Raw genomic sequence first — 72,089 nt, 5'->3', positions numbered from 1 at the left:
ATCAGTAAAAAAGCTTAACTTAAAATCAATTAAAATCAATAAGACAATCTAATAAAAAATTACAAGAAATTTAAAAAGGTACTTCACCAAATGGGCAGTAACTATATGAAGTTATGTTAGTATCAGTAAAGTGGAAAATAAATCAATAATGAGATATCACTTCATGTTCACCAAAATGTCTAAAAATAAAAGTTTTGATAATTTAAGTTTGATGAGAACATGGACTAATGGCATCCTTTTCAATACTGAGAATTTGCTTCAAACATTTTGGAAAACATAGTGGCATTATCAACTAAATTTGAACATGACATATAATCTGGCAATGTCTAGCAGAAATACATTAGTGCATGTAAGAATACTTATAGTATTATTAATTATAACAGCCACAAACTAGTAACCAGACAAATATCCACTCATTCTAAATGATAAATCAATGGAACACTATACAACAATAAAAATGTTAAAACCACAAGTACATGTTAAAAGATAAATAAATCCAACGTTATGAGCCACATAACACAAACTTAAAAGATTACTTACAGGATCATTCTACTTACGAGAATTTAAAAATAGAAAAACTAATATGCAGTATTAGAAACCATGGTACTTGTAAACTTTGGAGAAGAGAGAGAGGAATGTTTGGGAGGGAATGTGAGGACAGCTTTCCGATTCCCCATATTCTATTCCTTGGACTATTTATCTAGTTAATAATAATATACTGAACTTCATATACATTTTTATGCATTTTTTCTCTGTATATTTCTATATTGATACAGTGTAATTTTTAAAAGGATGTTTGATAAAGTTTAGAGACTGGAACAAATGTAAATCCCCTTCAGTATGTTAGTGATGAATCAATTTATGGTGTAGAGCTAATATGGAATAATCTCCAGTCATTTAAAATACTGTGATACTGGAAATTCCCTGGCAGTCCAGTGGTTAGGACTCAGCTCTTTCATTGCTGAGGGCCCAGGTTCAACCCCTGGTAGGGGAACTAAGATGGCATCGCCAAAGAAACTCCAGAAAAACAAAAAACAGAAACAAAAAAAAAACACTGTGATATTAAGATAAGATATTGAGGTGGAACATAAGATATAAAATATTTAGAATGTAATTCCTCACTCTCCCCGCAAAACATTTAAAATCATGACCCATTTTCAAATTACTCTTGGATAAATAAAGGTAACTTCCTTGACCACCTCAAGTAGCCTCACTGGTTCGAAAACTCAGGAATTCCCAGGGTGGAATCTGAAACCAGCCCCATACACAGAGGGTAGGGAGGGACCTAGGAAAGAGGCCACTCCAGCTGAGTAGGCAGCATTTTTAACAAGCAAAGGAACTCAGTTAGGAGCCTGGGCTTGGGCAGCCCCAAGAGGAGTATGGGGTTCAGTCAAGAACAAGTAACTCTCTCAAGTCTGTGTCCTCCAAAAGCCACAAGAACTGGGGTGGTCAGAATATACCTTCCAAGGATGGAGGGAGGGGTGAGGACCCTCTGATGACCCAAGTTCCCTCTTGGGTCGACCAGTGGTCTTCTCCTCTCCATGATCTCCTCCAACAGCCTCTTCAGAAATTACTTAGTTATGTAAGTCAGCTCAGAAATACATATTTTTCCTTGTTTTCAGTAAAGTGCTTATGAAATTAACTAATGACCTTTTTAGCCAGAAAAGTTCCCCTTTCTTTATTTCACCTAGGAAAATGGTGTTTGTTGCAGAATAACTATATTTTGCAACATTCTTGTGATTTAAGATATTTTAAAACCTTCATTTATGTATCTGATTTTATAACACTGGACAAAGCATAGACCTAACAGAGGGAATGATCTAATGGTTGACTCTTGTAATATTATAGAAATAAACCTTTGCTCACAAACTGATTATCAGTATTTACTGCTCCAGTCCCATTTCGTTTCAGTGGAGATCTTGGATATTTTGCTTATATATACTATTAAGAGGAGAAAGCAAGTTGAAGAAAAATATATAATATAATCATATTTACAAAAATAAAATTATATAGATAGTTCTACACTTTCATGTCTGTGAGTACAAATATGCAGTGCAATCCATCCAGATCCTGGTTTAGGCCAGTGGGCAGTGCTACTTAGAGATGAGATGGAGGACAAAGGAGCGGTGAAGTAATGTTTATTCCCTGGGCTCCCTTCCTGTTGCTCTGTGATTTGGTAGGAGCAGTGTTCCTCCACCACCAAAGGCTACATATAACAGCTCTCTTTTCCTTCTGGTAATAACACCCTCCCCTTCAAGGCTACCCAATGACAGAGAACCTGTTATGATTAAAAAGCCAATCTTTTTTTTTTTTTACATCTTTATTGGAGTATAATTGCTTTACAATGGTGTGTTAGTTTCTGCTTTATAACAAAGTGAATCAGTTATACATACATAGAGAAAGACAAATACTGTATGCTAACACATATATATGGAATTTAAGAAAAAAACCAATGTCATGAAGAACCTAGGGGTAAGACAGGAATAAAGACCCAGACCTACTAGAGAATGGACTTGAGGATATGGGGAGGGGGAAGGGTAAACTGTGAAAAAAGCCGATCTTGAGCCCCAAAGAGATTTAGAAAGATGTTATATTTGTAGAGCAACAGACAAGAAGCTTCCCTCATCAATTTCCCATTGTTGTGTGATCACAGCCACTTCACAGCTATGATGATAGTGTTGAAGGAAAGATAGGAGTGGGCCACTGTATGCTCTCTATGAAATGTGCAATATAAAGAGACGAGTTTAGGGCTTCCCTGGTGGCACAGTGATTGAGAGTCCACCTGCGGATGCAGGGAACACGGGTTCGTGCCCCAGTCCGGGAGGATCCCACATGCCGCGGAGTGGCTAGGCCCGTGAGCCATGGCCGTTGAGCCTGCACGTCCGGAGCCTGTGCTCCGCAACAGGAGAGGCCACAACAGTGAGAGGCCCGCGTACCGCAAAAAACCCAAAAAACAAGAGTTTAAATAGAGGCTGAAGGTGATTTCTGTGTTGACCTTAGTGAGAATTATTTAATGCAGATGAGTAAAGGTTTAGAAATGTTCTGTGGGTCATTTTTGAGAGATTATGGAAGACAGAGAGGAAAGGAGAGGATTAATATGTGCATATTTGTAGGAACCAATTGACCCGTGGTTCCCAAGAGTCAGGCTAACTTGAGTCTTTCCAAAGAGAAGGAAGGCAGAAAACATGAATCACTAAGGGAAGGCATTCCCTATAACTTTGAACCCCAGTGTTTGCATTTCTGAGATCACAGAGCCACAGAATGAGAACAAACTGATAAGCAAAAGGATGGATGAAAAGAAAAACACAAGATCAGTGGGAAATGGAGCAAAATCTATATTTTCTTTCCTTTTCCCATGAATGTTCTGTCTCATATAAAGAGTGGATCTTAAAGTCAGACCTATTTTACTTCTTAGTAAGGAGCAATGGTATATGTTTTGCTTCTTGTTTAAATTTTCTGTGTTTATGATCGGCTTCCATGAGTGTTGCCCTGGGCCATTTGTTGCCAGGAGTCCTGGGGTGAGGGTCAGGGAGGCTGGTGAGGCAGGCCCACAGCTCCCGAGGGAATCTGCCAGAGAACCGCTCTCTGTCCCGGTCTCCCAGCGGCTGCAGGTGGGTTGAGCAGTGGCTGAGGCTGTTATGCATCACTAACCATTTTTCTTGGTATTTCAGATTGATTTCAATGTTGTGTTACTCTAAATATTGTCTCCTAGCCCCAGGCTTCCCAGTGAGAAGGGATCAAATTGCCTGTGAGCTTGCAGCATTCAGGGGGTTACGGCCTGCCAATCACTGGGCAATGAGAGATCCAGACGTTTCTTTGTGGGACTGCCAAGATCTGTCCTGGGATGCAGAGAGAAGAGAACCAGAAAGCCACACTCTAATCCTTTCTCTAGAGAATTCTAGCATGCTTTTCCTCTTTCATGATTCAAATACAAATTTAAGAAAAAAACATTTAAATAACTTTTTCTCAAGTTTTAAAAGTATAGCATGTTGATCATAGAAAATTGAGAAAATCCAGGTTTATATGAGAAAATAAATATAGCCCATAAACCTAACACCCGGATTCACTGTTCATGTATTAACATATTTCTTTTCAGGTTTTTAATCTATTTACACATATATGTATTCATAGTTATATTTAAAACTGCTACTATTTATCTGAGATATAAGTTAAGACTATTTAAAGAACCCAGGCTTTCTTTCTTCTTTCTTTTTATCTCATATGTACGTACGTGTGTGTGCTTCTGACTTATTCATGACTCTGTTATTCTATCCTTGTGAATTTTTAGCTGCCGCTGACACAGCTGCCTCTTTATCACTTTTTTCTAGCTGCCCCAGACCTTGCTATTATTTATTTACTTAACTTCCAAAATCTTTCTAAAAATCCTTACAGAAAATTATGTACTTTGAAAATAAAATCAACCCCACTTTTAAAACCTTCCTCCCTGATCTTCCTATTTGGTCTCAGTTCTGGCAGAATCATTCTCAGCTTGAGGTCATGATAAGCCTCCAGGTATCATTGCTATCAGTTCCGGTGGATCTCTGGTCCTTGTGCAGGAACTTGGGGCTGCCCATGACACCACCCCTTTGTGGTACTCACACACATCCTGACTAAGCTTCTTATAATTCTCCTACCCTGTTTCACGATCCAAATGACACTATCACTCACCTTATTACCAAATTAGAAATTTTGAGACATCTAAGACTCCCCTCTCACCTTTATTCCTAATATGCAATCCCAGATCGTCTAATTCTAACTCCTGAATCACTCTGAATTAATCTCTTCTTATCCTTCCCCTTGGATATCACTCTGGTTTAGACTCTGCTCATCCCTCTCCTAAATTACAACGGAAGTCTCCTCCTTGGATGGCTTCCCTCTGGCCCAGCCCTCCTCTCTTGTAGCCTCCATATGGCTTCTTTCAAAACACAACTTGGCTCCAGGCTCATTGTCTCCGGAGCCTCTAACTCCACCATTTACAAATCCTCAACAACTCGCTCTCTCTTAGGCATTCTTTCAACCTGCAGCCCACAGGTGTCTGAGAAGCAGACTAAAGTTAGAGTCCTTAAAATGTGGTCTCCAGACCTGAAGTATCAGCATCACCTAGGAACTGGTAAGAGACGAAAATTTCCAGGCCCCAACCAACACCTTTATGGTGGGACCTAGAAATTTACATTTTAACAAAATCATTTATTAGCTTTCTACTCAAAACCTCCAGAGGATATTTATTGTTCATAGAATAAATCATAATTCCTGTACTTTTGTTACTCATAGCCTTCTGGAAACTGACTCCAAACATTTTTTTTCCAAAATGCTTTTTGTAGATCTCTGTCTTGGTGAAACGAGCCAATCTCTGCTCTCTAGAGTATTCCCACTCTCATCTTTTTTTTTCCTCTATTGTGTTTGATTTATTAAGATTTAATTTATGTACAGTAAAATGCACCATCTGAGATGTGAAACTCAATGACATTTATACGTGCATACACCTATGTCGCTATCACCCAGTTCAAGATGTAGAGCGCTTCCATTATCCCAAAATGTTCTTTAATTCCCATTTCCAATTAATCCCCTCCACAACTCAAGAGTGAATCACTTTGCTAACTTTTGTCCCCATAGATTAGCTTGCCTCATTTTGAATTTCATGCGGATGGAATCATACAGTTCATACCCTTTGTGTCTGGCTTCTTTTACTCATCATAATGCATTTGAGATTCATCAATGTTGTTGCGTGTCAGTAGTTTATTCATTTTTATCACTGAATAATATCCCACTGGGCAAATATACTACCATTTGTTTAGCCATTGTCCTGTTGATGGACATTTGGGTTGTTTCCAGTTTGGTTTTTTTCTTCTAAAGCTTCATTAATTTTTTCAAAGGAGCCATCCCATCTGTTTTAATCTCTCCTTCCCACCACTGCTTTGCATATTTATCATTCTCAAGATCTCACCCAAACCCAGATATCTTTCCTGACCACAAGAAACCCCATCGCTACCTTCCTCCTTTTATCCCCTACTGCCAATAGACTTCTGCTGTCTAGAACTATTATATACCGGAGTCACGTGCTGCTTTAAGCTATTTTTTCCTGAGGCAGAACTCCCCAAACTAGACAGAAAGCTAGAGCAAGGCAAAGACAGTGTCCTATGTCTCCTTGCAAGCACCATAGCCTCTAGCTTTACACCATAGGCAATATTTGTTAAACGTATAAAATTTTAACTTCACATAACCTTCATAATAGCTCAATAGCATATGAATATTAACAAATTTCATCAACAGCAACATAATTAAGTAGGTACCCCCTATGAGCCCGGTGCTCATACCTGAATTCCATCACCAGCTTCACTGCTAACTATCTAGGTTTACTTGACAAGTTACACAGCTATTCAAAGTCTCAGCTGCAGTGCCTGTAAAGTGAGACTATTAGTTCTTATCGATAGGTGGTTTATTTAATATGGTGCTTTGCATAGTGCCAGGAACCCAGACATGCTTAATAAATATTAGTTATTATTATCTCATTTATTTTCATTAATATCATTCAGTTTTTAACCAACAAGGACCTACTGTATAGCATAGGGAACACTGTTCAATATTCTGTAATAACCTAAATGGGAAAAGAATTTGAAAAAGAATAGATACATGTATATGCATGACTGAATCACTTTGCTGTACACCTGAAACTAACACAACACTGTTAATCAACTATACTCCAATATAAAATGAAAAAATTTTAAATCATTCAATTTTATCTAATTCTGCGGGTTTGGCAGCATTTCCACCATCATTCTCTCTCCCCTTATACCAATAGTACTACACGACGGCCAGGTGGGCTGGCTTTCTGCCTTTCTTCATTAATACGCATACTCCATGAGGACAAGTGCTTTGCCTCTTTTGTTAATCATTCTATCCCCATCCCTAGAAGAATGCCTGGCATACAGTGGATTTCCAATAAATAAATATTTTTGGAATATGTGAATGAATGAATATAGTATCCACCATTTTATGGGTGTGAGACTGAGGCTGAAAGCTGTAGCTTAGTAAGTCCTGTGGCTCTGAGGTGGACCCTCCTTTCATCTATCCAGCAAGCCACCTCTCTGCTGAATTTGGCCAGTAGTGGATATCCCACTACTCAACCAAACGGTCTGTCTGTCTGAGGCAGTTCTGAGTTTTAGGAAGTTCTCCCGTATGCTGAGCTGACAGCTCTCTCCCTCTGCAAAAATCACAGTGTCTCTTAGTTAAAAAGAACCTCAGGTAAAGGTCCCAGTGCCTGAGCACCAAGCAGTTCCTGTTTGCCTGAAATGTCATGCTGGAGGCAGCATTTAATTCAGATGAGAAGCGACACCCACATCCTGATGCCTCAGCTGCCAGCAAAGGGCCAGTGACAACTTCCATTACACAGAAGCATGAGCCAGGTGTCCTAGAAAAACTCCAGCTCCTCAAATCCCATCTACCTAATTAGATTCTCTCTGCAGAGTTTGCTGGATCCCTTCCTCTGTGCCAGGTCCTAAATTCTGCTTTAAAACTGTGCTGCTTCAGGGCTGCAGTCCTGTAAAGAAAGAGCTTGCAGTGGGGGATCAGGGGAACAGCAGGGACTGTATGACAGGAAGGATGAAGGGAAGGGGATTTGGGAGAGGGAAAGATGAACACTGAAATGCACCCACTTTCATACTTAGCAGAAGATATTTGGTTTTAAGGCATTGATTTGTGGGATGTGTTAACCTCATCAAGTTCACAGTTTTGAGATTTTGGAGGGAAAAAAATGTCTCTCCATCACATCTTGGGTTCTGGAGGATGCTCAGATGTTTGACTTTAGAAAACCTTTAAATGAAGCTGTTATTATTAACTCTAGTCATCTTGGCCTTCTTTCTTGTCCTGGTTCTGAGAGTTGTATGCCAGTGGTTGGCAAGGTATGTCCCAGGTACATGAGGCATGTATTAAAGAAAGAACTGCAGATCTGCTCTTGAGAAGTGATGGCAGGGAAGGACCTTTGAGATAGTCATGGGAAAGGCTGGGCTAATTTCAGCCTCTTGCACAGATACTATAACACTGACATCAAAATTGTGTTTTTGTGTATTTGTGTGTTTACTTGCATGTGAGTTGGAGCAACTACAAATCAAGAACGATTTAGGAAAAAATAAAGTAAATGTTGTTATGAGTTCAAAGTAGAAATGATACTCCCATGTTGAGCATTATGTTTTACATAAAGAGAAATGTTAATACACTGATGTCACTATATTTTGCATCCAGAAGTCAAGACATATAATGTGACAATGAGACATAATTTTTGAAATTGAGAAAAATCTCAGAAAATCTGGGTCCTATATGAATGCCTTCTGTAGGCAGAAGTCCTCAGTATGGTCTTCAGTAAACACAAAGAGCTCCTACATTTCCTCAGTCATTTCCGATGAACAAAGGTTTTCTTTAGCCATGTGCAAGGCCCTCAGGAGCGGGGATTCAGACATAAACAGGAACTTGCAGTAAGTTAGAGGAGAAATGATGTTTATGCAGGCAACCACAGGACATGGTCTAGTGATGAATGAGCTGTAAACCACCGTAGAGAAATTGGACTACAGCACCCCATGGGGAGAGATTATATATTACCATTAAATGGTGGCTGATGACTCATAATGTGAACCTATAAAATCATTTTAATGTAATTAATTTAAGGAATGGAAAAGGAAGGTGCCCTGAGGGATGTGTGAGTTACATGAGTGAAGGAGGCTTTTCCATGCACTCAGGTGTTAGGGGATCCAGCACGGTGTTTGAGGGCCGAGGATGGGAGTGGGTACCAGAGGAACAGGCACTAAAAGGACAGGGGAGGCCTAACTGGAGAGTGTCTGAATTGTTAGGCTGAGGATTCAAGCCCAGGTATAGGAGGTGCTTCAGGAGGCTTCTGAGCAACAGAGTATAGGAAAAGCCTTATGTTAGGAAGGTCACTGAAATGGCATTTACAGAGACTGGTCCCTCATTCCTCTTCTGCTTCTGCCAGGTGAGGCAAGGGCCTCTGGGAAGAGGTGACATTTGAGATGATACTGTGGCAAGAAGATAAATATAAGACTGAGGAGAACAGAGACAAGTAGGGCAAGAAATATCTAGTCTCCATTCTCTTCTGTAGCCTTTCAATCAAGCCCAGCTTAATCCTCCAGCATCCCTGCTGGGGCTACAAGAACATTGAAATGGAAACAACTGCTCACGAGACCAAAGCAGCCTCTGGTGTCTCAAGCCCTCAGCCCACTCAGATGCCTTGGTTCCAGTTCCAAACAAGAATCCCTCACCCTTTTCCTGAAGTTCTTTTGATGGGAGATGAAAGAATGTTTTAAAATACCAATGATGCCTATGACAGAATTCAGATATAAGGTTCAAATTAAAGCATCACTCTAATCCCACAGACAGGAGTTGCGAATCACTACGGCCCTGTCTTGGGCCATTGCCCCTTTAAGAGACTCTGAGGCTATAGAAGTGGAGAGAACTGATGGAAAAAGAGACACATAACCTTAGAAATAAAGAGGTAGGAAAGGGTCTTTCAGAGGGAAGAACAGAATATAAAGTCAGAGGGCTGTCGACTGCTCCATTCTGACTAGGACAAATTCTATACTTCCATTTTTGGAAAATAAAGCTCTTCAAACTTTAAGGAAGGTATAATAGTGTTTCTTAAGAACAATACAAGGTCTTCTCTTTAAGGTTGTATCAGTATCAAATGTCAAGTTCATCTCCTGGTGCTTATGCATAGCAAGTCATTAGTGAGAAGATATCACACCTACACATGCTATGATAATAGATTATCATTTTTTACTGATGCAGTGTCATCTCGGCATATTATCTTCCATTTTTATTCATGGGCAAAAAATTAAGCATTCATTCATACTTGAAATTAAAATAACTTTTAACATTAGAAATGTATTGTGTGAAGGAAATATATTTTTGTTATGGTCAGTAGAAAGTGAAATCGATGTGGAATGTGCACAACATGAGGAGACAACATGTGTGTTGAAATCCTTTCTCCACTTCCTACCTTGTGTGTGACATTAGCCAAGTCCTGGTGACATTTCTGAGTCTCTGAAGCTTCACATATGGAGGGATGGCATCAGTCTCCCGTGATTCAGGTCACTGTGGTATAGAATAGGAAGAGAATTCATAGTCACCTAGTAAGTTCTCAAGAAAGGTTAGATACATCTGATCCACTATACCCACTAACTAGACTCTAAGCTATGTATAAAATAAAAAAAGGCAAAAATGCCTACAATCTCACATTTAAAATAATCTGTGTAGGTAAATTTTCTAATTAAAACGTGTCATGGTCAAGTTTGGAAAATTCAAATAATGTAGAAAAATACAAGGAGTGAAGCAAAGTGTCCTTCTGCACATTACAAGTCCCCTAGTCCAAAGTCACCATGATAACAAGCTCATGTAATTCCTTCAAGACAATTTTTTTTGTGCATGCACCAATGTATACTTGTTTGTGAATATACAGATAATTGTTCATATTTATGCAACAAAAAATAATGTACATCTTTGTTTATTGCACTTAATAATATATGTTAGAGATCTTTCCACAGAGCATATATTATCTATATCCTCTACCTAGACTTCCTATACTTTTTAATGGTTATAAAATAGTCTATTATAATATTTATTTAGGTTTTAAAATATATTTTATTTGACCGTTCCTTCTTTTCTGTTATTTGTTATATCATAAACAAAGCTGTGGTGAACATTCTAGTTCCAGTAACTTGGCCAACTTTTCCATGTATAAATAAAGAGATTGGAATTGCTGAATCTAAGCACTAAGCTTTTTAATTTCCTCTGAAGAGAAGTAATAATTCCTCATCTTTTCAGTATCAATATTATCAAATTCAAAAATTTTCCCAGTTGAATAAATTAGAAAGTTTATCCCATTTTTAATTTTATTTCAATGTCTTTAATTAGGAGTATGTTTTAGCATATTTTCATTTATTTATTTTTAAAATTTATTTAGTTGAAAATCATTTAAGATCCTTTCTCATTTATTAATTGTACTAGATTTTTATAGTACTGTTATAGAGTCAGTGAAATAAATGTTGCAAATATTTATTCTCTAGTTTCTCATTTATGTTTTGATTTTGTGATTTTTTAACATGCAAAGTTCAGAGATTTTATGGGGTTACTTTTATTATTATTTTAATTTAAATCTTATGAAATCTGAATCTTACATAGACTACTTCGTCTACTTTAGGATAACATGTCAATTCAGTCATGCTTAATTTTAGCATTTTTGTGGTTTGTTTTTAGGTTAAAATGGTCAAACTGAAAGTTATTTTGGTATAAGAAGCAAGGTAGAAATCCAACTTTAAAATATACTAGTACAAACAATTAGAAAATTCAGGAGAACTTTTAAGTAATAAAACTAATAAATAATGACAAGTCTTCTGCAAGTACAATGGTTCTCTATTTAACTATTATAGGTACAAGTGTGTATGTGAGTGCATGTGTGTGTGTTTAGCAGAATTTTAAAATTTCTTCATATAAATCATTTTTGTTAAGTGTATACAAAAGCACTGTTTATATACTTGACTAAGTGCATAATTTGGATTTATTTTATTTTCACTACCTGATTAGTGCTCACACAGAGACATTTTTTGAGAAAATGCTTTTTTAGCATTTATGTAGGTAATACCATGTTCTTTTCTTTTATGACACATTCATATGGTGAATTATATTTATTACTGTATTCACCAATCAGAGTACAGTTGTAGATAATAGAAACCAATGTCATGATTTTAAGCAGATAGTATTCAAAACCTGGAGACCAGGTCTGGGTTGACCCTCTTGATCCTCCCAGAGCAATTGTGCAGGGCTGATCTTCCAAAGCAGCTGTTGCCTTAGCCATACCAGGAAGCAGGAGAAACAGGAAACCTCTGAGCCAGCAGCTGGCTCCAGGATCACATTACCTTAGCAGGGGCCCTGGAATCAGAGCCCTGCCTCCACTCCTGATGACTTGAGAAAATCACCATTTAAACTGAGATCTGGATAAAGACCCCCGTGGTCATAATTGTGGATCTTGTTAGCTAATATCGGAATTGTTAGTCACGTCTGTCTCTTTCCCGAAGGGAACGTGTAACATGGCATCTTGAATGAACCAACCTACCACAGTTACTACGTTACTATAACAGTGGGCCACACCTGCGTACTCACTGTTGGACAAAACTAACATTATACTCAACTCACAGCATGGCTGGTAAATGGAAATCAATTCACAGGAAATATCTAGTATGTAAACAGACAAGTGTGGCTCAGAAAAGGCAAAGGTTCTTTCCTTCTCAATAATAAGAACTATATCGCATCATTTTCATTTCCCAGGCTTTTAGAATTGCCATGATACATGGTAGGCACTCACTCACACTTGCTGAAGGTGTGAAGTATTATTACTTATATCCTTAGAACTATCTTGGGACCAATCTGGCATCTTTTATCTCCAACCAGCCATTTCCAACTCACACTATCCCTATGTTCTACCAATCCTTCTTCTACAATGCCGTTGTATCTAAACTTTCAACTTACCAGCCATGCTGTGAGTTGTGTAGTGTTAGTTTTGTCTTAATTTGTGAGCTTTTTTTCAAGGAGTGCAGTTTTACACGTCAGAGTGATTCCCTGCAAGCAGTCAAGATGAGCGGAGTCATCAAAGAGCAGATACCTGGAAATGATTCCAAAGTGGTGGTTTTGTCCACCCTCTACCCTTCCCCTCAAATATCCTATACTCTACTCTCTGTCTTTCAGGTCTCAGCTCAAAGCCACTGCCTCTGCACAGCCTCTTCCTATCTCTGACACCAAAGAAACGGAATCTACATCTTCTTCTTTCTATTTTTTAATTGGGGTATAGTTGCTTTACAATATTGTGTTAGTTTCTGCTGTACAGAGAAGTGAATCAGCTCTATGTATACATATATCCCCTCTTTTTTGGATTTCCTTCCCATTTAGGTCACCACAGAGCACTGAGTAGAGTTCCCTGTGCTATACAGCAGGTTCTCATTAGTTATCTGTTATATACATATTAGTGTATATATGTCAATCCCCATATCCCAGTTCATCCCACTCCCCCTTCCCCCCTTTGGTGTCCATACGTTTGTTCTCTATGTCTGTGTCTCTGTTTCTGCCTTGCAAACTGGTTCATCTGTACCATTTTTATAGATTCTATATATATATGTTAATACAATATTTGTTTTTCTCTTTCTGACTTACTTCACTCTGTATGACAGTCTCTAGGCCCATCCACATCTCTACAAATGACCCAATTCCATTCCTTTATATGGCTGAGTAATATTCCATTGTATATACGTACCACATCTTCTTTTCTTTTTTTAATTAATTAATTTACTTATTTATTTTTTTATTTTTGGCTGCATTGGGTCTTCATTACTGTGCACAGGCTCTCTCTAGTTGCAGTGAGCAGGGGCTACTCTTTGTTGTGGTGCACGGGCTTCTCATAGCAGTAGCTTCTCTTGTTGTGGAGTATGGGCTCTAGGCACACGGGCTTCAGCAGTTGTGGCATGTGGGCTCAGCAGTTGTGGCTCCCAGGCTCCAGAGCGCAGGCTCAGCAGTTGTGGCACATGGGCTTAGTTGCTCTGCGGCATGTGGGATCCTCCCAGACCGGGGCTCAAACTCATGTCCCCTGCATTGGCAGGCAGATTCCCAACCACTGAGCTACCAGGGAAGTCCCTGTACCACATCTTCTTTATGCATTCGTATGTCAATGGGCATCTAGGTGGCTTCCATGACCTGGCTATTGTAAATAGTGCTGTTATGAACACTGGCGTGTATGTGTCTTTTTGAATTATGGTTTTCCTTGCGTATATGCCCAGTAGTGGGATTGGTAGGTCAAATGGTAATTCTATTTTTAGATTTTTAAGGAACCTCTATACTGTTCTCCATAGTGGCTGTATCAATTTACATTCCCACTAACAGTGCAAGAGGGTTCCATTTTCTCCACACCCTCTCCAGCATTTATTGTTTGTACATTTTTTGATGCTGGCCATTCTGACTGGTGTGAGGTGATACCTCATTGTAGTTTTGATTTGTATTTCTCTAATGATTAGTGATGCTGAGCATCTTTTCATATGTCTCTCGGCCATCTGTATGTCTTCTTTGGAGAAATGTCTATTTAGGTCTTCACCCATTTTTTTTTTTTTTTTTTTTTTTTTTTTTTTTTTGCGGTACGCGGGCCTCTCACTGTTGTGGCCTCTCCCGTCGCGGAGCACAGGCTCCGGACGTGCAGGCTCGGCGGCCATGGCTCACGGGCCCAGCCGCTCCGCGGCATGTGGGATCTTCCCGGACCAGGGCACAAACCCGTGTCCCCTGCATCGGCAGGCGGACTCTCAACCACTGCGCCACCAGGGAAGCCCTTCACCCATTTTTTGATTGGATTGTTTGTTTTTTTAATATTGAGCTGCATGAGCCATTTGTATATTCTGGAGATTGATCCCTTGTCCGTTGCTTCATTTGCAAACATTTTCTCCCATTTTGAGGGTTGTCTTTTCATCTCGTTTATAGTTCCCTTTCCTGTGCAAAAGCTTTTAAATTTCATTAGGTCCCATTTGTTTATTTTTGTTTTTATTTTCATTACTCTAGGAGGTGGGTCAAAAAAGATCTTGCTGTGATTTATGTCAAAGAGTGTTCTTCCTATGTTTTCCTCTAAGAGTTTTATAGTGTCCAGTCTTACATTTAGGTCTTTAATCCATTTTTTGGTGTTTACTTTTGTGTATGGTGTTAGGGAGTATTCTAATTTCATTCTTTTACATGTAGCTGTCCAGTTTTCCCAGCACCACTTATTGAAGAGACTGTCTTAATCTACATCTTCTGAAGCTCCACAGTGTCATCTGTGTTTCTCTTGTGTCCTGTTGTTTACCCAACCATGGCTATTTATGATTTTTCTTATCTCTCTGACAGTTAATAAATTCCTCATAAGAGATCTGTACCCCCCCTCAAAACGTGACTACATCTTGCATAAACAAGTGTTCAGACAATAAGTGATGAAATTAATGGAATGGAACTTTTCCGCAGCAGACTCTTGCAGGTATGGCAGCATCTATTCACCAATTTTATTTATTTCACCAAAATTTGATAATCAGGATAAAAGCATCTTCCCAAGAAGTATAATTTTCAGTGAGAGAAGATTGTACTGCATGAATTTTAATGAATTTTTCTAGTTCGCAGTGTTAATTGGATTACTGGTGGTAATTATAACTGAAACATGCATCAAATCCTACACGTTTAGTTATATCACACTTGTTATTTCCAGTGTGAATGCAAAACTAAGTATCAGAAACACATTTTTTAGAGAGTTCAATTATTTCTCTAGCTGGTAACACATCACAGGTTTGGAAATCTGGATGGTATTATGTTCCTCTTTCCCAGAAGTGTGTTTTGAACACGTTTCATAGAATCTGATAGAGTGTCAAAATGGTCAAGGGATTAACACATGTTTAGCAGTTATGACCCAATCTATGTTACTGCTTTCACTTTTTTTTTAGTGTACCAAAAGATTTTTGAGATGGTAAGGAAACATATTGCTCTGTTCAAAGCCTCTTTAGGACCTGCAGTGCAACACTGCGTTTGAATCATTTGGGGATAATTTTTGTAAGCCAGCCACCCAACAGAAAATACCCTCTGGTTGAATTTCATAGCATAGTACAAAACTTCCTTTTTTAAATTTTTTCAGTGTAAATTACTACAAGTAATTTACATGGCAAGTGATAAGAAAAATCAATCTAATAATATTAAAAAGTTTGGTTATCAAGAAAGCATGCCCCAAACCCTGTAGCAGACACAGCCATCATTCCCAAAGTCTGCCTGCTGCCAAGTCTTTGCATAACCTGGTGGGAATATAAAAATGCCCACTTGGGGGCTTCCCTGGTGGCACAGTGGTTGAGAGTCCGCCTGCCGATGCAGGGGACACGGGTTCGTGCCTCGGTCTGGGAAGATCCCATGTGCCGTGGAGCGGCTGGGTCCGTGAGCCATGGCCGCTGAGCCTGCGCGTCCGGAGCCTGTGCTCCGCAACGGGAGAGGCCACAACAGTGAGAGGCCCGCATAGTGAAAAAAAAAAAAATGCCCACCTGCAACAACAGGATAGTCAGAGTCAAAGAACTCACACCTGGGACACAATACAGGGATATTTTTTTTTCTTACTTTCCCTGGTCCTTTTATCTTTCTTCCTTTCGCAAACCCACTTTTTTTGTTTTTCTTCTCCATCTTCCAATTTTCGACCGAATTTTCCCATTTCCTTCCCCCCTCATACTCTGTCCCCAAGTGTAAATTTCATCATTAATCTTTCCATCCATCTATGTTTTCATCAAAGCTTTCTTTTGTAACAGAACCGAACTTGGGTCTGCTCTCCCAATGTGCAGCAAAGCCAATCTACTGACACCTGGTTGTTGTGAAGAAAAGTACAGTTTATGGCAAGACACTAAGCAAGGAAACTGGGAAGCTCATGCTCAAAAGACCCAATTCCCTGATGGCTTTCAGGGAAGAGTTTTTAAAGATAATGTGAGGGAGGGGCTTCCCTGGTGGCGCAGTGGTTGAGAATCTGCCTGCCAATGCAGGGGACACGGGTTCGAGCCCCGGTCTGGGAAGATCCCACATGCCGCGGAGCGACTAGGCCCGTGAGCCACAATTTCTGAGCCTGTGTGTCTGGAGCCTGTGCTCCGCAACAAGAGAGGCTGTGATAGTGAGAGGCCCACGCACCGCGATGAGGAGTGGCCCCCACTTGCCGCAACTAGAGAAAGCCCTCGCACAGAAACGAAGAGCCAACACAGCCATAAATAAATAAATAAATAAAAATTTTTTAAAAAAAAAGATAATGTGAGGGAGAGGGTCACAGGGTGTGTGATCAGCTTGTGCACAATTCTCTGATTGATTGGTGGTGATGTAACAGGGTGATATTTGGGGAATCTCAATCATCAACCTTCTGGTTCCAATCTGTCTGGGGTCTACATGCTGGTGGTCAGCATGTAGTTCACTTCTTCCACCTGGTAGGGGTTTTAGTATCTGCAAACAACTCAACGGCTCAGGATATTATCTGTACCACTTGATAAGTAACTAAAGGTCTTTGACTTTGTTTCATGGCTAAACTATTTTGTCTTGCTTGAGTGTTTTCCTTTGTTTCTGGTTTTTTTTTTTTTCATTTCTCTGATTAAATTTGCTCTTTGGAACTCGAGGAAGGCCTAGGAGGGTAAAGCTCTTTTACAAACAAGGTGTGGGGGACTTGGACCAGGGGGACTTCTGTCCCTGGGAAGGACCTGGAGGGTCCTGCTCAGTTTCACTTTCAGCCAATGAGATGTTCCTGGTCTAATGGATATAACTCGAAGAAGCTCAAACATGGGAAGAGGATCGATCTCTGTGTCCTACAAAAGGTAGCTGCCTATTACTCAGCCATAAAAAGAAACGAAATTGAGCTATTTGTAATGAGGTGGATAGACCTAGAGTCTGTCATACAGAGTGAAGTAAGTCAGAAAGAGAAAGACAAATACCATATGCTAACACATATATATGGAATTTAAGAAAAAAAAATGTCATGAAGAACCTAGGGGTAAAACAGGAATAAAGACACAGACCTACTTGAGAATGGACTTGAGGATATGGGGAGGGGGAAGGGTAAGCTGTGACAAAGCGAGAGAAAGGCATGGACATATATACACTACCAAACGTAAGGTAGATAGTGGGAAGCAGCCACATAGCACAGGAAGATCAGCTCGGTGCTTTGTGACCGCCTGGAGGGGTGGGATAGGGAGGGGGGGAGGGAGGGAGATGCAAGAGGGAAGGGATATGGGAACAGATGTATATGTATAACTGATTCACTGTTATAAAGCAGAAACTAAAAAAAAAAAAAAAAAGTAGCTGCCTGAGGTCATGGGTTGAGTTGTATTTCCAATGCAGACTGGCAAGGACCATATCAGGAACGTCTCATAAGCCAATCCAAGAATAGTTGAATTTCCTCAGTGCTGGAGGGAACATTGTTAAACAAGATGGTGTCATAATCACATTTATATTTAGAAGTTTTATTATGTTATCAATGTTCAGATAAATTAAGGATGTTGTAGTGACAAACAGGAAGATATAGAAACACTGTTTAAAATATATTTTCATTAAAGAGAAAAGAAGTGTCAGATTTCTAAACTGACGCAATAGTGGTCAGAATGAGAAGGTGGGGCACATGACTTGCTATTGGTTGGTTGGGGTGGATAGGAATGAGAGTACTGGAGGCTCCCTGAGGTGACCATGTGAATGAAGTCACTGGAGAAGTAGAGAGAGGGGACTTTTAACTTCCTATGGAATCAGCAGTTCAAAAGAACCCTGGGCCATAATTCCCCAACCAGCCATAAACTGTGGTCATGCCATATAAAGAGTAATAAGACAAGGCCATGCTGGGACCATGTCTAAAACAAGGCAGAGTCAAGGTTACTCTACAATCACAAAAATAGCTAAACATCCCCCTGTTCCAACTAAACTGAAGCACAGAGTGGTAAAGTAACTTGCCCAAGATGGCACAGCTAATAAGGGGCAGGGCTGACATCCACTCTTGAGCAATTCAACTCCAGACGTTGCCTTCCTAGCTACCACTCTGAGGTACATGTCACATCAGTGAGAGCTGTGATACAGAGATCATGGAAGTGTTTTCAGAATTCATGGGAAGGACAACTAATCCAGACTGTCAGTGATGCAAATGAAAGGTGGATAGTCAGGGAAGCTGTAAGATGCTCCCCTATTATTCCTTTACAAATTAGAGAGGCCATTTAGTCTTATAACACTAAAAATCTTCCCTGTAATTAAGAACTTGGCTTGGTTGACTTCTCTTGTTTAAATGACAGGTCAAAACCTTTCCATTCTAGCTAATGGTTGCAGATTCAATCAACCCAAGGATTTCTGGAGGATAATGATGAGGTGCTGGACTCAGTTCGCCGGAGGCACTGCCTGGAGGTTTTAACTGCCAGGACATCGTTTAATAAACTGGGACAGCAGGAGCATTTCCGTTATTTTTAACCTGCCATCTTGACTCATTTTAAACCTTTTTAATCAGAAGAATTTTCCCTAAGTGTTATAGCATTCTAAAAATGCAAGCAGAAAGGCAGGAGTTGGGGTGTGCTGGGGCATCAGTGGACAGGCTGTTTCCAGCAGAGAAGGGAACTCTGATCCACGTGAGGGCAAGAAATAACGAGAACTTGCAGATTTCAAAGAGGAAAAAGTTAAGCGCCAGCCAAGAGCTGTTTAACTTTCCCATAATTTCTGCAGGTTTAATGAGAGGCCCAAAAGAGAAAGACATTGCAAATGTTTGCAAGTGGATGTCAAGATCAAGTGTAGGCTTGGGGCTTCCCTGCTGGCACAGTGGTTAAGAATCTGCCTGCCAATGCAGGGACACGGGTTCGAGCCCTGGTCCGGGAAGATCCTACATGCCGCGGCACACCTAAGCCCGTGTGCCACAGCTACTGAGCCTGCGCTTCTAGAGCCTGTGTTCTGCAACAAGAGAAGACGCCGCAACGAGAAGCCCGCGAGTAGCCCCCGCTCGCCAAAACTAGAGAAAGCCCGTGCACAGCAACGAAGGTCCAATGCAGCCATAAATAAATAAATAAATAAATAAATAAATAAAGTGTAGGCTTGTATCTCTGAGTCTTTCCAAATTGATTTTTTTACATCCCCCACTTCTCTTGGATGGGAAGAGGTAGGGTAGGTACTCCTGGCTTTTAGGGCTTTTGCCTCCACTCAGTCTGAATAACATGCAAAGCACTGCTGCATACACAGAATACAAAGAACAGTCACTGCCACCTAGAGGGATACGCTCTGGAAAGGGGAACATAGAAAAAACAATGACAGGCAAAGACCTCCTTCTGTGACTCACTAATTCATTCAAATATTTATTGAATGTCTGCATTGTACAGGTCATGGGAACTTAGGGACCAATGAACCACTAACCCTGTCTTCAGGAAGCTCACAACCAGATGGGGAAGAATAATGTATAAACAGGTGATTACAAGACAGAGTGGAAGGTAGAAAGCTCAGGGGATAGGACAACACAGAGAAGAGGTAATGAAACCAGCCTCAGCAAGTTAGGGCTGCTTCCCAGGGGAAGGGAGCCTTAATTTATGGTTCAAATTGGAGACAGTTGGCTGAAGAAAGGGAGAAACTATCCCAGAGAGAAACAGTAGCTTACAGAAAGGTACTTTCAGTGAACCTCCAGGAGCTGAATAAAACTCAGGGCTGGAAAACAGGAGACAGATTTTTTTTCCTACCAAGATTCATACGAATGAGAAAGTAATCTAAACGAATTGCTCCATATCATTCACTGCACCTTTGGGGGCTTTCTTGTACCTAGTGTGCTGCTATTTCCTATGGAAATTATTATTCACTTGGTTTCCCTAAAGCAAGCATTTCTCAAGGATGTCTTTTAGGCTTTTCCACAACATCATGTGTGTGTGTATGTGTATGCACACGTGTGTGTGTGTGTGTGTGTGTGTGTAAGTAAAACACTGACATTAAGAAAGAAGAAAAGGGGAAAGCAAAAGAGAGACTAACATTTATTGGGCATCTAACGTGAACTGTGATCCTGAAAGTTTAAATAATTATAAATGCTTGTGACTTCATTAACACATTAATTCATGTCCTAACAACCTAGTACATATAAAACCAATTTGACTTAGTATAATAGGCATAAATAACAATAGAAATATGTTTAAAGTATAAAGATTATTCAAAAGAATGAAGGAGAGGAAGAATATATTTAAACTGAGTTTCAAGGATAAATAGCAAGTCCCCATGAGGAGTAAGGAAATGGCATGTGGAGAGACTTTTTAGGCCTAGGGATATGCATGGACAAAGAAATTAAATAGTTAGCTCAACAAGGTTCATTAAATGGAGAGACAGGGAGGAAAAGTTAGAGTTGTAGGCAATAGCCAGATGGTGAAAAAGTTTACATATCATGAAAAGCCATGTAGACTTTACTATAACTTTGATAGCATATTGAGGGGCTAGGAATTGAATCAAATATGCAACTGGGAAGAAAATAGTCTTAAACAGGTGAAAAATAAGTGGGAAAGGAGTGTGAGATTAGAGGAGGGGAAACCAACTCAAAGGCCATTTCAATAGTCCAAGCAAGATACAGTGAGGGTCTGGTGTAAAGTAATGGCATGAAAAAATGAGCAGATGGTAGACTCAGAAGATTTTGACTGGATATAACTGGAAAAGTCTTACTGACCAATTGGGTGGGGAGGATAGAAAACAGAGACAAAGTGAAACTTCATAGTATAATCACCTCTCACCCCCACTCCCTTTTTTTTTTTTTTCAAGAACAACAAGATGAAGAGAATTGTTTGCCTGGTGCCATGCAATTATTAAATGGCCAATTTGGGATTCAAACTAGATCTCACTGGACTTCCCTGGCATGGTTCAGTGGTTAAGACTCTGTGCTTCCACTGCAGGGGGTGAGGGTTCAATTCCTGGCTGGGGAAGCTCTGCATGCCATGCAATGTGGCAAAAAAACCAAAATAACAAAACAAAAAAACCCAAACTAGATCTCACTGACTAAAATCACACTTTCCCCCAGGGGTTCAGTGAGATTGCTGTTCTAGAGTTAGCGAATAGCAACAGAGTGAAGGAAAAACACCTAAACTACCAACCTCATCAGAGCATCTGAAGCATATAGGGCAGATAAAAGTCACCAGAAGTGGAATGGGAAGGGAAGAGGCCCCCTGAGCTGGCCCATTCATTTTACTACCTATGTTTATAGTTTGGTTTCCTTGGAATTACCCACCAGTGGCCTCACAAATCTTTTCTGTTTTGATTCTCTTCATCCTTTGACTCTCATCACAGCGACATGGAAAATGAAATATAATTAGAAGTAACTCACGCTAATTATAACTTCTTTGGCTACATTGAATAATGAGAGTGCTGTCATCTTTTTCCTGCCATGAGAACCATCTGTCCTCTCCTGTCCCCCTACCCCCATGTCCAGGAATGGTTAACCCATCAAAGAAACCTTACTGCTCAGCAAAATGTCATTTGAGAATTCTTTCTATCAAAATAAGAAAATGAAATAAAGGGTGAGTATAAGTTATAAATGAAGACCCTTTAAAGCTCACATATTTCTAGGCAACAAAATGAAGTCATTAATCCATGAGGACTTCACCCATTTATCTCTCTCCTCTAGTCTCATTTCATAAACACAAATTTTCTGTTACATTCCCAATACATTTGTTGAAAGAGGGGGGTGAGAGATGAATGAAATGAACACCCACTCGATAATTCCTGACCTTTCCTTCAGCATGGCAGTTTTATCAGTCAAGCAGAGAGATAATATGATGAGGATAAAAAGCTAATATTCTCTCCTGATGAAAAAGAATCAATGACACTTTCACCCACAGCTTTATTGAAAAATGGATGATAATGGTTCAAGCACACCTACCAGAGTGAGCTGCTTGAAGCTGCATTTAGCAAACTTCTTAGAAGATGAAATATAACTGAAATTGTAGGGAGGCCCACAAAAGAGGTGCAGGAATATTTCTTGAAATGAATGCAATAAACCCATTTCCCCCCAGCCTATGGAGGAGCAATGAAGTGCCCTTTATGGAAAGGAAGAATGAAAGCTGTAAACTGCCTGAGTTCACTGAATTTCACAGCGGACATTCTTGTTTGGTGATCCTAACAGTTTTAGCCCTTGGGGAAACTTGCTCCAACTTTTGGACTATAGCTATTAGACTGGGGAGAGGCAAGAAATGCGTCACCTATCAAACTTGTATTACTGATGACAACTGAAGCTTTTAAAAATTATGTATACTTGAATAGGATATTTCTGCCTCTGGAGGAAAGATTCAAGAACATGCTTTCTTTCTTCCCTCAAGATGCCTAGTTAAGTTACCTCCCGGAGTGTTCCTCTCTTTGTTCAGACTGCAAAACACTGATTGGGCTACCTTCTTGAATGAGTCATAAATAAAACTATATTGCAAATTTTCTCTTGTTGCTGAGAAACCTGTAGGTCCTGCAAAGTGTCTGAATTTAGCGAGGGGAGTGGTTGAAAAGAGCTTCCACTTGTGCTCTGCCAGATCACTGGAGATCTATACTGGAGTTTGGGTCTAAAGACTTAGTAATATTAAACATTTAGATGAATTTCCTTGTTTTCTTATGAATGCTCAGAGACTATCTTGGCTGGGCCATATGGTCTCACCTTATTATTTCCAATAGGTTCTCATTTTCTGATAATTGTAAGCCTAGGTTGCCCTATCCCTCTTCCTGAGCTTCTCTTCCCTTCCTATCAAATTTCTCTATCATGGGGGAGGGTCCCTGGCCTCTAATGTTAACACCCCAAATCATGAGAATAGGAAGAACCCAAAAGCCTGATCTTCAATGAAAAGTATGCAAAAAAGAGTGATCAAAGAAGTCCTCAGAGCTTCTAACACCCCTAGACACAAAGGGATGTGCATCTGTTATGCTATGGCCAGGACCAGCTACACAATTTTCAGCACCCAGTGCAAAGTGAAAATGCAAAGCCCCTTGTTCAAAAATCATTAAGAATGTCAAGATGGTGACAGCAGAGCATTAAACCAAGTGTTCATGGGTCACACACCCATGAAGCATGGATCAACTTCACCTGTGGCCTTGACCTTTACCAACAAGTCTCCTCTACTGTGTGTAGGCTAAGGGGATGGAGGAATTTTGTGCTCATCGTGGAATTTGGAGCAAGTCCCTAACGCTCCATTGTTATGTGTTCCTTTTCCCGTGATCAGCCAAAACTGAGGCTGTTATGGGGAGGGGAACATATTAGCAGGTTATCATAAAAAGTGAGTATATTTTATTAAATTGATTCTTACATCCTCCCCCTGCTCCTGTGTAACTACCTGGGACCAATGACATACATGATGCAAGTCCTCCTAACTTCATGAATATCACTCTGATGTTGACTCCCAAAACTTGAGAAATCAATCAGTTCATGTCTTCTACTAAATTTGGTGCATGATCATACTCTATACTAGGTAAACAAAAATCACCTCTTATTCCATTTTCTGTTTCAAATGTGATTTATGTCATCAGTCATGTTCTTTATGTTATTATTTGCACACCCAACAACTATATATAACATCCTTAAAATGTAAGGGATTTTCTATCACCTTATATAACACAGTAAGGGCCCTCTGTTATCAATTCAATCTGTTGTTCTGATAGAGAAAATAACATACTCTATGTACAGACTACCTAACTCTACCCACCTTATCCAAGCCAATCCTGAACCCACTTGTGCTCCTGACCAGAATCACATGCCTCTTCTTCAGAACGTACCACTGGAGGTTTCTTTGTCTGAAACTGATGCCACTCCTTTAACCTTACCCAAAATGGGCTACCCTATTCCCATCTTTCCCATATTCCACATGCTTCCAATGATTCAGTGAGTTTTCATAACACTGATTCCTTGTTCACCCATTCGTATCCTAAATCGAGACCCAGAAGAAATGAGATAATTACAGGACCTAACAATCTAAACACGTATAAAAAAACTATCAGAGAGCTAGTAATATAAATGAACATCTTTAACTTAAGAGTGATTAAAAACCCCACCCTACATCAAGCAAAATACTTAGTAGAGAAATTTTGGATACGTTCCCATTTAAGATACAAGACAAAAGCGACCTTACACACTGCTGTTGTTTAACATAATATGAGATGTCTGAGTCAGTGCTACAAATCTGAAAACATGGCAGAAGTGTCAAATTTGGAAAGTAAGGGATAAAACTCTCATTATTAGCTGATGATTTGATCTCCTGCATAAAAATCTCAATAGAATAAACACAGTATCTAAACTAATAGAAGATTCATTACTACTGCCAGATGTAATCAACATAGAATAAATATTCTCTACTCCAACAAAACTCAACCAGAAAACAAGACAGAAAATACAATATTATTTAACATAGAAACTGTAACTATCAAGAAATATTATAATAGTGTGTGAAAAGATACAGAAATTCATTAAAAACAATGAAAATTCACATAAAAACACAAGTAAGAGAATCAAGAAAACTTCTGCAAGGATGGAAATGCTGGATGTCTTGATTGGGTTGGTGGTTACACAGTTTAATCCATTTGTCAAACTCTTTAAATGCACATTTGAAATCTGCACTTCATATTGTCGGCAAATTATACCTCGATAAAAAATAAGAAAAAAAACCCAGATATGATATTAAACCTGTGAGTTTTTGAAAGATGAAAAAGGTAGCTAATATTCAGACATAGCCAAGGTGTAAACAGAACTCTTGTGTACTATTTATTGGCAGTAATGTGAAGTAGCATAGCTATTCTGAAAATAATTCTGGAAGAATCAAATGACTTTAAGTGTGCATATGTACTAACCCAGATATTTCTCACCTGGACATATATTCTAAATAAATACTCTCAGAGATCTATAAGAATGCATTTATTTTTTCATTTTTTAACATCTTTACTGGAGTATAATTGCTTTACAATGGTGTGTTAGTTACTGCTGTATAACAAAGTGAATCAGTTATATGTATACATATATCCCCATATCTCCTCCCTCTTGCATCTCCCTCCCACCCTCCCTACCGCACCCCTCTAGGTGGACACAGAGCACTGAGCTCGGATCTCCCTGTGCTATGTGGCTGCTTCCCACTAGCTATCTATTTTACATTTGGTAGCGTATGTATGTCCATGCCACTCTCTCACTTGGTCCCAGCTTACCCTTCCCCCTCCCCGTGTCCTCAAGTCCATTCTCTACATCTTCGTCTTTATTCCTGTCCTGCCCCTGGTTCTTCAGAACCAATTGTTTTTTAGATTCCAAATATATGTGTTAGCATATGGTATTTGTCTTTCTCTTTCTGACTTACTTCACTCTGTATGATAGTCTCTAGGTCGATCCACCTCACTACAAATAACTCAGTTTTGTAAGAATGCATTTAGATGGATGTTTAATATAATAGTCTTAATTTTTCATAGCAGAACACTGGAAGGCCCCTAGTTGTTGTCAGTTAAGGAATGGAAAAATAAAATGTGGTAATTTTATGTTACAGAAAACCAGTAGTTGGAAATAAAGACTAGACAAACAGTAAGATGAATAGATCTTAAATATAGTTGAAGTTTTTACAAAGAAACAGAGGTGACTTATAGCACAATACTGATACATTTTTTTAACATCTTTATTGGAGTATAATTGCTTTACAATGGTGTGTTAGTTTCTGCTATATAACAAAGTGAATCAGCTATACGTATACATATATCTCTATATCTCCTCCCTCTTGCATCTCCCTCCCACCCTCCCTATCCCACCCCTCTAGGTGGTCACACAGCACCAAGCTGATCTCCCTGTGCTGCAGCTCTGTTTACAATAGCCAGGACACGGAAGCAACCTAAGTGTCCATCGAAAGATGAATGGATAAAGAAGATGTGGCATGTATATACAATGGAATATTACTCAGCCATAAAAAGAAACAAAATTGAGTTATTTGTAGTGAGGTGGATGGACCTAGAGTCTATCATACAGAGTGAAGTAAGACAGAAAGAGAAAAACCAATACATACATACTGTTGAAACAAACACAAAATAATACTCTTCTTACTCAAGACATGAATGCATATTAACAGACATGTGTCAGACACATAAGAGTTGATGCTCATAGTCAGACTGGGGATCAGGAATGAAGGGAAAAAAAGTAAATAAAATAAAATAAGAGAGTAAACTTGACTAGGCAAATAATAATTATGTGCTATGAACTAAGAAGAATGAGAAACACCCCTTGTACCCCAGTTCCCAAAACAGAGAAATGTAACAGGAAGGAGCATGGCTAATGCAAGATGTGAGCCCAGTTTGTCCTAGACTTCAAGCCCATGATCTTTTCCATTTTAACAGGCCAATTTGCTAAAATACTTTACACTGTACCATGGTTCTGAAAACTGTCACCCATTTGGCTTAGAGAATTAGTATCCCATTTATCTATAGCATCTGTGTGAGGCTGTATTTTATATGACAGAACCAACAGAGTCAGGATGCTACCATAGAATAAAATCACTGAGCTAGGAGTAGGAAGCCCTGTCTATAACCAACCGTCTTTTATGGCACTGAGAAAGTCTTCTAACCTCTGGAAAGTTGCTGTCTTTAAAGAGGTGCTCTCCCAGCCTTTCTCTTGTAAAATATCTTTATATCCAGAGACAAAATCCTGGGAAAATCCAGTGAAACCATTCTTTTTTTTTTCTTTTTCATGTTTTATTTCTGGATTTATTAATGGAATTGATAATTATAGGAAATGTTTCTGTTTTTCTTTTTAATTGAGGTATGGTTGTTTTACAATGTTGTGTTAGTTTCTACTGTACAGCAAAGTGGAGTTCCCTGTGCTATACAGCAGGTTCTCATTAGTTATCTATTTTATACATATTAGTATATATATGTCAATCCTAATCTCCCAATTCATCCCACTCCCCCTTTCCTCCCTTGGTGTCCATACATTTGTTCTCTACGTCTGTGACTCTATTTCTGCCACACATACCAGTTCATCTGTACCATTTTTCTAGATTCCATATATATATGTTAGTATATGATATTTGCTTTTCTCTTTCTGACTTACTCTGTATGACGGTCTCCAGGTCGACCCACATCTCTTCAAATGACCCAATTTCATTCCTTTTTATGGCTGAGTAATATTCCATTGTGTATATGTACCACATCTTCTTTATCCATTCGTCTGCCAATGGGCACTTAGGTTGCTTCCATGACCTGGCTATTGTAAATAGTGCTGCAATGAACATTGGGGTGTAAGTGCCTTTTTGAATTATGTTTTTCTCTGGGTACATGCCCAGTAGCGGGATTGCTGGGTCATATGGTAATTCTATTTTTAGCTTCTTAAGGAACCTCTATACTGTTCTCCATAGTGGCTGTATCAATTTACATTCCCACCAACAGTGCAAGAGGGTTTCTTTTTCTCCACACCCTCTCAAACATTTATTCTTTGTAGATTTTTTGATGAGGGCCATTCTGACCAGTGTGAGGTGATACCTCATTGTAGTTTTGATTTGTATTTCTCTAACAATTAGTGATGTTGGGCATCTTTTCATGTGCCCCTTGGCCATCTGTATGTCTTCTTTGGAGAAATGTCTATTTAGGTCTTCACCAATTTTTTGATTGGGTTGTTTGTTTTTTTGATATTGAGCTGCATGAGCTGTCTGTATATGTTGGAGATTAATCCTTTGTCCATTGATTCATTTGCAAATATTTTCTTCCATTCTGAGGGTTGTCTTTTTGTCTTGTTTATGGTTTCCTTTGCTATTCAAAAGCTTTTCAGTTTCATTAGGTCCTGTTTGTTTATTTTCATTTTTATTTCCATTTCTCTAGGAGGTGGATCAAAAAAGATCCTGCTGTGACTTATGTCATAGAGTGTTCTGCTTATGTTTTCCTCTAAGAGTTTTATAGTATTCAGTCTTACATTTAGGTCTTTAATCCATTTTGAGTTTATTTTTGTGTATGGCATTAGGAAGTGTTCTAATTTCATTCTTTTATATGCAGCTGTCCAGTTTTCCCAGCACCACTTATTGAAGAGACTCTCTTTTCTCCATTGTGTATCCTTGCCTCCTTTGTCATAGGTTAGTTGACCATAGGTGCATGGGTTTATCTCTGGGCTTTCTATCCTGTTCCATTGATCTATATTTCTGTCAGCAAAACCATTCTTAACATTCACACACAAATACTAACACATAAACCCTCAGTTTTACCAAGAATCAAAATGCTATTTAGGGGCTTCCCTGGTGGCGCAGTGGTTAAGAATCTGCCTGCCAATGCAGGGGACATGGGTTCGAGCCCTGGTCTGGGAAGACCCCACATGCTGCGGAGCAACTAAGCCTGTGCACCACAACTATTGAAGCCCACGTGCCCTAGAGCCCATGTTCTGCAAAAAGAGAACCCACCACAATGAGAAGCCTGTGCACCACAACAAAGAGTAGCTCCCACTTGCCGCAACTAGAGAAAGCCTGCACACAGCAACAAAGACCCAAAGCGCCAAAAATTAATTAATTAATTAATTAATTTTAAAAAAACGCTCTTTAGGATATGAAATCATACAGGATTTAATCCTAAGAAGTTAAAAAAATCCAGCATAAGAGAATGACAGAATGGAATTTTTAAAATATAAATCAGATTAATCTTGAATCCTTGTCAAAGTGACTCATGTCAAATAAAATAATTTCAAGATCACAAAAAGATTTGTTGGTATAAATTTCTTTAGCCAAACATTCATTGATTTACTCATTTAATAACAAAAGTCTATCAAGAGCCAGGCACAGTTGTAGGTACTGGGGAATTCAACATTGTACAGACCCTGCCCTTGTGGATTTTACAGTCCAACTGGAAGAGAAATACTAACACAATTTTACACAAGTAACAAACATAGTTATACTGTGATGCATGCTATGGATGGGGTGTTATAAGAATATAAAAGATCAGGTTCTTACATAGTTTGAGTGACATCAGGGAAAACTTCCCTTATGAGAGAGGCATTTAAGTTGAGGCCAAAAGGAGGATTATAAATTGGCTGGCTGAAAGGATTGCATAGAGAAGGGGGAAATGTTCCAAAGAGAGACACCAGACAGCAAGGAAAAGGTCATGTAGTTAAGAGTGTTAGAAAACATTGTAAAGAAAATGGGAAACAATTCAAGGACTAAGAAGGGAGCTGATATGATTAGATATGCATTGTTCAAATATTCTCTGGCTGTTGTGTGGAGAATAAATGCTATCTACAGAGTGTTTTGTAGAAGAAAAAATAAACATGAAGAGGTAGTTACAGAAGTCCAATTTAGAGATAACAGGGTATAGATTAGAGTGGTAGCAATGGAGAAGGTAAGAAGTTTATGGATTGGGACTTCCCTGGTGGTGCAGTGGTTAAGAATCTGCCTGCCAATGCAGGGAACACCGGTTCGAGCCCTGGTCCAGGGAGATCTCACATGCCACGGAACGACTAAGCCCGTGCGCCACAACTACTGAGCCTGCGCTCTAGAGCCCGCGAGCCACAACTACTGAAGCCCGCATGCCTAGAGACCGTGCTCCGCAGCAAGAGAAGCCACTGCAATGAGAAGCCCTGCACTGCAATGAAGAGTAGCCCCAGCTCACCACAACTATAGAACACCCGCAGCAACGAGGACCCAATGCAGCCAAAAACAAACAAATAATAAATAAATTTTTTTTTAAAAAAAAGAAAGTATTTCAGAAAAAAAAAGAAGTTTATGGATTTAAATACCTCTAGGAAATGGGATTTACCTGACTTGGGTATTGACTGGCTATAAAAGAAAATGTAAGAGAGAAATTAGGAATGATTTCCAGGTTTCTTGGAATTTGGTAGATTCATTCAATGAGATGGACAAGACTGGAAGAGACAAATTTAATGTGAATAGTAATCTGGCTCTTAGGAGCAGAAACATATCAAATCTAGCTTAAGTGCAGATTATAGAAACAAAGCATAAGGTTGTTACCCACCAATCCACCGACAATAAAGCCTGATACTGAACACAGTGACCCACTCTCCTCTCCTTGCATATGGCACTCTACACCCACATTCTGGGGACCCGTCCACAGCTCCTCCTGTGTAGGCTGACCTGCATGCTTCTTGTCTTCTTTCTCTAGACTTCCCTCATTTCAGCGCAGTCAAGACTGCCTGCCCCCCATATGTTAACTTGCATGTTTCTGTCCACTTAAGTCAATCTTTTCCTCCCCATTCAATACTACTATGAAATAAAATTCATGTTTTATGGCAAGACAAGACAAATTTAAACATAAAAATTCTTCTCTCCCCTTTGGCCTCCCCTCTCCCCCAACCATGCATTGTGTATCTGCATTATGCATGGACCGAACCTCCCCCATCAACAGGAATACCTGCTCAACCATAAAGAACAACATTCTCCCAGCATCAACAAGACAACTCCTTAAGAGATAACATTCCTTCTAGAGCTTGTAAGGGGTCACATGACCCACCAGGATGATGCTTAGATCTGGATTATGTAAATTGTCAATAATACATCATTTGATGTATAGCCCTGTGTCTCAAAAAACTTTTATAACTGTGCCTTGATTTCTAACCGGCAGAAGAGTTCTCAGAGCTTTCTGAGATGCTCTTCCCAGGTTATAATCCTCAAATTTGGCTTGAATAAAACTTGCCGATTCTTTCTTAGATTGACTGATTAATTTTTTCATTGACACTATGTAACGTTAGTTTTGCTAAGGCTATCTCTCCTTTCTCCAGGTTTCAGTCATCTTCATGAGGAAATACATAAATACTCTCTAACAGGTCTAAATTTCCAGAGACCTGGGGAAAAAAATGTCAGCAAAGTCTAATGCAAGTATCGTTTGACTGTTGAAGTAGTGAGTCACATTGTTCTTAAATGAAAATATTTTTAATACGGTAGTTTCACAGTGGGAATGAGACATGGTCATTTATATACAATGTTAATACTTTGGGAAAAATCACAATTATGACTGACATCCCTCTGAAAAATGGCTTCTCTTGGGTCAAATATTAACTCTAGTGGAACAGATCTTCAACAGCAATAAGTTCCTTCTTATAATGAGATCCCAACTTCCACATTCCAGCCAAGTCTCCTGGCTTGCTATTATACATGAACCATTGAGTTAGTACCTGCTGGCCTTTAAGCCTGTCACCAATGCAAGCAGCATTACTTTTTTAAACTTAAAATATATATATAATTTGTTTTAAAGTAGTTTCATTTTTTTTCCATAACAGAAGGATTTCTGTTATTAAAAAGATGGTTCTTGTTGCAATGAAGTTCTCTGCTAAACAACATATCCTATTGGAAATGCATGATTCAATGATACTGAAGGCCGCATTTCCTCATTCTCCTAAGTGGATAAGAATCCTAATTATGGTTAGTCTGACTTTATCTTACCAATTTTAAATCTTACATCTTCCTCATATGTGTATAGTTAATACTAATTATTTAGTAGCATAATACAGATAAATGAATATTTACTTCTATATTGTGGATGGTAGACTTCTAATGGGCATTAATATATAGTGAAAGACTGAATAGTGATGATGATTCCCAAGGGAGAAGAGAAAAGATGTATTGGTTAATAAGCAGGCTCCTGTTTATACCTCAGCTATTAAATAAAATGTGTTAGCTTTATAGTTCATGATTTGATTATAGGGATTATCAGGTAAAAATACTGACAAAGCATTTGAACACATGTTGAACCTAAAGAAGATGTGACTTACTTGCAGGACCACAAATGCAGCTGTCTTTGCTAAAATACTGGCCCCATTTTTCAGGAGATGTCACTCACAATGCAGGCCTAAAATAGGCAAGTGGTGATGCTGAGTCACAAAAGAAAGAACCAATGGCTAATAAAGCAGATGAAGAACTGACATTTTAGTCCATCTTGCCTCATTTAGAACCTATTCTAGGAACTCTCCTTTATTACTAAGCAAGCTAAAATTTCTCCCTATTTACAGTTTTCTTTCCCCTCAGCACAAAAGATGCTCAGGCTTCTCCTAACTTGAAAACAAAACAACAAAAATCCCTCTACTGATTCCTTACCCAACTACCTCAGTTCTATCTTTCCCTTCACAGTTAAACTTATGAAAAGAAACCCTTCCTCTTCACTCTCTGACCCATGAACTTCTCAACCTACAGCAAAGATTTGATCACCACTGAAACTATTCTTATCAACTGTGTTTATGACAAATGTGACTATATCTTATCATTCAACCCAGGATGAGAATAAAAAAGGAAATTATTAAAAATTAATCATCAACTTGGACTGCCCTGAACAAATAGGGCAAAAGGTCATAACACACACACATGACCTCCTGGCAGTAAAATCTGATGGACTGATTAGTCCTTGACCTTTCTGCAAATACTGATTTTATTGGCTGCAAGCAGCGCTATCCTCCTTTACCGTACGAGACAATCCATTTTCCTGGATTTTCCCCCAACTACTTTGTTGCCTCCCCCGAGTGTCGTTACAGGTTCTTTTTCTTCTTTCCATTTCTTCAGTGTTCATGTTGCTAAGGTATTGGTGCTGGACAATTTCTCAAGCTCTTAGCACACGAACTCTTGGGTATTATCATTCACTCTCATAGCTTTAATTTTAATGTATGCCGGTAACTCCTATAACTGTTTCCAGGTTTATCTTTTTCTTTGAGTTCCAGAATCATACCCAAATTCCCAATTGGCATCTACTTTTTAATGAACCACAGTCATATCAAAATTAGTTGATTAAATCTAAAGTCATCTCCATAGAGAACAGACTTGTGGTTGTCAAGGGGAAGGGGTGTGGTGAGGGAAGGATGGGGAGTTTGGGATTAGCAGATGCAAACTAGTATATATAGGATGGACAAACAACAAGGTCCTACTGTATAGCACAGGGAACTATATTCAGTATCCTGTGATAAACCATAATGGAAAAGAATATATATATATGTATAACTGAATCACTTTGCTGTACAGCAGAAATTAACACAACACTGCAAATCAATTATATGTCAATAAAATTTTTTTTTAAATCTTAAGTCATCTCCCACCCCAAAAAAACTCATCCCACTGTGTTCCAGAGTTTGGTGAAAGATATTATTGAACCACTTATATTCTCAACCCATAAATCTGAATGACAGCTGTATTAGGGTAATTACATTATGCTGCTATAAAAATAATACAAGTCAAAATTCTGAGGTTCAACACACACAAACACACACATGCACCCTCCTATGCCATTTCTCATTGATATTAGAGTCAATATAGAGCAGTGGGGTCTCTGCTCCATTCATTCATTTGGGAATGCAGGCTACTTTGATCTATTGGGTCTACTGTTTTCTAAATGTGGCTCCAAGGTCATCCTGACATCATCCAGCCCACTAACTGGGAAATCAAAGACAGCATGGATAAAGCATGCCCTCTTTAACTCCCTTACACACACATCACTTTGGTTTATAGTCCACTGGCAAGAATTTTTCATGAGGCTCCATCCTGCTGCAAGATAATTAAAAACATCAATTAACTCTGTGGAAAGGAAGAGAAACAGGCTTGGCGAGCATGTAGCCAGTGTCTACCACACTGTCTTGCTCTCCCCCTCCTTCTTCACCTCATATCTAATCATTTATGTGGTCCTGTGCATTATTCCTCTGTAACACCTTAGAAATACTGCTATTTTCTATTCTACATTGCCAATTCTTTTTTTTTTTTTTTTGCGGTACACGGGTCTTTCACTGCTGTGGCCTCTCCTGTCGTGGAGCACAGGCTCTGGACGCGCAGGCCCAGCAGCCATGGCTCACGGGCCCAGCCGCTCTGCGGCACGTGGGATCCTCCCGGACCGGGGCACGAACCCACGTCCCCTGCATCGGCAGGCGGATTCCCAACCACTGTGCCACCAGGGAAGCCCTACATTGCCAATTCTTTAGTTAAGTCCTCAAAATTCTTACCATGATTCTGCAGTTGCCCACACTTTGCTCTTCACTGGTACAATGCTGATCTTTCAAAGTGTGAATTGATCCTATCATTATCCTGGTTGGAATCCTGAGTCTCACAATAAAACTCCAACTCCTCAGCCTGGGGTAAAACTATCTTTATGTACCTCATCATATATCTCATAACATGTTACACAAAAGTACTCAAGCCAGTTCAAAATTCCTGTAAGACCTTAACTCTGTGACTTTGAACATCTTAATCTTTCCCCATCTCTTGAAATGTTTAGTCACCATTCATCCATTCTGTGTCCATAGTCACCTTCTGAAGGAAGGCATCCCTGATTTCTCCCCATAAACTCCAGGGTTAGACTTCCCCAGATGCCACTCTTTCTACACAAATTCATGCTTCTCTATAAATTATGCTATCTCATACATTTATAGTTGTTCATAATTGTTTATTTGTTCCTGATCTAGAATACAGAGTGTAAAAGAAACATTACATAAGAGTTGGATGAATGAATTAATCATTAAGAAAGAAGAACAGTTGAACCTTTGACCATTCTATCTCAATAGATTGTGATTCAACTCTTCTCTGCCCCCACTAAAATCCAATAACCAGAAAACAGACAAATTACCAAATGCAGGATCTAGATTATCTATAAGAAGAGAACACAAAGAACCAGTGAACTTTTTTTTTTTTTTTTTTTTTTTTTTGCGGTACGCGGGCCTCTCACTGTTGTGGCCTCTCCCGTTGTGGAGCACAGGCTCCGGATGCGCAGGCTCAGCAGCCATGGCTCACGGGCCTAGCTGCTGTGCGGCATGTGGGATCTTCCTGGACCGGGGCACAAACCCGTGTGACCCCTGCATCGGCAGGCGGACTCTCAACCACTGTGCCACCAGGGAAGCCCCAGTGAACTTTTTAAATAATTAAATTAAATCACTGAGTGATAAAATAGATAAAATAATCTTTTTAGTGTTAGCTTAGTATCTTTTGATTCAAAGTTCTTTCTGATTCCTCTATAACCAAATCTTCCACAAATGGCAGGATCTAGAAATGATTCGAAATATATGTAAAAAAATGACAGACACATGATGCCATTCAGTTAGTGTTAACTATCATAATTATTTATGGAGTGGGAATGAAAAAAATGCGGAAAATCTAGGGAATGATGAAGAGACAAAGTTAGATGGATTAGATTCCATGTGCTATAAATAAAACAATAAAAATATATGAATAAACTGCCTCAAGATCTACTATTCTTTACTAGCTATACTTCCCATTTCTATCTTAAAGTGAAATTTTACTTTATATAATTTTTAATAGCATCAAGAATGTAGGAGAGGAAGGAGAAATGTTTACTTCACAAACTTGAAAGACATTATTTAATTACTTGGCTTCAGTGTGCCAAGAAATATGACAAGGTAGAATTGGATTCTTTAGTTTGGAGAAACCAGTGAAAATCTTCTCTAACAATATTCTGGGGAAACATCACAGATGAATGAACGCTAAGAGAGGATATGGGATTTTTCTTAGACTAAAAAGATTGAGCCACAAAACTTAGGGACACTTCATTATTTAAAAGGTCACTCAAGAAATTCAATTTCCTTTACTTCCAATTTGAATTCTTTTAACTGTACAAGGTAGTATTAAGAGGATCAAGAGGATAAGACCAGAAGTACAAGCTGACGAACAAATCTTCCCTCAAACTCTATGTGCTCTCTCATTAACAGTAATGAGAAAAGTGTACTGAAAAGTGCTGTAAACTGATTAATCCAGTTCAGTTATCACTCATGTAGATAAAACAAATCTGCTGCACAATATGAGTCACTGAGACTCATTACTTTCCTTTGGGAAAAGAGGAAATCCCCACCTCCAAAGGTGTTTAACTCCATTATATTTATGACCCTAATCCAAAATAATTTACTTTAGTCATGATTACTCTAATACTGTTTTAATCATGATAAGAGCTTTATTTCTCTTTCTCTCTCCTCTCTCTCTCTCTCCTTCCCTTAGCTTACAACTTTGCTAACTCTAACCAGCTGTCTTGAATGAGTTTTGTACCTTCTGCCTCTATTACAAGATTATCTGGCATCCAGTTCTTACAGCTAATGATCTACATTAAGTAGAAGTAGCCAGAATCCATTTAAAACTAGTGAAAACCCAAAACTGAGGAAATTCTTCTCCATGTCTTAAATGCACACCTTATGATGATCTGAGCTGATCAGTCAAGCCAATCAAAAACTGTAATATATGTATATATACACTTGAAGAGGTATTCAAATGTCAGTGGGTATTTCTCTTCCATCAATATTGTTCAGCCCCAGAGCACAATACTAGACATGAATTAGGCCTGTTGACCATGAAAATAACATATGCAGTGTTTTTCTCACTAGGTCATCTGGGTTCAAAGCTCAAATGTGCCTATTATTGATTTCTAATTTAATTTCATTGTGGTCAGAGACAATACTTTATATACTTCTTTTATTTAACAATGTTTTAAATTTCTTTAGGCTTCTTTTTCTTTTATGGCCTAGGATATGGACTAGCCTGCATAAAGTTTCATATGTATTAGAATGAATGAGCCACTGACTTCATCTTCTCTTACACAGAAGCATGTGTATTCTACTGTTGCTGTGAGGAGTGTTGTACAGATGTCTGTTAGGTCTAGTTTGTTTATAGTGTTGTTCAAGTCTTCTATTTCCCTGTTGGTCTTATGCCTAGATGTTCTCTTATTGAAAGTGGAGTGTTGAAATCTCCAACTACTATTGTTGAATTCACTTTTTCTTTCTTCAGTTCTGTCAGGGTTTGCTTCATATACTTGGGGCTCTGTTTTTAGGTGCATATATGGAGAACAGTATAGAGGTTCCTTAGAAAACTAAAAATAGAGCTACCATATGACCCAGCAATCCCACTCCTGGGCATATATCTGGAGAAAACCATAATTTGAAAAGATACATGCACCCCAATGTTCATTGCAACACTACTTACAATAGCCAGGACATGGAAGCAACCTAAATGTCCATCGACAGATGAATGGATAAAGAAGACGTGTTACATATATACAATGAAATATTTCTCAGCCATAAAAAAAGAACAAAATAATGGTGTTTGCAGTGACATGGATGGACCTAGAGATTGTCATACTGAGTGAAGTAAGTCAGACAGAGAAAGACAAATATCATATATCACTTATATGTGGAGTCTAAAAAAATGGTACAAATAAACCTATTTACAAAAGAGAAACAGAGTCACAGATGTAGAAAACAAACTTATGGTTACCAAGGGGGAAAGGGGGGGAGGAATAAATAGTGAGATTGGGACTGACATATTCACACTACTATACATAAAATCGATAACTAATAAGAACCTACTGTATAGCACAGGGAACTCTACTCAATACTCTGTAATGACCTATATGGGAACAGAATATAAAAGAGAGTGGATATATGTATATGTATAACTGATTCACTTTGCTGTACACCTGAAAAGTAACACAACATTTTAAATCAACTAATTCCAATAAAAATTAATTTAAAAATTAAAAAAAAATTTACAGAAGGCTAAAAAAAAGAATCCAAGGATAAAAGTAAAATAGTAAAATAAATTATCAAGTTGAGAACCTGAGCTTCCTTTTCCTCCTACATCTCTTCTTTAGGCTGGGCAAGTTGTTAACTTATTGCCTATTTTATCTCCAACTCCTCAACTCCTAACTGTGACTCATATTTATTATTACTCCACTGATCTAACTGCAAAGTGTAAAGATAGTATTGAAATGGAAAAAAACTACTCTAGAATAAAAGGAAAATCTCCCTCATGCAGACACCAGAGAAGCTATTACAGTAAATGAAAAGAGTCACTTGACTGCAGAAAGCACATCTTTTGACACAGAGGGCTCTTCATCTGAGGACTATTCACACCCTAGGGATAAAAATCACTTAGGTTTTGGGCACTTGATAATAGAATAAACTGCAAAAATATCAGCTCTTGTCCTGTCACATGGCTTAACCAATTCACCCAGGGGCAAAACTTTTGTTCTTTGTATAATATGTGAACCTGTTGTCAACGGCATCGTCTGTATGGTCTGTCCCTGTTACACTGGCTTCTAGCCCTGTCCTACACAGAATATCACTGATGAAAATCACTTGGTATCCCTGGTTTCATCTTTAAAGTATTGAAAGAAGAGTCCATATTTCTATCAGTCAGCTTAAGTCAAGTGGGTATAATAATAAATGATACTAAAAATAGTGGGTTGAGACATTAAAAGCTTATTTTTCCTCCACATTAAATATTGATTATTAATGTGTTCATCTCTCTGCTCCATGTAACCTTCACTCAAGGACCCAGAAGCAGCCCCATTTTCAAACACTGCTTGGCTAATGACTGAAGGAAAAGACCTCATGGTGAAGTACACACTGGCTATTAAAGTTTCCTGTTAGACGTTACACACACTGCTTATGTTCATAGTTCATTGGACAAAGCAAGTCATATGGCCAAACTTGCTGGCTATGGAGCAAAGGTATATATAATCCTCTTGTAAGGAGTATCACTATATGCAAGGTACTCCATCAAGAGACATACAATAGAGGGGCAAGGAATACCATGAAAATTAATATTATCTACAATAACATTCATTAAAGGATATCTTCTCTAGGAAATCAAAGCTCTAAAACAGTGCTGCCCAATGAAACTTTCAATGATGATGGAAGTATTCTACATCTGCAATGTTCAGTATTCAGAGAAAGAGATTCCAGATAGACAAAAACATTTAACACCCTCCAATCCTACAGTCAACTTCTCCCTTGTCAAGGACTGAAGACCATATCTCTCATTTTGAAATAAAACTAAAAAGAGTACATCTTAATAGTATGGAGGGAAGCCCTACAGAAGCCTAAGCATTTATTCCACTGGAGCAAAGAAAAAATGAAAAGTTTAACTGTACATTACAATAACATAATAAAAAGAAAAGGGAGTCTGATTCCCTTTAATAATAAAGGGAGTATTATTTTAGTACTACTGATTTAGCCATAGTACTAAAATAATTTGCAGTTAAATAGCAATACTACTCGGGCTACATGAAACTTAACTGTTCCCTCTGACAACATCTTGAGAGTTTTCTGTGTAAAATGAAGGGAGAGACAGAAAGACAGAGACAGAGAGAAAGACAGAGAGAGAAGACCTTAGAACTGATACTTATGTCAGGAACTGCTAGAATCTTATAAATCTTTTGGGGGGAACAGGGGAACTTGACTGAGAGGGACTTTGCTTGGTAGAGTGAATTGTCTGACATGAGGTCGGTATTAATCAAATAACAAAAATGTATTATTTGAACATGAATGAAATATATAAATTACCCAGTTTTTGGAAAGCTAATTTTCAGGGCTTTTATAGTCATGGCTGTTTCAGCATAGGCATTGGGTATAGTAGGATCCATAGCAAGAGCTATAATGTATGTCACAGTGGTTTCACCAAATTATTGAAACTCAACATACCTCATTGCACTGTTGCAATCACTGATTCAAAGAGGTAACACTGAAATGTCTCCAGAAGATTTAATTGGAGAATCATTTATTCATTTACTCACTTCATTATTCAAATATATATTAGAAAGCTCCTGTATGCCAGGTGTTAGAAAAAGTATTGCAGATACTAAAACAAACAATATACTTCTGGTTTTAAAAGGGCTTTAAGTGTATTCAGGTATGTTTCCTCTTGAGAGGACGGCTGGTTACATGAACAAATAAGTCAAAAAACTATTATTCCAGTTTGAAAATCAGTTAAAGAATGGTATTAGTAAATATTAGGGGAATTCAGCCTGACTATACTGTATACATCCTGCCTGTAAATCACAGCTAACTCAGTATACATGGTGGGGCGGCAATCCTCAATCCAGCATGCTGTACATTAGTGCAAGCCGAATCTTAAGAACAAACCAATACACTCAGTCTTTTTTTTTCCATTTGCATTTGCTCTTGCACCTAAGTTTTAATAACAGTTGATTCTAAAAAGAAGAATCATTGTAAAATTAATAAAATGTGGAAAATGAGTACTCATCTGCTAGGACTGCCACAATGAAATTCCACAGACTAGGTGACTTAAACAACATAAATTAATTTTTTCACAGTTCTAGAGGGGAGAAGTCCAAGATCAAGGTGCCCTCAGGGTTGGTTTCTGGTGAGGGCTCTCTTCCTGGCTTGAGGACAGTTGCCTTCTCACTGTGTACTCACTTGCCCTTTACTCTGGGTGTGCCTGAGGAGAGACAGCGATCTCTGGTCTACCTTCCTCTTCTTATAAGGACACTGGTCCTGTGGGCTACTGAATTAGGGTCTCAGCCTCATGACCTCATTTACCTTCATTACCTCCTTAAAGACCCTGTCTCCAAATACAGTCACATTGAGGGTTAGGCTTCAACATAGGAATTTTGAGGGGAACATAATTCAGTTCATAACAATGGAGCTGTCGAAAGATGAAATTTTGAAATTGCATTGTTCATGGACCAGGAAGGAGCAGAATCTTAACTAGATGCCCATTTCAGAACCTATATCCACTAAAGACATTTGTAATCACTTAACTGAAACAACTCACTTTTAAAATAAGTTATAAGTAATACATTCCTCACTAGGGTTTTGAAAGTAACATTTCTTTACCATTCCCACAGCTCACATTTGATTGTGCTGGCAGAAAGTCAAGACTCACAGAGCAACCCCCTGCCTAATCAAAATTAATGTACAGTAATAATTGGAGGGGTACTGCCATGTAACACTGAATGGTACCAGTTAGAAGCAAATATCGCACTGAGCTCAATGTGTGTATTTCAGAAAAAGACTGGAGAAACTTTAGTCTCTATGTCAAAGAGGAGGAATTCTCTTTGAAAGTAGGAAGAGAAGAATTACTGGAAATCTTTTCTAATCAGTGTGTATTTATGAGATTCCAATGTCAAGCTATCTCAGAGCCCCCAAGGTATCTCAGGACCCAGAAAAATGCAAAAATTTATGTAAAAAGTGTTATGAAAAGGCCAAAATATCCTCACAGATAGAACCAAAAAGCCTTGAAGTTTTGCAATTTTTTTGTAAAGTGCTTGCTTCAAGAGAAGTACCTAATTAGAGATTCAAGTACAGTCTTGAGAAAAGTCATCTCCAGTCCCATTAGAGAAACAAGGAATTATCAAATCTCAACCCCCCCCAAAAAAAGCTGTATAAACTAAGCCATCCATCTTGAGGCTCCTTTACTGATTATTAGAAAATTTAAATCAGTTTCATATAGTTTATACTAAAAACAGGATCCATAATAGGACTGACGGCTTCATGGACTTGCAACCCGTGCCCTGGTCAGAAGAGCCCCACACATGGTTTAATGCTCTGTTATCACTGTCTTGTTTTATTTTGTTTTGGTTTTCTTAGGCAATAATTTTTTTTATTGAAGTATAGTTGATTTACAGTGTTGTGCCCACCTCTGCTGTACCGCAAAGTGACTCAGTTATACACATGTATATATATTTTTTATATTCTTTCCCACTATGGTTTATCATAAGACATTGAATATAGTTCCCTGTGCTATACATTAGAACCTTGTTGTTTATCCATTCTAAATGTAATAGTTTGCATCTACCAACCCCAAACTCCCAGTCAAACCCTCTCCTTCCCCCTCCCCCTCAGCAACCACAAGTCTATGTGGTTGAGTCAGTTTCTGTTTTGTAAATAGGTTCATTTGTGCCATATTTTAGATTCCACATATAAGTGCTATCATATGGTATTTGTCTTTCTCTTTGTGACACTTCACTTACTATGGTAATTTCTAGTTGCCTCCATGTTGCTGCAAATAGCATTATTTCATTCTTTTTTATGGCTGAGTAGTATTCCATTATATATATATATATATATATGTACCACATCTTCTTTATCTATTCATCTGTCGATGGACATTTACGTTGTTTCCATGTTTTGGCTATTGTGAACAGTGCGGCTATGAACATAGGGGTACCCATATCCTTTTGAATTATAGTTTTGTCCGGGCATATTCCCAGAAGTGGATTGCTGAATCATATGGTAATTCTATTTTTAGTTTTCTGAGGAACCTCCATACTGTTCTCCATAACTCTTGTACTAACTTACATTCTCACCAACCGTGTAGGAGGGTTCCCTTTTCTCCACACCCTCGTCAGCATTTGTTAATTGTAGACATTTTAATCATGGCCATTCTGACCAGTGTGAGGTGGAACCTCATTGTAATTTTGACTTGCATTTCTCTAATAATTAGTGGTTTAATGGTTTAATGCTCTGCTATCACTGTCTTGTTATTCTTAATGATTTTTAAAGGAGGAACCCTGTGATTTCATTTTGCACTGGTCCCCACAAAGTTACGTAGCTGGCTTACTGATAAAGGAGGAACTGACTACCCAGCAGAACTTCTGCTGATGAAGTGGGCTGGACAACAGCAGTGGTAGACTTGCATTTAATATGAAACCGTTATCAGCAACTCCAACACTACCCAAAGGGTGCATTCAGCTGGACTTCTGACTCTAGCTCAGGGAGGAATTCATATTCAGAAAAAAAATGCCCATTCATTCAACCTTGCTTATGTATTCAGTATCTATGTAATTCATCATGTTCATGAAATGATTCAGAAGAGACTAACTGGGACAATTGCCATGTCCTTTCATTAGTTACTTTTTAACTGGTCCTAACAGTGATTACCCTGAATCTTCCAACTCATATCAGTAGGCTGGTGGTATTTCATTCTTCAGGTCTCAACTCCAATTCCAATCAGAGGTAGTGATCGGAATCAGGAAAAAAATACCTGGTTTATTCTATTCAGCCACTCCCTCACTGGGTCTCCTAAACAAAATCCATCCTTGCCCAGTTGAAACGAAGGTTACCAGATTGAGCCAGATATTTTATTTTTGGCTAAATGGATGGGTATTTAGCCTGAATTATTTAACAGTCAAATATTCTCTCTGAGAAAGCAATTTGGTGCCAAAACTAGTTCTCTGTTTCATGCAAAACATAAAAAATAAAAACAATAATTACTAGTGAGTTAAAATATCAGAGTTATTATTTTCATTTTGTTCTTCAATAAAGAACAAAACACAAATGTCAAAAGAGTTGATGATGCATATCAATACCTCTATTAATTTCAAAAGACATTCTTATTTAAATGCAATGAAATCCATATTTCTTTGCTAAACAGCATATTAGCACAATGGATTTTTTTAAGCAAGTTTTACTGACAGATTATTAAACTGTTAGGAAAAGCTTGTACAGTAACAACCTTAACTATATTATGAAGGCTAGGAAGCTAGTTTCTAAAGAAGCAGTGATGTTGTTTATTTCTACGAGAGTATCTAACTATTTTAAAATTTTCCACAAAACTTGGCATTCTCTAATCCAACATAATATACAGGTTTTCACTGAAAGGGAAAAAACCCATAACTTTTTAAAAATGCAGAATTAGATGTCAGGCTTTCCACTAAGTGCAACGCAATGTTATTGGAAACAATAAGTAAGTGATGTCTGGTTTCACTGAAAAGTACTGGCAACATGGAATGGAGCAGGTGAAAGGGCCAGGGTATGGTACAAAACCTGCTCAGGAGGACAAAATAGTTTCACTTGGGTCAGGAAAGACACAAGTGTCTATCGTTTATGGGCAAAGCAAATAAAATGAGGGCAAATGCAGAGTAATTACAAGTAAACAGGGAAAGTCTACCAGGAGGATGTAATGAATTGAATTCATGAGCATAAGCCAGGTTCCAAAAACAGATCTCACCAAAGAACAGAAGGAAGTGGGAGAAAGCAGGAAGACCCAGATATGTAGTCTCTCATACAATTCAAAAGTCAGTCTACACAGGAATAGAGATGCAGATGTAGAGAATGGACTTGAGGACATGGGGAGAGGGAGGGTAAGCTGGGACAAAGTGAGAGAGTGACACTGACATATATACACTACCAAATGTAAAATAAATAGCTAGTGGGAAGCAGCCGCATACCACAGGGAGATCAGCTCAGTGCTTTGTGTCCACCTAGAGGGGTGGGATAGGGAGGGTGGGAGAGAGACACATGAGGGAGGGGATATGGGGATATACGTATATGTATAGCTGATTCACTTTGTTATACAGCAGAAACTAACATACAATTGTAAAGCAATTATACTCCAATAACGATGTCAAAAAAATAAAGTCAGTCTACAGATTCCTTCTCACCTGGGACATGTTCGAGATGCAGAAATGACAGCCCCTCTAAACAACTACTGAATCAGAATTTACATTTAACCATGTCCCCCAAAGATGCATATGCACTTGAAGGTTTAAGAAGCACTTCTCTAGTTCTTTGGTTCCTATTCAGGCTTTCAAGAAGCTGCTTCTGCTCTCTGCTATTACAGTATTCATGACCTTGGACACACAGTCTTTTGTCTACTCTCCCAAAACTACTTTTTTTTCACCTATACTCTTATTCTTTTTAACATCTTTATTGAAGTATAATTGTTTTACAATGATGTGTTAGTTTCTGCTTTATAAAAAAGTGAATCAGGGCTTCCCTGGTGGCACAGTGGTTGAGAGTCCGCCTGCCGATGCAGGGGACATGGGTTCATGCCCCGGTCTGGGAAGATCCCACATGCCACGGAGCGGCTAGGCCCGTGAGCCATGGCTGCTGAGCCTGCACGCCCAGAGCCTGTGCTCCGCAACAGGAGAGGCCACAACAGTGAGAGGCCCGCGTACCGCAAAAAAAAAAAAAAAAAAAAAAAAAGTGAATCAGCTATACATATATATATATATCCCCATATCTCCTCCCTCTTGAATCTCCCTCCCATCCTCCTTATCTCACCCCTCTAGGTGGTCACAAAGCATCAACTGATCTCCCTGTGCTATGTGGCTGCTTCCTACTAGCTATCTATCTTAAATTTGGTAATGTATATATATCCATGCCACTCTCTCACTTTGTTCCCGCTTACCCTTCCCCCTCTCTGTGTCCTCAAGTCCATTCTCAACTTCTGCATCTTTATTCCTGTCCTGCCCCTAGGTCCTTCAGAACAATTTTTCTTTTTTCACATTCCATATATATATATGTTAGCATATGGTACTTGTTTTTCTCTTTCTGACTTACTTCACTCTGTATGACAGACAGTAGGTCCATCCACCTTACTAAAAATAACACAATTTTGTTTCTTTTTATGGTTGAGTAATACTCCATTGTATGTATGTCCCACATCTTCTGTATCCATTCATCTGTCGATGGACATTCAGGTTGCTTCCATGTCCTGGCTATTGTAAATAGTGCTGCAATGAACATTGTGGTACATGACTCTTTTTGAATTATGGTCTTCTCAGGGTATATGCTCAGTAGAGGGATTGCTGGGTAATATGGTAGTTCTATTTTTAGTTTTTTAAGGAACCTCCATACTGTTCTCCACAGTGACTGAATCAATTTACATTCCCACCAACAGTGCAAGAGAGTTCCCTTTTCTCCACACCCCCTCCAACATTATGGTTTACAGAATTTTTGATGATGGCCATTCTGACTGGTGTGAAGTGATACCTCACTGTAGTTTTGATTTGCATTTCTCTAATGATTAGTGATGTTGAGCATCCTTTCACGTGTTTCTTGGAAATCTGTATATCTTCTTTGGAGAAATGTCTGTTTAGGTCTTCTGCCCATTTTTGGGTTGGGTTGTTTGTTTTTTGAATATTGAGCTGCATGAGCTGCTTGTATATTTTGGAGAGTAATCCTTTGTCAGTTGCTTCATTTGCAAGTATCTTTCTCCCATTCTGAGGGTTGTCTATTTGTCTTGTTTATGTTTTCCTTTACTGTGCAAAAGCTTTTAAGATTCATTAGGTCCCATTTGTTTATTTTTGTTTTTATTTCCATTTCTCTAGGAGGTGGGTCAAAAAGGATCTTGCTGTGATTTATGTCATAGAGTGTTCTCCCTATGTTTTCCTCTAAGAGTTTTATAGTGTCTGCCCTTACGTTTAGGTCTTTAATCCATTTTGAGTTTATTTTTGTGTATGGTGTTAGGGAGTGTTCTAATTTCATTCTTTTACATGTAGCTGTCCAGTTTTCCCAGCACCATTTGTTGAAGAGGCTGTCTTTTCTCCATTGTATATTCTTGCCTAGTTTATCAAAAATAAGGTGACCGTATGTGTGTGGGTTTATCTCTGGGCTTTCTATCCTGTTCCATTGATCTATATTTCTGTTTTTGTGGCAGTACCATACTGTCTTGATTACTGTAGGTTTGTAGTATAGTCTGAAGTCCAGGAGCCTGATTTCTCCAGCTCTGTTTTTCTTTCTCAAGATTGCTTTGGCTATTCAGGGTCTTTTTGTTCCCATACAAAGTGTGAAATTTTTTGTCCTAGTTATGTGAAAAATGCCCTTTGATAGGGATTGCATTAAATCTGTAGATTGCTTAGGGTAGTATAGTCATTTTCACAATGTTGTTTCTTCCAATAAAGAACATGGTATATCTCTCCATCTGTTTCATCAGTGTCTTATAGTTTTCTGCATACAGGTCTTTTGTCTCCTTAGGTACGTTTATTCCTAGGTATTTTATTCTTTTTGTTGCAAAGGTCAATGGAGGTGTTTCCTTAATTTCTCTTTCAGATTTTTCATCATTAGTGTATAGGAATGCAAGAGATTTCTGTGCATTAATTTTGAATTCAGCTACTTTACCAAATTCATTGATTAGCTCTACTAGTTTTCTGGTAGAGTCTTTAGGATTCTCTATGTATAGTATCATGTCATCTACAGTGACAGCTTTACTTTTCCTTTTCTGATTTGTATTCTTTTATTTCTTTTTTAACTCTGATTGCTGTGGCTAAAACTTCCAAAGCTATGTTGAATAACAGTGGTGAGAGTGGACAACCTAGTCTTGTTCCTGATCTTAGAGGAAATGGTTTCAGTTTTTCACCATTGAGAATGATGTTGCTGTGGGTTTGTCATATACAACCTTTATTTTTTGAGGTAAGTTCCCTCTATGCCTACTTTCTGGAGGGTTATTACCATAAATGGGTGTTGAATTTTGTTGAAAGCTTTTTCTGCATCTATTGAGATGATCATATGGTTTTTCTCCATCAGTTTGTTAATATGGTTTATCACATTGATTGATTTGCGTACATTGAAGAATCCTTGCATTCTGGGAAAAACCCCACTTGATCATGGTATATTATCCTTTTAATGTGCCATTGGATTGTGTTTGCTAGTATTTTGTTGAGGATTTTTGTATCTATGTTCATCAGCGATATTGGCCGGTAGTTTTCTTTTTTTATGACATCTTTGTCTGGTTTTAGTATCAGGTTGATTGTGGCCTCATAGAATGAGTTTGGGAGTGTTCCTCCCTTGCTATATTTTGGAACAGTTTTAGAAGGATAGGTGTTAGCTCCTCTCTAAATGTTTGATAGAATTTTCTGTGAAGCCATCTGGTCCTGGGCCTTTGTTTGTTGGAAGATTTTTACTCACAGTCTCAATTTCAGTGCTTGTGATTGGTCTGTTTATATTTTCTATTTCTTCCTTGTTCAGTCTCAGAAGGTTGTGCTTTTCTAAGAATTTCTCCATTTCTTCCAGGTTGTCCATTTTATTGGCACATAGTTGCTTGTAGTAATTTCTCATGGACCTTTGTATTTCTGCAGTGTCAGTTGTTACTTCTCCTTTTTCATTTCTAATTCTGTTGATTTGAGTCTTCTCCCTTTTTTTCTTGATGAGTCTGGCTAATGTTAATGAATTTTGTTTATCTTCTCAACAAACCAGCTTTTACTTTCATGGATCTATTGTTTCCTTCACTTCCTTTTCATTTATTTCTGATCTGATCTTTGAGATCTTTTCTCCTGACAACTTTGGGGTTTTTTTGTTCCTCTTTCTCAAATTGCTTTAGTTGTAAGGTTAGGTTATTTGAGATGTTTCTTCTTTCTTGAGGTAGGATTGTATTGCTATAAAGTTTCCTCTTAGAACTGCTTTTCCTGCATCCCATGGGTTTTGGGTTGTCGTGTTTTCATTGACATTTGTTTCTAGGTATTTTTTTATTTCCTCTTTGATTTCTTCAGTGATCTCTTGGTTATTTAGTAGTGTATTGTTTAACCTCCATGTGTTTGTATTTTTTACAGATTTTTTCCTGTAACTGGTATCTAGTCTCATAGCATTGTGTTCGGAAAAGATACTTGATATGATTTCAATTTTCTTAAATTTACCAATGCTTGAATTGTGACCCAAAATATGATCTATCCTGGAGAATGTTCCATGAGCACTTGAGAAGAAAGTGTATTCTGTTGTTTTTGGATGGAATGTCCTATAAATATCAATTAAGTCCACATTGTTTAATGTATCATTTAAAACTTGTGTTTCCTTATTTATTTTCATTTTGGATGATCGGTCCATTGATGAAAGTGGGGTGTTAAAATCCCCTACTATGATTGTGTTACTGTCGATTTCGCCTTTTATGGCTGTTGGCATTTGCCTTATGTATTGAGGTGCTGCTATGTGGGTGCATAAAGATTTACAGTTGTTATATCTTCTTTTTGGATTGATCCCTTGATCATTATGTAGTGTCCCTCTTTGTCTCTTGTAATAGTCTTTATTTTAAAGTCTATTTTGTCTGATATGAGAATTGTTACTCGAGCTTTCTTTTGATTTCCATTTGCATGGAATATCTTTTTCCATCCCCTCACTTTCAGTCTGTATGTGTCCCTAGGTCTGAAGTGGGTCTCTTGTAGACAGCATATATATGGGTCTTGTTTTTGTATCCATTCAGCCAGTCTATTTCTTTTGGTTGGAGCATTTAATCCATTACATTTAAGGCAGTTATCGATATGTATGTTCCTATTACCATTTTCTTAATTGTTCTTGGTTTGTTATTGTAGGTCTTTTCCTTCTCTTGTTTCCTGCCTAGAGAAGTTCCCTTAGCATTTGTTGTAGAGCTGGTTTGGTGTTGCTGAGTTCTCTTAGCTTTTGTTTGTCTGTAAAGGTTTCAATTTCCCCATCCAATCTGAATGAGATCACTGCTAGGTAGAGTAATCTTGGTTGTAGGTTTTTCCCTTTCATCACTTTAAGTATGTCCTGCCACTTCCATCTGGCTTGCAGAGTTTCTGCTGAAAGATCAGCTGTTAACCTTACGGGGAGCCCCTTGTATGTTATTTGTTGTTTTTCCCTTGCTGCTTTTAATATTTTTTCTTTGTAATTAATTTTTGATAGTTTGATTAATATGTGTCTTGGTGTGTTTCTCGTTGGATATTTCCTGTATGGGTCTCTCTGTGCTTCCTGGAGTTGATTGACTATTTCCTTTCCCATATTAGGGAAGTTTTCAACTATAATCTCTTCAAATATTTTCTCAGTTCCTTTCTTTTTCTCTTCTTCTTTTGCAACTCCTATAATTTGAATGTTGGTGCATTTAATGTTGTCCCAGAGGTCTCTGAGACTGTCCTCAATTCTTTTCATTCTTTTTTCTTTATTCGCTCTTCAGTAGTTATTTCCACTAATTTATCTTCCAAGTCACTTACCTGTTCTTCTGCCTCAGTTATTCTTCTATGGATTCCTTCTAGAGAATTTTTAATTTCACTTATTGTGTTGTTCATCACTGTTTGTTTGCTCTTTAGTTCTTCTTAGTCCTTGTTAAACGTTTCTTGTATTTTCTCCATTTTATTTCCAAGATTTTGCATCATCTTTATTATCATTACTCTTAATTCTTTTTCAGGTAGACTGCCTATTTCCTCTTCATTTGTTTGGTCTGGTGGGTTTTTACCTCGCTCCTTCATCTGCTGTGTGTTTCTCTGCCTTTTCATTTTGGTTCACTTACTGTGCTTGGGGTCTCCTTTTCGCAGGCTGAAGTTTTGTAGTTCCCGTTGTTTTTGGTGTCTGTGCTCTGTAGGTATGGTTGGGTCAGTGGGTTGTGTAGGCTTCCTGGTTGTGGGGACTGGTGCCTGTGTTAAGGTGGATGAGGCTGGATCTTGTCTTTCTGGTGGGTAGGACCACATCCGGTGGTGTGTTTTGGGGTGTCTGTGAACTTACTTTGATTTTAGGCAGCCTCTCTGCTAGTGGGTGGGGTTGTGTTCCTGTCTTGCTAGTTGTTTGGCATAGCGTGTCCAACACAGTAGCTTGCTGGTCATTGAGTGGAGCGATGTCTTAGCATTGAGATGGAGATCTCTGGGAGAGCTCTTACTGTTTGATGTTACATGGAGCCGGGAGATCTCTGGTGGACCAATGTCCTGAACTTGACTCTCCCACCTCAGAGGCACAGCCCTGACACCTGGCAGGAGCACCAAGACCCTGTCCACCACACGGCTCCAAAGAAAAGTTAGGAAAAATAAAATAAAGAAAAAAATAATAAAAGTTATTAAAATAAAAAAAAATAATTAAATGTTAAAATATTTAAAAGTCATTAAAAAAGAAAGAGAGATGAGAGCACCCAAACCAATAAACAGATCCACCAATGATAACAAGTGCTAAAAACTATACTAAAAAAAAAAAAAAAAACCAAAAAACAGACCGACAGAACCCTAGGACAAACTGTAAAAGCAAAGCTATACAGACAGAATCACACAAGGAAGCATACACATACAGACTCTCAAAAAGAGAAAAAGGAAAAAAATATATATATCTATATATAAAATAAAAGAAGGAAAAGAGCAACCAAATCAATAAACATATCCACTAATGATAATAAACTCTAAATACTGAACTAAGATAAACATAAAACCAGAAACAAATTGATGCAGAAAGCAAACCCCAGGTCTACAGTTGCTCCCAATGTCCACCGCCTTAATTTTGAGATGATTCATTGTCTATTCAGGTATTCCAGAGATTCAGGGTACATGAAGTTGATTGTGGAGATTTAATCCACTGCTCCCGAGGCTGCTGGGAGAGATTTCCCTTTCTGTTCTTTGTTCGCACATCTCCTGGGGTTCAGCTTTGGCTTTGGCCCCACCTCTGAATGTAGCTTGCGTGAGGGCATCTGTTCCCGCCCAGACAGGACGGGGTTAAAGGAGCAGCTGATTAGGGGGCTCTGGCTCACTCAGGCCGGGAGGAGGGAGGGGTGTGGAATGCGGGGCGAGCCTGCAGCGGCAGAGGCCAACGTGACGTTGCACCAGCCTGAGTTGTGCCATGCGTTCTCCTGGGGAAGCTGTCCCTGGATCACGGGACCCTGGCAGTGGCGGGCTGCACAACCTCCTCGGAGGGGAGGTGTGGATAGTGACCTGTGCTTGCACACAGGCTTCTTGGTGGCTGCAGCAGCAGACTTAGAGTTTCATGCCCGTCTCTGGTGTCTGCGCTGATAGCAGCAGCTCGCGCCTGTCTCTGGGGCTCCTTTACGTGGTGCTCTGAATCCCCTCTCCTCGCACACCCTGAAACAATGGTCTCTTGCCTCTTAGGCAGTTCCAGACTTTTTCCCAGACTCCCTCCCAGCTAGCTGTGGTGCACTAGCCCCCTTCAGGCTGTGTTCATGCAACCAACCCCAGTCCTTTCCCTGGGATTGGACCTCCGAAGCCCGAGCCTCAGCTCCCAGCCCCCACCCGTCCTGGAAGGTGAGCAGACAAGGCTCTGGGGCTGATGAGTGCTGGTCAGCACCAATCCTCTGTGTGGGAATCTCTCCACTTTGCCCTCCACACCCCTGTTGCTCTGCTCTCCTCTGCGGCTCTGATGCTTCCCCCCGCTACCCCCGACTCTGCCAGTGAAGGGGCTTCCTAGTGTGTGGAAACATTTCCTCCTTCACAGCTCCCTCCCATGGGTGCAGGTCCCGTCCCTATTCTTTTGTCTCTGTTTTTTCTTTTTTCTTTTGCCCTGCCCAGGTACATGGGAAGTTTCTTGCCTTTTGGGAAGTCTGAGGTCTTCTGTCAGCATTCAGTAGGTGTTCTGTAGGTGTTCTTCCACATGTAGATATATTTCTGATGTATTTGTGGTGAGGAAGGTGATCTCCACATCTTACTCCTCTGCTATCTTGAAGGTCTTCTCCACCTTTACTCTTTAATGAGACATTTTCCTTCTTCTCTTAAAAAGTATATTAAGATTCTTATTGAAAACTTAAAACACACAGATGTATATTTCTGAATTTGGCATCTAACTTTGGTTAAATGATAAGTGAGGGAAATTATTATTTATTAATAGCTATGAGATTAAATATCTCCTTATTTGGAAAAAAGGTACTGAATTTCTCTCTCCACCTTACATGGTATATAAAACAATTTCCAGATGGATTAAAAGTTAAATGTGAACAAAAAGGCCATAAAAACTAGACAAGATGTGTTACCTTATTTCATAGGAGAAAAGGCATTTCCAAATATAAAATATATTTCTACACATAAGACAAAAGGAAAATATATATTGATCTTACAACATAAAAATTGGAGACCATCATATATCAAAAATAAAATAAGCTACAGTAAAAGAAAAACCACAAACTGTGCATAATTTGTAACATATTTGGTAACCAAAAGAATAATATGGTTATTAAATCAAAGTTTTTACAAACTAGTAAGAAATATAAATACCATAATAGAAAATTTTTAAAAGAAATAAAGAAGCAATTCATTAAGGAAAGAGTCAATTGCCCATATCTGAAATACTGTTCAGCTCTGTTAGTTAAAAAATACATAAATTTCAAAAATAATGAAGCACACTATCAAGACCCATTATATAGTTATAGTAATTATGACAATGTGGTATCAGCTTAAGGGTATATAAATGGGCTCTGGAAAAGAACAGAATCCAGAAAACCATACTTCTACCATCAACTGATTTATGACAAAGGGGACACTGAGATGAAGTGGGGTAAGTATGGTCTTTTCCAATAAATGGTATTGCATGACCTGGATATTCTTGTTGAAAAAAAAATGTGTTTTCATCCTTACTTCATTCCACAAACAAAGGCTACTCCAGATGGATTGCAGATTTAAATGTGATAGGTCAAGAAATAAAATAATTTTAGGAGAAACCATAGGAGAATATCTTTGTGTCTTTGGAACAGGCAGAATTTTTAAAGAAAGCAAAGATCTACAAATTATAAAAATTGATACATCAGATTTTATTAAGATTAATGTAGTTCAATTTCATCACCAGGTACCTTTAAGAGAGGAAAAAGGCTGCAGACGGAGAGAAAATATTTGAGTGCATCTGTCTCACAAAAGACTCTTCTAAAATGTATAAAGAATTTTATAAATCAGTTCAAAAAGGCAGTTAAGTAGAAAAAAATGAGCCAAAGATGTAAATAGAAACTTCACAAAGAAGGATATCTAAATTGCCAGTAAACATATGAAAATACGCATTTTATTATGAAAACTACAGTGAGATATCACTAAAACTCCACCTAAAAGGCTAAAATTAAAAAAAAAATTGTTTCAAATGTTTCTAAGACTCTCAAGTTTTGTTAAAAATTGACTTCCTTGTATTTCTTTTCAAACTTTTCTCTTCTTAGTATACTTATAAATTATGAACCCAAAGAATGGGAAAAGATTAGTTATATTTGAATATTCACAACAAAGGAATTATGTCCAATATTTTTAATTTGTAATGTTACATTTAATATAGCACCATAAAATCCATGTCTAAACTGATTTTTATCCATGGAATTAGTTAAAATCTTCTTCTTAACATCAAAGTGAGTTAATGGATCGAAATGTCTGGTTACTAAGTTATTCATCAAGTCAGCAGAAGATCAGCTACATGTCAAATGCAAGATACTGTAGAACACACCCCTTAGTATAACTAGCCTGACAATTTAGACGATCAGCCTTAGTTAGATTCTTAAAAAGCGGGGAAGGTACTGTGATAACATTTTAATTTGGAAAAGAATAGCTTTCCTAATCTTTTCCCACACATTTTGTCATTAAATGGTATTCTTCAAACCTCAGCCCAGAAATTAAATAGTGCCTTGGGAAAGTTAAGGGAAGTACAGACAGGAAACTTTGACGCAAATCACTTTGGGGATCTTAGAAGGAGGTTACCTGATAGTCTGTCCCATATCAACCTGGATGTAGGCAACCAAGGAAACCTGGAGGTAAGAGTGATCAGATCTCAAAATCTCAGAGGTTAGCTTCTCTGAGATGCTCTTGGTTCTGTTGAACATGGGTTGACCCCAAAATTGAGTGCCAGTAAGCCAGATAAGGAGAAATGGGGTAAACTGCCTACAAAGCCTACCGAATGAAAGTCATGGAAGACTCTCAGAGACATGTATGATAGTATGAGTAAAATAGGTGCTGAGATTGAATCAGCTAGGAAGAGATACAAGACAACAAGCTGAGAAACTAGAAGAAAATAACTATTTCAAGGGCTGTATTGCTATATAAGAAACCACACCAAAACTTAATGGCTGATTTGCTCACAATTTCTGTGGGTTAGGAATTCAGGAAGGGTACCCTGGGGACATCTCATCTCTAATGTATGGTGTCTAGGACCTCTGCAGAAGTGGCCTAAATAGATGGGGGCTGGCTGGGATTACTGAATGGGGTCGTATGTATCTGAGGCTCATTGTAGCCCAGATTGTTCCTCAGTTCTCTTCCAAGTGGCTTCTCCATACAATTTGGACTTTTTCACTTCATGGTGCTCACAAGATTCTAAAAAGAAGTATATCAAGAGGACTAGCCCCATGGTGCAGGGCTTATTAAGAATTTGCTAGCATCACACTTGCTAATGTCAAATTGCATGAACCAAGTTATACAACCAGTCAGTGTAACCAAGTTACACAACCCAGTCAAGGTGGGAAGGGACGATACAAGATGGAAGAGGGACTCATCTGGAGATAGCCGTATGTTGGTAAGTATTTAACAACCAGCTCTCTGAGAGAAGCAGCTCTGACTTGTAACATTTTCCAATTTCCAGGGTATAAATACTCCTCCTATGGCCCATGAAAGCTACCAAAGTGATAAACCAAAATGACAAAACATGGAGTTGGGAAGAGATGTGCACAATCGGCTCTCATAAGCTGGTATAAGCTGGTTCAAGCACAACACCATCTGGAAACCTAAACTGGGAAGGTACTTAGTGGGACCAAAACCTAGAGGAACAGGAAGACAAGGAACACTGCTGATCAGATCAGAAGAGCTAGAATAAAAAGTGCAGATCTTTTCCGTCCATATCCCTCACCTACCTGCCCAAAGGCCACCCCTTAGAGGAGAGAGGTGGAAAGGATTTTAATTCTGAAAGTACGAACATTCACATATTTAAACCATTGCATCAGATTAACCTCACTGGATTAGAGTAAAAATAGAGTACTCCCTATGCTCCAGGGGGATGTGGGCTTGTAACACAGATCAGATCAATTAGGAAAAAAAATTGTATATTTTTTAATTGAATGAGGATTTTTATTAGAAAGGACAGTGCTTCTCTTATGAAGCCTAGAACTAGTCCTGAAAGCAATATTTGGAATTCTTATTCTAGCAGGTCTGGGTTGGTGGTGGGCAGAAAAAAAGACTAATCACCTCTCTGAATAATAATGGGAATTAATAATTCCAAGGAAAGGAGAAAGTATGAACTCTGAGACAGTGAAATAGCTCCTTCCTTCTTCATTATGAATTTACTTGAGGATTTAGGCCTCAAATCATGAGGTGTGCAATGAAAAGAGAGGTGTTACATATGCACGCACACACACAGACACACACACAGACACACACATATGGCAATACATGACATTCCACACTTAGTCTTAGGGCCTGGGAGATAAAAGGAAATGATAGAGAAGACGTGGCAAAATAGAGATCATATGCCCAGTCTAGGGGGCTGGCCTCTTTCTAAGCCTGTTTCTGCCAAGTGGATTGTGGGCTTCTATGTTGCTTGATATTCTGCTTTTCAAGAGAACCTGGATATACAGATATTTAAATAAAATCACCTGGATTTTCAAGTGTGTTCAAGTAACTCAATTAATTGATGTTCTTTTATTTCTTTCTTTCATCCTTCCTTCCTTTATTATTATTATTTTTTAGTTTAACATAAATGGTTCCATGTTAAATGCTAAACCAAGCAATTTTGCAAGTTTTGGTCAACTGGTTTGACTTCTGGTTTAGACGACACCATGCCTGAAAATCGACTTTTGGGCTTCTAAGAGATACATCTATACGTTTGATCTAACCTCCATGAAAGTTGATAAACATGTGTGCCCATATCTCATTGCACTGCTAGGAATTAGTTAAAACTAGGTTTGGGAAACTGCATATTCAGTATTATTTTCACTACCACAGCCTGTGTCTTAGGCTATAGAAATATGATTCTCCTACTATTATTAAAAGGAGGCATCAAAACATATTTTACAGGAATACCAAATTTTAGGTCTATGGTTATGATTAAATGTATTTAATTGATGTATTAGGCACAGAAGCAGAAGTCCTTCCATACTAAGATTGATAAGGAATATTATGCATCAGCCTCATATTATTTGTTATAAAGGTGTCACACAAAGTTCAACAATGACACCCCTGCAGGATCTTAGAACCTTGGATGCTCTCTGTAGCAGAGCACCTGCCAGAAAAAAGGCTAGTGATGGATCAAATCCCAACTCCAATATTAACCAATGATAGGACTTTGACAGGTGTTTCAACCTCCCAAAGCTCTATTTCCTTTAAGATAAAGGTAATAATAATAGCCATCTCAAGAGTGTTATTTAGAAGGAAAAAGGAAATAACAAATGTAGAGACCTAACATATACTAAGCATTCAAAAAATAACATTGTTTTTGGTGTTATTTGATTCTAGCATGTGTGGATCTGCTTTTGACAAAAAATTCCAAACATTTTGATTACTCTAAGAATAATGTAGAAAATTATATTTGGCATTCAAATCACAGACAATCAGAAGACAATATAACCCTTATTTTTACTGCCGATGCTTTCCATTCTGACTTCCTATACAAACACCCCTCTCCCTCAAAAAGAAAAGAAATAGTCTGCAAGAAACCCCTGTGATAAGGTAATTGTGTGTGTGTGTAACACATATCTATATTTTCAGACCATATTCGGAAGTTTTCTCATTTACATATTGAGTATATTTCTATCTGCAGGAGGCCAGTTGGACCCTGTCTGAATTTGGAAAACTATTTAGGGAAGCTCTAAGTTAGCTTAAATGTCATACAATTCTTTCTGGATTGATGGGATTATAGGCTCTTTTGTTAAAGTTTCTTCTTTACACTTTTTTTTTGCATCTTTTTTAATACAAGTAATATTTTTAAAACCAGGAAGTTACTTATTTTAAAGTGCAAATAATTAGCTTAAGAATGGTGACATTTGCAAGTGTTTCATTGTTCCTGATATGAATTCATATAATTAAATAAAACTATATTAGTACTTGCAAATATTATTAAGGCATTCTTGGCTTTGATAATTTGACCAGGATGACCTTGAAACGCAGACTGCAGTTCCTCTTGAGCAAAAGGGAATGAAAATTCAGGCCAGCACATTTACCGTGAATTGTATAACAACAATGCTGTATTTTTCTTTGAAAATGTGACCTACATGGGCTACTACTCAGAGCAAGTGTTTTAACTATCCTTGTTCATAACACAGTAGTTTAAATTCTGTGTCATTTAGCTGTTTCTGTGTAATAAACCACTCTAAGCTTAGTGATTTAAAACAATAGGGACATTTTTAGCTCATGAATCTCTGGGTAAGTTGGGTGGTTCTTTTGGTCTGGGCCAAATTGAGTTGATCTCAGCTGGGCTCACTCATGTGTCTGTGTTTATCAGGGGGCAGTTGGTCTAGAGTGGCCTCGCTCACATGCCTGGTGAGTTGCTGGCTGTTGGTCTGGTAAAGGGTCACCAGTCTGTCCTCTTCCAGCAAGATAGCCTAGGATTACTCATATGGTGGTTGCAAGGGCCCCAAGAGAGTCAAGCCTAGGCTGGGAATGGCACATCATTGCTTCTACTCCATTCTTGTGTTCAATGCAAGTTACAGTGCAAGACCAGATTTGTGACATGACAAAAGAAGCTTTACCTCTTGAAGGTAGGAACAGCAAGTCATTGCAAATGGCATGGATATACAAAGTAAACAATTGGGGTCATTGTTGGAAGGCAACAATGCAAAGGCATATGATACATGAAACCAAAAACTCAAGCAAAAAAGGAAAACATGGATAAACTGGATTTCATCAAAGTTAAAAATATTTTTGTTTCAAAGGATACCATCAAAAAAGTGAAAAGAGGGCCTCCCTGGTGGCGCAGTGGTTGAGAGTCCACCTGCCGATGCAGGGGATACGGGTTCGTGCCCCGGTCTGGGAGGATCCCATATGCCGTGGAGCGGCTGGGCCCGTGAGCCATGGCCGCTGGGCCTGCGCGTCCGGAGCCTGTGCTCCGCAACGGGGGAGGCCACAACAGTGAGAGGCCCGCGTACCGAAAAAAAAAAAAAAAAAAAAGTGAAAAGACTATAAAATGGGGGGAAATATTTGCAAATTACATGTGATACAAGATTTTTAACTAGAATATATAAAGAAAAATTACAACCACAAAATAAAAAGACAAATTAAAAAATGAGAAAGGAGCTAAATAGACATTTCTACAAGGAAGATACAAAAATGGCCAATAGGCACATGAAAAGATGATCAATGTCAATAACCATCAGGAAATGCAAATCATGACTGCTATAAAATACCCCTTCACCTGACAAGCATACAGATAATAATGAATGCTGGCAAGGATGTGGAGAAATTGGAACACTACATTGCTTGTGTGAAAGTAACATGTTGCAAGTGCATTCCAAAACAGTGGCAATTCCTCAAAATGTTAAACACAGCCACCATATGATCCATCAATTCCACTCCTAAGTATATACCTAAGAGAAATAAAACATGTTCACACAAAAACTTCTAGATGAACATTCATAGCAGCATTGTTTATAATGGCCTAAAAGTGGAAACAACCCAAATGTCCATCAGCTGATAAACCTATAAATTAAATATGGTATACCCATACAATGGAATATTATCTGGCAATAAAAGGAATAAAGTACCAATACCATGACAGCATGAATGATCCCTGAAAACATCATGCTAAGTGAAAGAAGCCAGTCACAAAGGACCAAATATTGTATGATTCCATTTATAGGAAATGTCAGAAAAGGCAAATCTATAGAAATACAACACACATAGATTACTGGTGGCCAAAGGACAAGAGAAATGAGGAGTGACTGCTAACTGGTGTAAAATTTATTTGGGATAATTGATGAAAGTATTCTAAAATTAATTGTGATGATGATTGCACAACTCTGTGAATGTATGAAAACCATCGAGTTGTGTGTGCACTTTAAGTAAATATATGTTTTGTGAATTATATCTCAATAAATATGCTACTAAAAATATCATCCCCAAAACTGATAAAATAGGTATAGTCACTAAATATTGACTGCTTAAAATTAATAAGGTTTTGTGCTTAAGAGAATGTAAATTAAAAATCCTATAGCTTTAACAGGGAACTATACTCAATATCCTGTGATAAACCATATGGAAAAGAATATGAAAAAGAATATATATGTATAACTTTGCTGGATAGCAGAAATTAACACAACACTGTAAATCAACTATACTACAATTTAAAGAAATTCTATAGCTTTAAAAACATGAGGGTGGTGTTATAATAGATAATTAAAGCATGTTAAAGTCCTCCGAGGTTCAAAAAAAGAACTAATACTTGTTAGAAAGAAAGAAGTTATGTATTTAAAAATTTTAAGTTAAAGTTAACAACTAAAAATGCACACACATACACACACACATATATATTCCACATTGGTGGAGAAAAATTTAAACAAACAAACAAAAATAACACAAAAGAATCTGGAGCTAGAGAATTAAAGAAGTAAACATCTGGTATAATAATATAAGCCCCAATATATCTGTGATTATAATCAATATAGATGAATCACAATCATCTAATAAGTCAGAGATTCTCAAATTGCAAAACAAATAAAACCAAATAAACTTTAGAAACAATAAACCAATAGACGGGGGAGTACTAAAGCAAGGGATACACTAGGTTCTGGAGAAACATTTATAAGAAATCCACAGACAAGAGTTCAAGTACAATAATAGAGAAGATACATCATACTAATACTAAGTAAACCTTCTGAAATATCAGTATTAAGCACAAAGGCTAGAGTACAAGAAGACACTAGGTAATACAGAAACAACCCATGGAGAAAAAGAGTCATGGATTCCTAATTGCTTCATGCTTCAAAAAGCATAGAAAGCATAAACTAAGAGGTTTATAATGATCAATGCACTATTCAACAATCATATTAGGATATTTTAACATACATCTCTGAGAAACTGATAGCTTAAACAAACAAAATATTAGGAAAAATATAGGGAATTCAAAAAAAAGTAACATTGTTCAACATCAGCCTTCCCTCTCCCCCCAGGAAGTAACACACACATGGTTTTCAAGTATATAAGCAACAATTATAAATATTAACCATGTACTAAGCCACAAAAGGAGTGTCAAAAATTTGTGAAAAACTGACGGCATGCTGGCCACATTTTCTAACCACAATAAAGCTAAAATAGAAAAAATAACCAAAAATAGCTGACAAGGGGCTTCCCTGGTGGCGCAGTGGTTGAGAGTCTGCCTGCTAATGCAGGGGACACAGGTTCGAGCCCTGGTCTGGGAGGATCCCACATGCCACGGAGCGGCTAGGCCCGTGAGCCATAACTACTGAGCCTGCGCGTCTGGAGCCTGTGCTCCGCAACAAGAGAGGCCGCGATAGTGAGAGGCCCGCGCACTGTGATGAAGAGTGGTCCCCGCTTGCCACAACTAGAGAAAGCCCTCGCACAGAAACTAAGACCCAACACAGCAAAAATAAATAAATTAATTTAAAAAAAAATAGCTGACAAAAATTAGGAAATAATATGTTGGAAATTTAAAAATAACCCATCTAAGTAAGCCCTGGGTTAAACAGGAAATAATAATAAAAACTACAAAATATTTAGAACTAAATAGCACTGAAGTTATTACATAACAAAATCTGTAGGATGTATAATAGGATTGCTTATACTGGGGTAGGTATTTAGCTTTTAATGCATTTACTCAAAAACAAAAGACAGTGAAAACAAATGAGTTGATATTTTAATTCAAAAGCTTTAAAAAGAAATGAGGTACTTCTATAAAATAGAGGAAAGAGAATAATAATAAAAAGCAGATCTTTCTGAAAAAAAATTTTAAAATTAGAGAAGATAAAATCAAAGGTTGAATATATTTCTTTGTATGAACACATAGAAATTCAGAGATAATTACATATCATAAGAGCAAGCCTGAATAAAAGAGTAAATGTACTATTCTCATGGATGGAAAGACATAATAGGCTGAAAACATAAAAATTTCAAACCTTAATATATTGATATAATCCCAATATAACTCCATTCAGAATCACACAGAGGTTTTCATGAAATTTAATAAGCTCAACCTAAAGTTCATACAGAAAAAAGGACCAAGAATAACAAGGATATTTTAGAAGAAGGATAACGGGGGAGGGGAGACAATTTATTATCTCAGCGAGAAAGAGAAAGGCACAAGAATAAATGAACTGATCAGTAAATAGGATAGAAAGTTCAGAAGAAGGGCTTCCCTGGTGGCACAGTGGTTAAGAATCCACCCGCCAATGCAGGGGACACGGGTTCGAGCCCTGGTCCAGGAAGATGCCACGGAGCAACTAAGCCCATGCACCAGAACTACTGAGCCTGCACTCTACAGCCCACAAGCCACAACTACTGAGCCAGCGTGCCACATCTATTGAAGCCCACGCACCTAGAGCCCCACAATGAGGAGCCCACGCACTGCAGTGAAGAGTATCCCCTGCTCACTGCAACTAGAGAAAGCCCATGCACAGCAATGAAGACCCAACACAGCCAAAAATAAAAATAAATAAAATAAATAAATTTATATATAAAAAAAGAAGTCCAGAAGCAGACCCGAGGTGACTAGATAAATGAGAGTTGACTTTAAAAATGTGGAGAAAGAATAAACTCCTTGGTATATTTTGCTAAGATATTTCCATATCCACATGGAAAAAAAAGTAAAATAAAATAGCTACTTCACATGGTACACAGAAGCAAATTCCAGGGACACCAAATTCCGTAATTTGAAATTTAAAACTTATTTTAGAAGGCAATATAGGACAATATATTTATGATCTTGACATCTTATAAGATTCATTTAACAAAACATAGAAAATAATCATAAATTTTATAGGGTATTGCAATTAATCTCAATTAAATTAAAATATTTTAATTATATAAAACACCAGTAAGCAAGTGAAATGGAAAGTCATCCACTCTGGCTATTCACATAAAAGACAAAGGTGTATTCTAGTATAAGCTTTTCTGGAGCCATCCAAACTGGTTAAAAATTACAGATTTATAACTGAGAGCTGTGTGATCTTAAGCAAGTAGCTTAATTCTTCAATACCTGAATTTCCTCATCTTCAAAATGGAGATACTACCTACCTCATAAGGTTATTGAGATAATTACTGTATTAATATATCCAAGATACTCAGAGACACCAGAAACAAAGCTTAATAGAGGTTAGTCATTATTGTTATTATCGAGAATATATAAAGAATTCCTACAGATGAGTAAGAAAAATATAAACAATCTCAGCCTTAACATGGGCAAAGCATATGAATATGCAATTCACAGAAGACAAAAATCAAATGGCCAATATACATAAGAATATCCTCAAGCCTCCATAATCAGACAAATACAAGTTGAAAGAACACTGAATTTCCAGTTCATAGCTCTCAGGTTGAATGAAAAACTTCTTAGGTCTGACAATACCAAGTGCTGGCCCAGTATATTATGATAGAAATATATATTGATAGAGGACACGTAAATTGACAAAATGTCTTTGGAAATGACTTTGAAAATACACAGTTAAGTAGTTGGAGATGTATATTATTCGTAACCCAGAAATTCCACATCTAGGTTCATAACGTAGAAAATTTCACAGTGTGCTAAAGAAAATATATACAAGAATACAAAATTAGACTAGAGACCACCTAATTGTCTATCAATGGGAGAACAGTTAAATAGATTTTGAAATATTCAAATAATAGAATTTCAAACCATGATTAAAATAAATGAAATATAGTGCAGCCACTTTGGAAGACAATTTGGCAGTTTCTTATGAAACTAAACATACTCATATAATACAATCCAGCAATCATGCTCCTTGGTATTTACCCAAAGATGTTGAAAACTTATGTCTACACAAAAATCTGCACATGGATGTTTATCTCAGCTTTATTCATAATTGCCAAAACTTGGAAACAACCAAGATGTCCTTCAGTAAGTGAATGGATAAATAAACTGTACTACATCCAGACAATGGAATATTATTCAGTGCTAAAAAGAAATGAGCTGTCAAGCCATGAAAAGACACGGAGACACCTTAAATTCATATTACTAAGTGAAAGAAGCCAATCTGAAAAAGCTACATACTGCCTGATTCCAACTAGATGACATTCTGGAAAAGGCAAAACTATGGAGATAGTGAAAAGATCAGTGGTTGCTAGGAGTTTGGTGGGGAGAGAGGGGGATGAATAGGATTTTTATGGCAGTGAAACTATCTGTATGATATTGTCATGGTAGATACATGACATTATGCATTTGTCAAAGCCCACAGAACCAGCAACACAAAGGGGAAATCTAAAGTAAACTATGGACTTCATATAACAATAATATACTTATATTTGTTCATCAGTTGTAAGAAATGTACCACCCTGGTACTGGAATTGATATTCTGGGAGGCTGTGCACGTGCATGTGTCGGGGCAGGGGGTGTACAGGAACCCTCTGAACTTTCTGCTCAATTTTTCTGTGAAACTGAGAGGGCTTTAAAAAATAAAGGTCTATTTAAAAGGGAAAAATGAATGAAATAGAATTCATGTATTGATTTGGATAAATGTCCAAAATGTTTTGTGAGTGTAAAATATATTGCAGAATCCTACATTTAGAGTAAAATTATCATAAAATTTTGAAAATTGAGATAACATTATTGCTTTAAAGTATACTTATGAAGTGTAATAATATGAAGTCATGCAAGGGCTAAAGAAATATCAGGTACAAGATGGTGGATTTTTCCAGAAAAATAAGAGGAATATGGAATTAACGATGGGTACCCAGGAGTCTGCAATTAATATATGTCATATTTTCATTCTTAAAAATAAAATCAGAAGGCATAGAGTCATAAAACCTTGCTTAAGTGGTTGTAAGTAAGACAATAAAAGTGGAAATCCTGGAATTGCACCTAACACAACGTGGCCCCTTACTAAATGTTCTTCCTCTGACTTTCCATCCAGTCCTATTTCTTCAAGGTCACGCTTCCTCTCTCTGAGGCCTCTGGTCTGCCTGAAGCAAAGTGAAAAGTTGGTTAAATGGAAGCAGAAGGGGACCAGGAGCAGCTAATCTAGACTCGAGCATCAGGCCTGCCACCAAGTCTCTGTGTGCCCTTGAACAAGCCACTTAACCCCACACACTACTCTGAAATGAGAAGGTTGCGTCAGGTCATGGATAGCACTTCTTTCAACTTTAATAGTCTATAGCTCTGTTAAAAGAATCTCACGGCTGCACTTAGCGGTCCCCCATTTCAATTGGTTAGAGATTCAGAGAATATTTGACAACCTTTCAAAATAGTGTCTGTTAACTCATAGAGCACCTGGTGGCATTCTCTATGATTAAACGACTCTCCTTCAGGTTGGTGCCATGATCAAGACCAGGCAACTGCTCTGGTCCGAGAACCAATGTTCCTGAGGTGCAGGCTCTGTTCACCTGACTCATGAGGACCCACATTGATCTATTCAGTGACGTACCCACATCACCCACCACCGACACCCAAACCTCTTTCCTGGCTTTATCCTTTTTTCTCCTTAGCACTTCACACCACCAATATATTTTAATTTTTTTGCCTTGTTCATTGTCTGTTTTTCCCTACTATAATGTAAGCTCCATGGACATGGGCTTTTTTGTCTGTTATAATCTGCCCAGAGATCTAGAATAGCATCTGGCTCAGTAGATGCTCAGTAAGTGTTTGGAGAAGGAATGATTAAGTGAACACATTTGTGGCTGACTTCAACTTGAGAGTGGTCCTGGGACTACCATCAAAACCCCAAAGATCACTTTAAATTCTATCCACTATTGCCTGCCCCTCTCTTGTTACCTCATAAGCACAACATTAATTCTCCCTCTATCATGTTCCCGAAATACCACATATGTACCTCTTGCAACAATTATCACATCCCATTTTATATTGTAGTCACATCATCTTTCCCTGGGGAGAGAGTAAGTTAAACTGGGGTCGGAGCAGTTTTGTTTCCTCTGCAGCATGTACTTCAGAATAAATCTTTTAATCTACGGTATTATTACTGACATCCCTGTTCTCCCTCACTATTTCTTTCTCTCTCAACCTCTCCCTCTCTTTTTCTTTTCTTACATATACTCAAAGGGACCTCATCTTGGATCAATCCAATAGCCCTCTCTTCTAATTCAATTTTTAGGTTGTAGTGAACAAAATATCACAAGCATGAAGAGAGTGGCCACTAAACAGTTCTGCCCTCAGGGCTTCCCTGGTGGCGCAGTGGTTGAGAGTCCGCCTGCTGATGCAGGGGACACGGGTTCGTGCCCTGGTTTGGGAAGATCCCACATGCCGCGGAGCGGCTGGGCCCGTGAGCCATGGCCGCTGAGCCTGCGCGTCCGGAGCCTGTGCTGCACAACGGGAGAGGCCACAACAGTGAGAGGCCCGTGTACCAAAAAAAAAAAAAAAAAAAAACTAACAGTTCTGCCCTGTAATCAGGTAGTGATTTATTTACACATCCCTGATTATATCCCGTCCAATTCTAAAAATGCTTTTCAAATCTTTATGACTTTCATCAAGGTTAGGTTGGTAAAAGGTAAATGTTTAAATGTAGACACTGTTGGTGAAGAAAATAGTAATGGACTCTCATGGACTGTTGCTTCACAGCATGTGGGATCTTAGTTCCCTGACCAGGGATCGAACCTGGGCCCCCTGCAGTGAAAGCTCAGAGTCTTAACCACTGGACTGCCAGGGAAGTCCCAGGGTCTTTTAGCTTTAAGTTGTGCATGTGATTCAGCTGGTTTGTGGGCACATGCTTTTCTGGACTGGTGGCCATGTCCATCCCCAGACCCTCTTCCATACCCTTCCTCAACGCAATCTCTGGCTGTACCCTGTCACCACAGTGTCTTGGGCCGTTGGGAGTGAACCAGTCACTGAATCTCCATGTTGTAGTCCCCTCTACCACACCTCTTTCTCCAGACTTCTTTTTTTTTTTTTTTTCTTTTTGCGGTATGTGGGCCTCTCACTGTTGTGGCCTCTCCCATTGCGGAGCACAGGCTCCGGATGCGCAGGCCCAGCGGCCATGGCTCACGGGCCCAGCCGCTCCGCGGCATATGGGATCCTCCCAGACCGGGGCACGAACCCGTATCCCCTGCATCGGCAGGCGGACTCCCAACCACTGCGCCACCAGGGAGGCCCCAGACTTCTTATATTGTGTATATTACCATTAAAAGGTAATTTTACTCACATTTTTATCCTGAGAAAGAAGTTGACATTCTCTTTTAGGGTCAAAGACCTAAAAGCAGAGGTGGTGGGACGCTAAGGGAGAAATTTGGAAGAAAGAAAGTGAGGCTTGATTTTGCATCTACAAAGGGGTGATGCTGGAGTCCATCACCACCCTGCCTCTAGGTAAGGTGGAAATGCCCCACCTCACACACAAAAAAAGATGCCCGATTCCAAAATGGACAAATACTGGGTGTACTGAAATTGAAAAGGCACTTTTTAATACCTTCTCTTGTCCATGTCTCTTCTCCTCAAAATTGCAAAGGAAAAATCCTTAGTAGGACTGGAACTCATTTTCTCTTCTCCTTTCAGGAAGATTTCAGGAAGAAGCTAGAGGGGTATCAACAATCATCTGAGGCTCATTATTAAATTTTTAGGGAAGCTTTTCCTATAGAAGTTCCACAGAGCTTCAGCAGCCTTCTCAGAAAAAAATTTCCAGTTTTGCAAACCGCCTGAGTTTAATAATGGAGGCAGTTCCAATAAGAAGCATTCATTTTTATCTCTTTCATGAAATAAACAGAGAGGCACTCATTAGAGCCTTATTCAGGAGAACCCCACATAACCTAAATCCTTTTATCTTTCATTCTGCCCTAACCCCTCTGTGAATTTCTATCTCAAATAGGAATTGGAATACAAAAAAATCTGGATATGCCTAACTAACTATACTTTCAGATTTTTCCACAGAGCTGGAGTTGGGGCTAGAAGGAAAATAACCATTAAAGTATCTCAGTAACTTCAATGTCATTTTTCAAATTCTGACTGAATTTTACAGTGTCAGGAGGTCCATAGTAATCACGAAATATGAGTTCCTCTAAAAATAGACATTTTACCACATCTCTTTGGACATTAATTTTCTGTTCTCCAGGTAACAGAAAGCCCTATCGTAAATAAGAATGTGCATTATTGATACTGATTGAGCAGAAAAGCTGTCAGAGAGACACCCTGATTATCTTTGAGAGGAAGAATCACTGTGAGACACAAAAAGAATAAATACCAAAAGGAGAGACTCATACAGGTTCCATTTCAATAATGGAACGTTAGATAGATCATCTGGAATGACTTTCCCATTGCAGACAACTTAACACCTGGACCAAAAACATCAACTTAAAAATACTTTCATATGATAGTGGGGAATTACAGTTTCAGTTGTGGAGTCTGCCTTTCTTCTGGGGGCGTTTGCCAATTTTGAAAGAGGCAATTTAGAGAATAAATTTATGATTATAAAGGGCATTGAGAGGGCTTCTGGGCTACAAATATGTCCCATGTCTTGACCTGAGTCATGATACATGGGTGTTTGAGACATAATAAATCATTAATCTGTTTGTTTACATGTTATGCATTTTTCTCTATATATGCTCTATCTTAAATATTTTAAAAATATCTTTGGTATTTCATTAGTCCAAAACTCCTTTAAAGCAGCTGAGTTCCATGGGAGAGAGAATGGGGAACAATTTGCCTTTTATGTTAAGCTGAGAAAATAAGAAGATGCAAAGTGAGCTTCCAAACAATCTTCCTCCTCCAGACTTTTTGTGTCATGAATATTGAGTCCTTTAAAAGGTCATTTTGTTTGCAATTTTCTTTCTTTTCTGAGAAAGAAAATGGTTTTGACCATTACCAAGTCAAATGACTTAAAAGTAGAGGTTACAGGGCCTCCCTGGTGGCGCAAGTGGTTAAGAGTCCGCCTGCCGATGCAGGGGATACGGGTTCGTGCCCCGGTCTGGGAGGATCCCATATGCCGCAGAGCGGCTGGGCCCGTGAGCCATGGCCGCTGGGCCTGCGCATCCGGAGCCTGTGCTCCGCAGCGGGAGAGGCCACAACAGTGAGAGGCCCACATACCGCAAAAAGAAAAAAAAAAAAAAAAAAAAAAAAAAAAAAAAAAAAAAAAAAAAAAGTAGAGGTTACAGGACCTCAAAGGGGGAACTTGGAAGAAAGGAAGCCAGGCTTGATTTTCTTCTAGAAAGGAAGAATGCTAGAACCCATCACCACTCTGTCTCTAGGTTAGATGGAACCAGCCTGGGGGCAAAAAATGTCTGCTGCCAGAATGGGTGCTGAACTTTATTCCAGCTCCTGGAATAGAAGATGCAGCCAGCATCATCCAGGTGCAGCCTGCCTTGGCCAACCTGTTATCTGTGTTCCACCACCCCTTTGGCTGGTCACCTGGGCCACCCCCTGACAGGGAGCTTCATTCATTCCAAATTTCAGAACAGCCTTTTGCCAGTTCTCTTGGCTGTTCTGGATGGAGACTTGAGCTCTGAACTCTGCAGATGGACAGTATACATTGATGGACCCTGAGCTTGGGACTGGGAGAAGGGGAACTGAAACAGGACTGGCCATTTTTTTTTTGCGGTACGCGGGCCTCTCACTGCTGTGGCCTTTCCCGTTGCGGAGCACAGGCTCTGGACGTGCAGGCTCAGCGGCCATGGCTCACGGGCCCAGCCGCTCCGCCACATGTGGGATCTTCCTGGACCGGGGCACGAACCCGTGTCCCCTGCATCAGCAGGCTTACTCTCAACCACTACGCCACCAGGGAAGCCCCTGGCCATCTTTAATATGTATAAATTGTGGGGGTAGACCAGATGTTCCCCAAGTTCTCTTCTTTATAACTTTATGACCTTTTACAGTCCTGGCTTCTTCCTACCACCACTTTTCCTTCCCTATCGTCACTTTTCTTCTTTTTCTTTTTTTAAAAAAATATTTATTTATTTATTTGTTTGTTTGTTTGTTGGGCTGTGCTGGGTATTTGTTGTGGCACGTAGGATCTTCGTTGCAGCATGCATGTGGGATCTAGTTCCCCAACCAAAGATTGAACCTGGGCCCCCTGCATTGGGAGCGCAGAGTCCTACCCACTGGACCACGAAGGAAGTCCCCCACCTTTCCTTTTCTTCTCAACTTTCTTTACCTCATGTAAGGTTAAAGTTGGAGATCCTCAGTAAGAATTGACAGTGTTGATTCATTAACATATAGTTGGTTTTTCCCCACTTCAGTTTTTGTTACTCTATTTAAGGTCTCCTTCTAAGACATAGTCAGCAGTTGACTTAGTCCCTGAGGAATGTCAAATGATCCATTTCCAAGTGGTAACCTTTCCAAATAATAAAAGTTATTGAGCTATAATCATCAGAGGTGGATTATTTGTGGTTGTCTTTATTAATTTAAATTTAACCCTTGAAAAATAGCAATAACTTGGGGGGGATTAGAGAGTATGTCTAATATTTACCACTGAAAGTAATTGTAAAGTTATCTCATTTCCCTGCATTTGTCAGGTTTGTATTCTGAAGATAAATGCATTGAGCTCTGATAATTAACAGCAATGTTATGAGTCAATCAGAGTTATGTCATCATTTTTGTGTAGTTATGGAAGACGAAGATTCAATTTAACAAATATCCATCTAGTACCTGCTATGACACTATGCTAACCACTGCCACAAGATAAATGAAGCAGACCTTCCCTTTTAAGGAGAGAAACACCTATACATTTAACAATAAAATTAAGTGATAAGCATTCGCTATATAAGTTATATGAAGAAAATAGTAAGAGAGCCTGAAGAAGGGAATGATTGAGCCTTCTCTGTGTGTATGTTGCAGAAGGCATGGGTCAGCCTCAATGTTGGCTGTCAGCATATATTTATTGAGATACAAATTGATTAAGCTTTGGTTGAATGAATAAAAAGATTTATTGAGGCATAACTGATTTATGAAAAATATGAAAGGAAGTAAAAATGTTGTTAGCCAAATGGTGCCAGGAGCTGGAGGATGATGGGTAAACCTACAAATATTTGGAGATATTAAAAACTTGGTAAAGAGACATGTTTAATGAAAAATTTAGTAGATATAAGTTGAAATACTACCAAGAATATTCCCTACATATCTGAAACAAATATTTAAACATGTTGTCATAAACCATACCACTTCAGAGCAAAGGAACTTAGAGTTCAGCTCAACCAAAGTTTGTTTTACAGAAGAGGACACTAATACCCAGAGAGAATAAATAAGAGGTGCAGGAATTAAGCTACATGGAGAAGTAGAAAAATACACTTTCATAAATTATTTTAAATTAGATCAAGGTGATTTTTGCTTTTTTATTCCCTTTGCATTGCTGATAACAGTTTTGTAAATGTTGTATGGTATTCCCAGCAAAAAAGCTGCTGCTAAAGCTATTTCTTTGACAATATTTCATGGATGAGCAGTGGAGCACTTATGTTGGTATCTAAAATTCCTACTCTTTTTTGCAAGCATATATCTCATTAACTTTTGCATTCAGAATCATATAATTGGCATAAAGGTCACAAAAGTCCAAAGCAAAATACCATTTACCCACCAGTAGCTTTCTATAATTTTGAAAAAAAAAAAACTCAATAAATAAGAGGGGAAAAGAAACTTCTGGTTGCCAGGTTATATAACAAGAAAGATAATGTCTCTGTTTTGCTTTGCATGTAATTCTGCTGTTACCAGATGGAATTTTGATTGCAAGCAAGTACTCTATTAGCACCACATTTTGTCATGGTTTATCTGACACCTGGAGACAAACTTGGACAACCTCTTTCCCTAAATATGGGCCCTCTATCTATACACCTTCTAGAATGCTACACTGTCCCAGGCCCTTTGCTATGGACTGATGATTTTTTAGAAGAATAGTTCATAAGGCACAGTGCCAGTTATGTCCAGTAGTCTCCAGAATGACCTTAACATGTGTCTCTATCAGTAAGACAAAAGCCCCACAAAATAAGTCCATATCCCCAATTCATGCCTATTACAAATTACCAACATTTGCTATATTAATATAACACATTAATTTTTAAATAAACACAAAAATAGAAATGTTAAAAATTAGATAAAAACAAATACCAAGAGAAATGTAATATTTTCTCACTGCATTCTACCAGAGAATCTCACAGACCCCTGGGGAAGAGGTTCTTCCCCTGGTACCTGCTATTAGAAAGAAGTTAGAAGCACTGACTCTCCAACTACATTGTAAGTTTCTTGGAGTGATGAGGCCTTGTCTTATCTTGATTTTTCTCTGCATCTGCATAAAAAATATGTAGCACAGATGCTTGTGCCTCATTGGTACTCAGTTCTGCTGAGAAGAGATTTCACATATCGACTTACTTTGCATTGATGGACAAGAGGATGGATTGTAAAGAAAAGGTCTTAAAGCCTTCAAGTATTTGGTTGGAGCTGGGTTTTTACACAG

This window comes from Mesoplodon densirostris, chromosome 10 (genome assembly GCF_025265405.1).
Source record: "Mesoplodon densirostris isolate mMesDen1 chromosome 10, mMesDen1 primary haplotype, whole genome shotgun sequence".
Lineage (NCBI taxonomy): Eukaryota > Metazoa > Chordata > Mammalia > Artiodactyla > Ziphiidae > Mesoplodon > Mesoplodon densirostris.
Note: the sequence above shows the minus strand (reverse complement) of the source record.